The sequence below is a fragment of the Cynocephalus volans genome, chromosome 7 (assembly GCF_027409185.1).
Source record: "Cynocephalus volans isolate mCynVol1 chromosome 7, mCynVol1.pri, whole genome shotgun sequence".
Lineage (NCBI taxonomy): Eukaryota > Metazoa > Chordata > Mammalia > Dermoptera > Cynocephalidae > Cynocephalus > Cynocephalus volans.
The window spans coordinates 146,928,339-146,999,880 of record NC_084466.1 but is presented as its reverse complement, the minus strand read 5'-3'; the positions used below and the strand labels follow the sequence as shown (position 1 = coordinate 146,999,880).

General features: G+C 44.5%; 2 protein-coding genes across 2 annotated transcripts; one reads left to right on the top strand and one right to left on the bottom strand.

Annotated features, from left to right (window-relative positions):
* Positions 1-15,167: 15,167 nt before the first annotated feature.
* Positions 15,168-19,167, top strand: VAX1 (ventral anterior homeobox 1). Its single transcript, XM_063101470.1, has 3 exons — positions 15,168-15,408; positions 16,520-16,707; positions 18,589-19,167. Exons 1-3 carry the CDS (start codon positions 15,168-15,170, stop codon positions 19,165-19,167), a joined length of 1,008 nt encoding a protein of 335 aa, XP_062957540.1.
* An 855-nt stretch (positions 19,168-20,022) lies between these two features.
* On the bottom strand, positions 20,023-63,852 carry LOC134381805 (uncharacterized). Its single transcript, XM_063101610.1, is given in 7 exon segments — positions 20,023-20,213; positions 21,431-21,774; positions 22,722-22,768; positions 27,061-27,207; positions 59,964-62,786; positions 62,788-63,662; positions 63,843-63,852. Coding segments are annotated over 7 exon segments (4,437 nt in total).
* Positions 63,853-71,542: the final 7,690 nt, after the last annotated feature.

Here is a 71,542-nt window from a genome sequence, read left to right as displayed (position 1 = left end):
CTACATGAAAGTCTGACTAAGAGGATGAAATAATTCAGGCCAACGTATTTTTATTTTTCCCTGAGGATACCCAATATGTGCCAAAACTGGTCCAGCCTTCACAAGGGATGCTTGAAAATGGGGAGACCTTCTTTTCAAGTAAACTCCAGCTGTGTGAGCTGGTTGGTGGCTTGTAAGGAGTTCTCATTTTTCTGCTGATGGGTTGAGACTCAGAGAAGTGTATGAACAAAAGAGGTCCACTCCAGTTTTATGTGAGACAATTTTTTTTAAGATTATGGTTGTCTTTAATACCTTTCTCTGAAGTTCCCTAGTTATAAATTTACTAATTCTGAATCTGTATACTTAAAGAATCACGCTTTTGATGACATCTCATTGGTTGGTTTGTGATATGATCGCATTACATGTCACTAGATATGTGTTATATTGGCAGAAAGTCCAGGAGTATTCCAACAAGTGAACTGGGTAACCTCTGTGGTTTCTTACAACTATTCTGAAAACTTCCTTGATTTGCCTTTTCAAACATCAGGGACTTGGCTTGTAAGAGCAAAATTATGCCCAGCATGCTCTGTCATAGGTTCTGATTCAGGAAGCTCTCTCATAGTTACTCCAGTGGTCATCATTTGTCCTATTTCTCTCATTAGATCTATTTCCTACATCCCTTATCTTGCATTGCCTGTGGCTTTACAAGCCTTCCCATCACACAGGCTGCTTTCCCCCATCACCATTTCTTTGACTGAAGCCTGAGCCCTGTAACCTCACCACATTAGCCACAACTACAGGGAAGAGACCCCTATTCTCAAGAACTTGTAGGCTAGTTATAGGTACAAATGTGCATGAAACAATAACTAGAGATCAGAGGTAAGGCATGAACATAGTCAAGATAAGTGCTGGGTCATATCCCACTTTCAACTTCACTTTGCTCTTCTGAAAAGCTGGAGCTAATCTTTGATGGTCAGACCCCTTCATAGGATTTCAGCAAAGATAAGATGAGATGGTATGTATGGAAGTTTTCTGTCAATTACAAATCAACTATACAATTAAAAAAAAAAGTCAGAGGCCCTGTTAAATCAAAAATGCAGGAAAATAACAAAATTATTATTAAACTTTAAAAAGGTGCTAGAGATGATAAGTGCTAGATTCAGTTGCACAGTAGGATGGCCCCATCTGTGGTGGGGCACAGTAGAAATGGGTGCACAGAGGGCTTCCATTATGTTGGTGTTTTCTGTGTCTTATGCTCAGTGGTGGTTATGCGAATGTTCATGGTCTCACTTTATACATTTTGGTATATATTAAATATTACAACATATATATGCATATATGTAGTTATTGAGTTTTAATCGTTTTATCTTACAGATGAGAAAACTAAGGCCTAGAGAGAAAAATGCTTGCCTAGAATCAAACAGCCTTGTAGTAGCTACCACAGTGCTATACCTTGTTTTCCCTCCTTGTTGACTTATATTTTCTCTGTCCTCTGTAAATCGTGCAGTCATCCTTGATTCCTCTCTTTCCCTCTTACTCAGTCCAACAGCAGGTCCTGCCAGTTCTACCTTCTAACTATGTCCTGAGTCTGCCCACTTCCCCTTGCCAACGCCTGTGTGTCAGGCATTTCCCTTGCAGCTCTGGGACTGATGGTGAAGGGACTTGTAGACCTGGGCAGGGCAGGGGGCTCAGGTTTCCTGTTTGGGTCTTAGGAAAGGAGCACTGCATTTTTTCATATGGAAAACATAAGGAACTGTCACATCTGTTATGCATATTTCACAAGCACTTATGTGGTTAAACGTGAAGTTACTCTAAGAGTATGAAGTGTTCTTTATATATGCATAACATATATAAAAAACATAGGGAAGTGCATCTACACATTTCTGTGGTGTTGTTATATATAACAGACATACACACTCCTCTCATGTCCCTCAGTGTTTTCTCTGAATCTCTAAGGAACATCTCACTTTCTGGGGTGTGATAGATCATCACGGACCTGCCTTCCCCTCCTTGCTAGATGGAAATCACTTAACAGTAGGAGCTGAGTCTGCATGATCTTCACATCCACCCAGAGCCTGGGGCTCCGCTGGGGCAGAGCATGTGCTCTGCTGAACAGGTGTTGAGTGCACCTTTATGCAAACTAAGCTGATACTATTGCTGTTGTTTCCTTTCCCCCTTTGTGCCTTTCCTCACATCCCCTGAGATGACACCCACCTGCTTCTCTCCTGCTCTCATCCTAGAATGCACGGGTTAGGTCCCACATCTTCAGAGAAGCCATGCTCCCGACTCCAGGCCTCGCTCCAGCCAGCCCTTCCTTTCTTCTGAGCTCCTTCCTCACTTACCGAGTGGACCACAAAGTGCAGCCCTCAGGGATGTCTTGACTCATTCAAAATTGGGGGAGGGGGGCAGCTGTCCGGTATGGGGATTCAAACCTTTGACCTTGGTGTTGTGTCATTTGACATTGTAATGGAAGATTGGAAATATCCTAAGGTGGGACCACATGTCTCAGATGTCTCCTCCTATAACCAAGAAGTCTGTATGCTTCCTGAGAGTGGGTGCCACCACATTACCTGGGGTAGATACTCAGTAAATATTTGCTGGGTGAATGAATGAAGAGCCTCCTCACTGATGTCCCTGTTTGCACTCTTACATTCCTATGAATCATCCATCTTTTACAGCACTAACAAGGTCTTTTAAAAGCATAAATCAGATCACAAACCTTTCTGTGGCTGCCCACTGCTCTTAGAATAAATACAAAACTCCCTTGCACAGCTATGAAGACATTCTATGTCCTGGTGCTCACCCTCCTTTCCAAACTCCTCTCCTTCCACTCTCTCCTTGACTTAACCATAAGTCTTTCTCTGTTCTCCAAGTACTCTACACATCCCTGCCTCGGGGGCTTTGCACTTGTCTTTCCTCTGCCTGAGAAGCACTTCCTCTGGTTCGGCACACACTTAGCCAATACAGTGTCAGTCACACATTCTGTTAATATTTCCACATAATGCTTACTGCTGTCTGCAATAGTCTAGATGACTGATGTGTTTACATGTCCCTTGTCTGCTGCCACCACCCTCTCCCACTAGACTGTAAGCTCTCTAAGAGCAAAGCCCATATTTGCCTTTATCACTGCTGTGTTTCTAGCCACTTCACAAAGTGTCTGGCAATTAGTAGATGCTCAGAAAACAAGTGATTTAAAAAAAATTATTTTACACTATTACAGACTGAATTGTGCCCCACCCACACAACATTGGGGTTGAAGACCTAACCTCCAGTGTGACTTTATTTGGAGATAGAAGACCTAACCTCATATGTTGAAGACTTCACCTCCAATGTGACTGTCTTTGGAGATAGAGACTGCAGAGAGATAATTAATGTTAAATGAGGCTATAGAGGTAGGGCCCTAATCCAATAAGGTTGGTGTCTTTATAAGAAGAGGAAAAGACACCAGAGCTCATCTCCACATGAGCACAGAGGAAAGGCCATGTGAGGACATAGCCAGAAGGCAGCCGAGAAGAAAGCCCTCACCAGAAATCAACACTGATGGCACCTTGATCTTGGACTTCTAGCCTCCAGAGAGAGAGAAAATAAATTCACTGTTAAGCTCCCAGTCTGTGGTATTTTGTTGTGGCAGCCTTAGCAGACTAATATACACATCATCACTAACTAGGTGGCTGGCCTTGGACAAGTCACGTAACCTCTGTGTGCCTTAGTTTCATCACCTGTAAAATAGACCTAAAAATAGTACCTGCCTCATAGAGTTGTGGTCGAAGATTAAATGAGTTAATATATATAAGGCCCTTAGGATACTTTATCAGTGTTAGCTACTTGTATTAATATTAGCAGAGCAGGTTCAGTCAATTTTAGTAAATGATAGCAATAATGCAAAATTTTAGAACTCCTGAATAGGACATCTGGAAAGAAATTGTCACCTGGGGAAGGAGGTGGTTTAGGGAGGTCCTAAACTAATGGGCAGATGCAAAGAGGCAGAGAAGATGTTCTGGGGGAGACAGGCTTAGAGGAGGAGCTGGCTATGCGATATGCTCATGGGCAGCAAACAGGGTAGTCTGGCTTGGGCAAAGAGTTGATCGAGGAGAGCTTCTCATTTTTATTTGCACAAAAATGCCAGTATTAAAGCAAGGGCTGAGTGTGTTTTATGTCAGTGGTGATCCATTCCCTTTACCAACCTTCTCAGGTTTGTCAACAGGTCCTATTCACCTGCCCATTGTCAGCTGTCACTCCTCCCCCTCCTTGGCTCCAGGCTGGTTCTCTGTCTGTCAGGACACTTTGCTTCTCTCATTCTTCCCCAGTCACACACCTGAGTGATTGTGCTAGTGAGGCAGTGCATGTCTCTTCATTTTTTTAGTCACTGTGTTAGACAGTCCCAGTTTTGCTTTCCTGCCCCCTTCCCCGATTTTGACATGCAAAGATTTTCTCTTTAAAGAGAATTTTAACTAAAAAGTTGGGCTACTGTAAAGTGAACAGATCTGTGTAGACAGATCAATTCACTTTTTAATCCTCTTTTCTGGCCACAGAACTGACATGAGTTTGGGCTCTGACTCTCCAGGTCAGTTATTGCCTTTATCTTTCTTCTTTGCTCTTCTCCTGAAGCTGAAGAACTCATCTTTGTATTGATGAACACATCCCCATGTTCTCTCATTGCTCCCCATCCAGTCAGGGTAAACACCAGTCCACAGTGTCTGCCACAAACTCTCTGGGTGCAGAGAGGGAATGCAAGCCTTAGAGCAAAAGGTGTAGGCTGCTGGTGTTCTGAATCCATTTCTGCTTCCTACAGCCTTGTCACTCTGGAATCCCTGAGTCTCAGTTTCCTCATTTGTAAAACGGCACAGGTATGGGGAGGTCAGCTGTTGCCAACACTGGGTGGATGTGGTTGTTGGTGTTATTTTCCTTATGTGCCTGTCATTTGTCCTCTTACATTCCCTGGCCTCATGGTGCTTGGATTTCTAAATTGGGGGGGGTGTTCAGTCACCTTCCCCCCAAATATGGCTTCCCTATTGTGACTTGGGGTTCTAAGTGCGCCACTGATGGCACAAACACAAATGTGCAGTTTTGTAAGATGTCTTTTCGGGAACTGCAAGCAGTGGGACCCAGGGACTGACACCGAGGCCCTCCCACTTGGTTAGCCCCTCAGAGAAAAGGCAGCTCACACTCCCAGCTTCTTGTGCTGCCCGAATGACAGACATATTCAGAACGAATGTTCTTCATAGCATCATCCTAGACTCAGATGCCTCCAGGCCCAAGCAGGTCCTGGGAGTGATGAGGCCAGCCTTGTGGGGAACAGGGACACATGGGCTCCTCCACTGAGGGCAGTCACTTCTCACCTCCAGCTGATTGTTGACCTGAAAAAAATAAGCAAGCCCAGTGCAACCAGGTCATCTAGTTTTTCAAGAAAAAAGTTTAAGTTTTTAAGATATTGAAAATTAACTCAATTTTAATACAATATTCTATAAAGATGGTGGATAGAGTTTCGTTGGCCCATGAGACAGGTTTTCTTCTTCTTGCTTCCGTCTCCCTGAGGCTCAGACAAGCCCCACCCAGAGAAAAACCTTAAGGAGAGGGGACCACAGCCAGCCACAGACATCCGGGCTGCTTGCAGAAAGAGAAAGAGAGTGAGCCACTGTGGGGTTTGCGACTCAGTCTTCAATGGCCTGTGTTGTGGCGGTGGTATAACCTCACCATAACAGCTTCTGAGTACATCAAATACCACTGCCACACTTCGATATTTAATCTCTCACAAAATCTGTTTATGGTTCTGTGTACTCCTCTTCACGAACATTATAACTTAATTGTATTAGCTTTTGCAGAGAATTCAGACAGAATAAAGAGGCTCAATTTTCCATTGCAGAAGTCATGCTGATTTAGTTAGTTAACATTTGTAGAGCACTTTTGAAGAAGGAAAGTGCTGTGGAAGTGCTAAGCAATAGTATTAGGACTTATTCAAGACACTCTATTATAACATCTCCAGTTCACAAAGGCCATCCCTCCTAACTTATTGCTTGTGTATGTTGGTTATGATCATTGCTTCATTCAATGCAGAGTGTTTCTGCCTCCCTTTGGGGTCACATTGGGCTCCAGGGCCACTTACAGCCATCTGCAGCCCTGTGACCACAGGTCTCTGTTTCTGTGATAGCTGAGTCTTGGCAAACTCTTAGAACAAATGTTTCTCACAAATAGCTAACAGTCTCCCCATTTTCTTTTCCTCCTTTTGCAAATATTAGTGAGGGCCCACCATGTACTAGGTACTCCCCTTCCTCTTGGTCCCTTTTTCTTTCTTGGGCTAATGGTTTTGCTGAGTGACCTTAGGTGAGTCATTTCAACTCTCAGTTTTCCTTTATCCCTTTGCCTGTGTTGTAAGGGAGCTAACACAAAATGTCTGGGGATAAAAATGTGCTCATGCTTAGTTATGTATTCCTGTGTCAAACATCTCACCTTGGCCAGCTTTAAGTAGTGAATGAAAGAAAGTCAACATTGTACTGTTTCCACATGGGTATAGTTTTGTCTTCCAAAATTACAATGACTTTTCTTTTATTGCAAAGGAATAACATGTGATGCATATATAATGTTTGTGAGTTTATTTTATATAGAAATGTTTCTCAAATGTTTTACATTCTTCCCTGCCTTCTTAAACAAAATGCGGTTTAATCTTTTGAGGGTCACTTCCTGAATTTCCATTGTCACATTCATTCTACTGCATTCATGCCCTCAAGAGCACTTGAGGTTGTAGTTTCTTGTTTCCAAGCAAAGTGACCCCAGAATGAGATGCTTTTTGAGTTACTTGGTTTGTTTTCTATCCCTCTCCAACCCTTGCTGTTGGTGGATATTCTCACTGTCTTCAGTGTTCCTGCCTCAAACAGTACTTAACCTTCCCATTTGCTGCCTCTAGTAATCTTCTACAGGCTGGAAATGGGAGAATTAGACTTGCTTAAATTAGGCCAAAAATAAGCATATAAATATAGGCTTTGAATGAGGGACTGAGAAGTCCCCTATGAACAAAAAACCCAAGCTGAAATTTACAGACTCTGTGTTACACCAGTTTTAACTGCTCAGTGGGCTTGTCTTCTTTCCTTTCTAGTGTGTCTGTCTTCTGGATGGGGTGAGGTTTATAGAATAAATGGCTTCTGGGCAAGCGTTCTTGCACATCAAAATAAAAACACCTCACAGTTTTGATACTGGGAGTTCTTAGAAACTTGTATGAAGTAGGTGTCACTACTAGCCTGCTGAATAAATGGCTCCAGCAGCTTTTCAGGCAGTAAGGAATTTCAGAAAATGATGGGCTTAACAATGCTTTGAAAGACAAATTTACTCCTGTTAGAAAGATACAAATTTAGAAGCCAGGTTTCCTGGACAACTTCAAAGTTCTTTATGACCCAGAGAATGTTGTAATAAAATCAACCTTTCTTTTCTTTCTCCCAGAATGTATCACCTGAAGAATTTCAAAGAGCCAACAACTACCTGTTATCATTTCCCATTCACCACCCTGAATGTTAATGTATCCATAGTTTCCTAAAGGTGAGAGCAGAACATGTTCATTTGCATCTCTGTTTTTTAAAAAGAGAAAGAAAATTCAGAACTCTGTACCCACCTCCTAGTGAGATGCCCCCTGTTAATTTTCAATAAGTAAAGATCTTGGCAGAGACCACCTTTGCTCCATTTCCAGCTCTAACATTTTTAATCGCTATGATCTTAAGACTGACATCTTATGTCTTTTGTTAGTCCAGCCTATCCTGGGTAATATCCAAAATAGGGAAAGAACAAAAATAAATTTATGGATGATCCTTCAGAATTTGGTTATTCCGTAGGAGACACTACATAGTTCGTTGGTTATGATTATGGATTTTGATGTCTGATAGTCCTGGGTTTGAATCCAGGCTGTACTGCTTCCTACCTGTGAGATAATGAACAATTTGCTTAGCCTCTCTGAGTCTCAGTTTCTCATTCATAATATTGGTATTTCAGTTACCTAGTATTGCGTAACAAACCTAGCCACAGCTTAGGGACTTATAATAACAACCTTATGTTTTCTTAAGCCCTATTAGGACAGGGCTCAGCATGGATGGCTCGTCTCTGCCTTATGTGGTATTGTCAGGATCCCTCATAAGGCTGCGCTCAGCTGGAAGTTCAGCTGGTGATGGAACATCCAGGAGAGCCTTCCTCACATGACTAGAAGTGGTGCTATCAGCTAGGGCACTTCAATTTTCCATGTAGCCTCTTTCCCTCTGGTAGCCTAGACTGCCTTCCTTACAGCATAGCAACTGGGTTCTAAAGAGAGCAAGAATGGAAGCTACCAGACCTCTTTAAGGCTTAGCCTCAGAACTAGAACATGGTCACTTCCACCTCATTTTATTGATCAAATTGTGTCACAAAGCTAAACAAATTCAGCAAAGGAGAAATAGACTCTATCTCTTGATGCAACGAATGGCAAAGAATTTATGGTCATTTTTAATCCAACACAACGGGTATACATAATTGCTCTTTTCTCAGTGTTGTTATGAGCATTACATGAGATAATGGCAGTAAATCTGTAACAAATACTAGCTGCTTACTATTGTTATACAGTATTGAATTGGTGTGAAGGCAATCAGCTTTGCCATCTACTACCTGGACTAGTCAGTTTCCCTGGCTGGGTCTTGATTCCTTTTTGGTATCTCTGATTCTATCTAACACAGGGCTGGCCCCCTAGGAAATGCTCAAATAAAGACACCAATAGCAAATATGTTCACTACGTGCCAAATACTGTACTAAGCACTTTACTTATGTTAAATAGCAACCATATAGGTAGTGGGGCTGACCTTATTTTGCAGATAGACTGCTGAGGCAGAGAAGGAAAGTCATCTGCCTAAAGCCTCATGTCTAGTAAGTAATGAAGTAGGGATATGAATACTGTATGTGAATCAGGCAGCCTTACTGACTCCAGAACCCATATATATTTGGTTTGTTGAATAAGTGAGCCTATTGAGTTAGTGGATTACATGGCTGACTGTATAGCTCAGTTGGTTAGAGCACAGCCTTGTAGCACCCTGTACCAGCAAGCCACCAAAAAACCCCCACAAAAACCAAAAAAAGAACTAGTGGGTTACATCACCCTAAACTGACTAATTTAGAGCCTCTTCCAACTCTAAAATTGTATGATGCTTCCATGTACAAAATGTATAAACAATTTAGGGAAATTAGTTCTTAGTATAAAACTCAAAGTTGAGAAATGGAACCCAATGGGATTGCATCCTTGAAATGTAGATAGAATAATTTAGAATTTAACTCTCTATGCATTGGCTACACAAATGTATAAATGTATAAACTCTATCTTCAGCTGAAATGGGAAAGAAATATCTGGATTTTCCATTCTGGATATTCAACATTGGTTCTTTTGTGAAACGAGGATAATAACAATTAGATGAGATTGAATTCGTCATCACTGGTAACTTTGATTGGAGATGAAAGTCTGTATGTAAATGCTTAGTATTCTTGCTTTTAATTAACTATTATTATCAGGTACCCTGTTTCATTGTTACAGGAACTTAATTTCTAGTTGTATCATCTCCTCTGATGCAGTTCTTTTTAATTTTTTTTTTTTTTTTTTTTTGTCCTTTTCGTGACCGGCACTCAGCCAGTGAGTGCACCGGCCAGTCCTATATAGGATCCGAACCCGCGGCGGGAGCATCGCAGCGCTCCCAGCGCCGCACTCTACCAAGTGCGCCACGGGCTCGGCCCTGATGCAGTTCTTTTTAAAATGATGGTTCAGGCCAGCCTGTGGCTCACTCAGGAGAGTGTGGTGCTGATAACACCAAGGCCACGGGTTCAGATCTCCTTACCGGTCATCTTTAAAAAAGTAAAATAAAATAAAATGATGGCTCAGACATTAAGTTATGCTGTCCCCAAACCATTTGTAATCTAAGAGGATCTTGGATATTCTGCCAGCCTATCCCCCCCGCAACTTCTTTCTGAAATAAAAAGTGAAGATGGAAAAGAAGAGCACTCTGTGCCATCGTGGATCCTGTTTTCTGTTGCAATGACAGGAAGCAAGTGGATGGATGCAGGAAATATGAAAAGCACCACCAAGGCTCAGAGAGTGATTTAATTCATTTATATGGCATCTTTCACCCAATGCCAGATAGCACATTCATCTTGTTAGGGTTCCAGGAGGCCTGGTGGAGGTGGGAATGTAGCTTTGAGTCAGAAGACCAGAATTGTAGCACAGAGGCCCCCACTAACTAGTTGTCTAATCCTTAGCACGTCGCTTTGTGTTTCCCAGCTCATTTTCCTCATCTGTCAAGTCAAATGAAGGTTATGGAATAGATGATCTCTAAAAATCCTTCCAGCTCTACAATTCTATTCTGGGTATGTCTGCACCTGCAGACAGTGATGTGGGGAAAGGAAAAGCACTGGGGAGGGGAGCAAATTTAGTCAAAATAATAAAACACTTTCACCTGGAGCAGACTTGTGTCTTCATGTCTGTAGTGCAATACAGGCTTGTCTCAGATTATCCAAATAATTGATAGAGTCCTCTCCTTCCTTTGTCAGTGGACACACAGCTTTGGTTTTTCTGGGAGCAGCAGCTGCTTTTCTGAAATTTCCCTCCCAGGGCTTTCGTCCTCCACTGTGTCCTCTCAGAAACCTGTCATGGTTTTTTCTGGATGGATGCCCACAGAATTTTAATCCAGTCACACACACACACACACACACACACACACACACACACACACACACACACACACAGACACACACACACAGAAAAAGAAAAAGAAAAGAAAGAAAGAAAGAAAAAGAAAAGAAAAGGTAAAAAAGAAAGAAAGAAAAAGGTACTACACATACCAAAAATCAAAACCAGGTTATGGGTTGACTTTCTTACTTAATTTGGTTACTTCAGAGGCTTGAAACATAGAAGGGCATTGGTCAACAGCACTGCTTGTGCTGCCAACCTGGAGCCATTACTAGGGCCAGTGGGTTCCCTTAGTAAATGGGTTTGTCCTTGAAGATACAGAGGTGAGGCCTATATACTTTAGGGGCCACTCTGCGTCCTGCCCCAGGTCCTGACACCTCCAGGCTCTTGGTGAATGTCTGCTTAATTAAGTCAGACTTTTTCCCAGAATATCCCATTTTCTACCCTTCCCCAATAAACATTTGCATTTCCAGTAAGGGGGAGTGCCTGCTCTCAGGAAGCTTGTCTGAGTCACCCAACTTTAAAAGGTACAGTTCTCCAACTTTAACTTGTGGAAAGACCCCCTGGGAAGCCAGCTAGAAATACAAATTCCTGGACACTGCTCTCAGACATTCATTCAGTAAGTATGAGACCCATAGAACCAAATATTACTCACCCCACATCAGCTTAATGGCCTAAGAAATGCTCAGGGCTAGAAATAAATATCATTATCAGAAACAAGAATGCTATGTTTCCATTTCTATTTCATGTTGTTTGATAAAATTCATGAAAATTGAGGCCAAATAATCAGGATTCCTGGCATTAACATTTAAGGTCATTGCTGTGTCTCTTTGATAATACACCATGATCATCTGGACATTTGAAAACTCAAAGCAGTGTTGGCTTTGGAACTTAAAAAGGGACAGAGAGAGCCCTGTGGAGTTGTCAGCACCACGCTCAGCCAGTGAGCGAACCGGCCATCCGTATATGGGATCCGAACCCGAGGCCTTGGTGTTCTGAGCACCGCACTCTCCCGAGTGAGCCACGGGCCGGCCCGAGCCCTGTGGAGTTGGTAAAGAATAGCATGACCAGTCAGTAAAGAAGTCGGGTGCAACTGAGTTCAAATTCTGCACTTACTGACTGTGTGACTTGGGCAAGTTACTGAACCTCTCTGAGCCTCCAATTCTTTCATTTATAACATTGGGATATTACTATCTCCTTGACAGAGGGTTAAGAAGGTTAAACTAGTGTACACACCGGATAAGTGACAGCTCAATAACAAAATATGCCACTGTTGTCCCTACAAGAGGGAAAGCGGGAGGGATCTCCGAACCCCAACTTCAAATTTGCATTTGGGATTTGGCCACAGTTCAGCGTACGCTGTGGTGCCCGGGGAAATGTGGCCGCGGACTTCTCGAGTGCCAACAGGGCACGCTGTAAGAGCAGCATTTTGCTCTCTGGCTGCCCCCCACCTCGTCGTCCTAAAAGAAGAAGTGGTGGCTTGGGCCATTTTTACTTTTGGAAAGACTTTCCTCCCGGCCTTTGACCGGACGCCACAGGTGTTCACGTGGGTTTCACAGGTGTCAGCGGCCTTCGCAGAAAGGAGGAGGCCTCAGAGCCCAGTGTGGCTGGGGACCCAGAGCCACCCCCGAGATGGCCCTGTTTGGGCCGCAGCTGTCGTCTGGGACTCTCAGTGGCCCGCAGGGCTCCTGAGGGAGGGAGGGAGGGAGGCCGCAATCCTCCTGCACCCCGGACCCGGTGTGGTCCGATGACCCCACCCGGTTGGGTGGCAAGAGCCGGTGAGTCCGGATTCGGGACCCCTACGCCCCACACCCAACACACCCCATCCCTCCTGCGGAGGCTCCAGGCGCTGCCTCCGGCCCAGCTCTGCAGGGAACCAAAGGCCCCACCCACTGCCCGGACCCGCATCGAGAAGACCCGAATCCCAGGTGACCCGCACCGGCGACGCGGTAGTGGGAGCCAAGGCCCGGCGGCGGCACCTCCCGACGGCTTGGCGCGTGGGACAGAAGCCCTCGGTGCCTCGAGGCGCCAATCCGTGGTCGCGGGAAGTAAGCGGGGAGGTGGCTGGATTTTTGTCTAAACCCCGCTCTCCATCTGCAGAACGGAGCCGTCCCGAGGCCCCTGCCCGTCTCTGCTCCCACTCTGCCCCCGCGGCGCCCACGATTCCAAGGCACCTTCCACCCGGCCTCGCAGCAGGCGTCCGGCTTCCCGGCGGGCTCGCGGCGAAGAGGACCGCTGGGCCATCCGTCTGCTGGGGACTCGGGAAACCCGGCGCCCTGCGGAGAGCAGCTCGGGACAATTCCCCCTGTCACCCCCCGCCCCCCACCCCACCCCGAAAACATAAAGTAAAAGCCCAAGGTTTGCCTGCAGGGCCAGAGACGCCCTCCGGAACCGGACCGAGTGTGGGTTCTCCTGCGGGGCCCAGAGGGGTGGCCGGGTACAGAGTGTGAAAGACTCCACTTGGGCGGCTTCAAGGGGTTTGACGTGGGCCCTCGGGGCGGCGGCCTAGGCCGGGGAAGCCACTGCGGGACCGTGGGGCGGGCGCTGTGCGCCTCGCTGCAAGCGGGGACCCCTGGGCGCCCGCCACACACACTCGCACCCCTCCCCCCTCGCCTCCCCCTCTCCTGCCCGTCCGCCCTCCCAACCTCCCACCCTCCCACCGGTTAGCAGAGACCCCCGCCTCCACCCCACCCCCTACCCCCCACCCCCGCCTCCACCCCACCCCCTACCCCCCACCCCCGCCTCCACCCCACCCCCTACCCCCACCCCCGCCTCCACCCCACCCCCTACCCCCACCCCCGCCTCCACCCCCTACCCCCCACCCCCGCCTCCACCCCACCCCCTACCCCCACCCCCGCCTCCACCCCCACCCCCTACCCCCCACCCCCGCCTCCACCCCACCCCCTACCCCCGTCCCCGTCCCCGTCCCTCGCCCTATTCTTGGAATTGTGTGGAAAAATTCTCAGCCAAACCTCCCACCTCTCCTCTTCCCCCCTTTAAGAAACCCCCTCTCCTCCCCGGCCCCTGCACTCTTTGTGAATGAGGGCAGGGAACACGGCCCTTCCCCCGCCCAGGAGCCACGCCAGACCGCCGCACTCAGAGGACTGTTTGTTAATAGTCCAATTAGATAATTGCCATCTTTCACTCCTTTTGCTCCGCATTTCCCATAAAGGAATGAATGCGGAGAGCGGCGTGGAGAGGGCTTCTGCCCCGGCAAGGTGACGAGAAGGGCTGGAGCATGCTCCTTGCACAAGGCCATGCGCTTGAATTGAATCATTGTAGCCTAATCAATGCTCTTATTGGATTACTGGCTGTTGCTTTTCTCAAAGATATTGTAGCAGAGACAATGAAATAGCTAGGGGAAAACTTTTTTTTTTTTTTTTTTTTTTTTGGAAGCAGATCTCACAGTTGAGATTTTCTCGGCTCTCTCTCCCTTTCCCCCCTCTCTCTCCTGCTGGACTCTGAGCACAAAGCTGCCCTTTGAATGGGCTGCCTCAGGGCTGCTGGAGGTGCAGGCATGAAAAAATCCAACTGGAACTAGATGAAGAGAGGTGGCAGCTTAAGATGGCTGTCTGCGCCGAGGTGTGCTAAGAAGGAGCTGTTTGGGGAGCAAGCTTGGCTTTCTTTTTTTTAGCGCGGGGGAGATACTTTTTGGGAAAACTTTTTCTGCTCCGCCTCTCCACCCCCACCCCCGGCTTTCCTCTGCCGCAGGGTGTGTAAGCGTTTTTTTTTGTTTTTTTTTCCCCTCCCTCCCCCCCAGCCCCATTCATCTCTATCTGGCGACAGTGGAGAAAACCCCGCTCGCCAGTATGGGAGCAGGAGGGTCAAAGGCAAACGGAAAGTTAATAACGCCTGCTAATGGTACTAACAATTCAGGATGAATCTTGTCAAAAGTTTTTCTGGAAGTGCGGGTCTTTGATTGTGTGTTTCCTGAAAGCAAGACCAATCATTTCCGTTTATTCACTGGCTAAACCCCTACTTGATTGGGGACAAGGACAGAAACCATCCATTACGATCTGATATATTATCCAAACAATCTAGTGTATTCATGAGGTAACCGAAACGTGGGGGCTGCGAAATTACCCGTAATCAATTGCAGCAGCGAGTGCGCGTCCCCCCGGGTGTCGGACAAACCACGACTCGCCGTCTCAGAAACAGACGGGAGCCGCAGCACTCCGGAGTGGGGCTGTTCGCTACCTGATCGCCAGGCTGGGGACACTGGACGTGTCCAGAGGACGTGGGCGCTGACGACGCGGCCTCGCCGCTGCTCCGCCGGGATCCTGGACCAGACCGGCCGCGTCTCGGCTGGCGCGCCACTCTCCCGTCGTCGCCGGCCCGCCCGCGGCCACCGAAGCCGCCCCGCGGGACAATCACTCTTGCCCCTTCCTTCTCACCGGGCAGGCGTAGGGGCTGCGTTGTAGGGGTTTTGTCCCCCCCGCCACCCTTTGCCTCTTTTTTTTCTTTCTCCTTTTTTTTTTTTTTTTTTTCTTTTTTGCTCTTTTTGTGCTTGCCTATGTTCGGGAAACCAGACAAAATGGACGTTCGGTGCCACTCGGACGCCGAGGCTGCCCGGGTCTCGAAGAACGCGCACAAGGAGAGCCGGGAGAGCAAGGGCGCGGAGGGGACCCTCCCTGCTGCCTTCCTCAAGGAGCCGCAGGGCGCCTTCTCGGCAACAGGCGCCGCAGAAGATTGTAACAAAAGTAAACCCAATTCCGCCGCCGATCCAGATTACTGCCGCCGGATCTTGGTCAGAGGTAGGGATGGGCAGGGCTGCCGGGCGCGTTCTTTGGGGGCGACTGCAGGTCCCGAGTTGCGTGCCGCCACCGACCTAGGCCGGCGGGAAGCGGGTGCTGGCTGGGACTTCGGGGAAAGTTGCTGGGCCTCCCCGCCCCGGGTCCGGCTGGCCGCTGGGGACTCCCGCCTGGGGCTCGCCGGCGCGCGCGCTCTCCAGGGACCTCGGCCCTCCAAGCCCGAGGGGCCCCGCCGCTTGGGTGGCCGAGGGCGCCGAGGGGCTACGCGGACGGGGCTGGGCACTAGGCTGTGGCTTCCGACCCAGGAAAGGAGCAGGAAACTCCAGGAGGACGTGTGCGCGCCCTACGGACCGAAGGACCTGCCGGGAGCTGTGGCGGGCTGAGCGCACCCAAGGGGAGCGCCGGTGCCGGAGAACAGCCGCCAACTGCGGGCTACGGCCCTGCCAGTTGGCGCGCTGGGCCTGGCCGCCGCCTCCGCCGGGAGAAAAGGCAGGGCTGGGTTGCGGGGCCGTGGATGCCGCCTTGGTGCTCGGCTCGGCCCTGCTTGGCTGCGTGGCGTGCGCTCAGCGCCGGAGGCGGCAGCGGCGAGGCCTGGCCCCGGCCCGGCACCGCCCCTGCCCCCAGATCGCCAGGCCCCGCCGGCCTCGCTTCGTCCCTCCTCCTTCCGCCGCCCGGGCTCGGTAGGGAATGAGACCCTGGGCGGGGGTGGGGACCGCTGGAAAACGGTCTTGTCAACACGCCCCAGAGCAGCGGCCCGCGGGACCCGGGCTGGTCAGTGAGGGCACCCTGATGCTACAGGGGACCCGGACTGCGCAGCCGAGGCTCCTCCGGCCTAAAGGAACATCCGCTTATTTGGAACTGATTTGTTTTTTCCTCCCTTGACCGGAGGACTCCACAAAGACAAAGTCTGATTCCTCCTCCCTTTAGTGGCCTGGAGTTCGCCCCTTTGCTCCCCTACACACACGGCGCAGCGTCTTTGCTCCCGGCTGTGGCTCACACCGCCCCCCAACCCCGGACTGCAGGTTTCTGGGCACAGTGTCCCCGAAGCCAGCTTGGGCCAAGGAGGCTGAGGGAGATGGGAGGGTTCTGGCGTCTGACATCTCCCCTTCCCCAGATGCCAAAGGGTCCATCCGAGAGATCATCCTGCCCAAGGGCCTGGACCTGGACCGGCCCAAGAGGACGCGCACGTCCTTCACGGCGGAGCAGCTCTACCGGCTGGAGATGGAGTTCCAGCGCTGCCAGTACGTGGTGGGCCGCGAGAGGACCGAGCTCGCCCGGCAGCTCAACCTCTCCGAGACCCAGGTACCAGGCGGCCAGGTCGCGCACAGTTCTGCACCAGCCTCCCTCCCCAGCACCCCCAGCCTGCTCTTTCTCAGCACCTAACCTGGCTCTGTACAGAGCCTCCCCAGGGAAGTGGAGGAGATGGGGAGGATGGAGAAGGAAGGCCTAAGGCTTCCTCCCCTTCCATAAGCCTTTCTTTCCCTCCTTCATCCGCAAATCTTCCAGGTCTCTTGCTCTGCCCACCTTGGCCTGGCCCAGGAGGCCCTAAATCCTGTCCTTTTGAAATTCTTGTTGGTCCCCAGTCTTGAGAATTTCCTGTTTGCTTTAACTCTACAAGGCATTTTGGGCACCCCGTTTTGGCCGGATTTCCAGGCACCATCTGCTTTGGGGCTCCCAAGCTTTACACACCATCCAAGCCCTTTCTACAGGAAATGGAGCTGGGGCCAAAGCCCCCTGCTCCAACACCGTGGGTGACTTCTGTGGGTCAGAAAGGTGTACACCTCCTGGAGCCTGAAGCCTGCCCTGTCCCTTAAAGGAAGGCCTCCTCTGGCCCTGAGCTGGACTCAGCCCTGAACACCCCCCTGGGCTCTTAGGAGGTGCTGTCTTCTGTGCCAATGATGTGTGAGGTATGGGATGTGGGAAGCACATCTGGGGTCCTGGGAACCAGCACTGTGGACTGTACTTTAGGTCTTTTCCTTTACATTAAATTCATATGATGCCCTTGGAGCTGGCATGTGAACACTGGATCTAGAGCCACTTTAGGGCCTGAGAGCTTTGCCCTGTGGAGGCCCTCTGTGGCCTGGCCAGGGCATGCCGCGAGCTTGGCCCAGCTAGGTGAGGCAGCCTTCTTTCTGAGGTCCAGTCCCTTTCCCTATGTCAACCCTGAAGCAGGTGGGAGCATTTTAGATTTGGCATCTGGGCTGAAAGTCGACTGAGGACAGAACAGATAGGATGTTCTTTTTGAGTTTGAGTTGGTCTGGTAGATTTTCCTATTCTCTCTGTGATGACCCCTCAGTTTACAAAATCCAGACAGGACAGCCTTTCTCTATAGCTGTCAAACTTCATTCTGGGTCGACACTAGGCCTGAAGAGGGGCAGAGGGAGAAGAGTAAGTGAGAGGGAGGTTGGTGGAGAGTATTTAGTCCACCTCAGTCTCCTGACTTCCTCCCATGATTCCACAGTTCATGATGGAGAGCAGTGGAGTGATAAAGAGTATCACTCAGACCCTCCAATCCAGCTGGCAGGGAGAGGAGGTGGAGAAAGCTGGGCCTATAAAGTCCATTCTGCACAAATTATTCTTTCTACAGCCACTTTCCCTGATTGCTGCTAGTTGATGGTCAAGACAACCTAACAAGCAGGAAACAGTCCCTTGTGGCCTTTGACAGGAGTAGCGATTCTGGGGCTAAATTCTAGCCCATTGGACCAGGGGTCTGGGTCCAGGAAGGCCGAGCAAATCTCCTCCGCACCTCACGCCCTTCCCGCTTCCTCCACCGCATCCTTCAGGCCTGACACCCTCTACTGGAAATTAGGGTTTTCAGACCGCGCTGATTCCCAGACCTGTGAGCGCCAAATCTGGCCGCCGGAAGCTTGAAAGCACAGTGACATCCCTTCTGGTCTTCGCATTAGGGTCGTGGGCATTTTTATCACTTCATTTGTAACTGGCGTGGGCCTGGGCCTGATTCATAACTCGGAAGGGCAGCCCACTCCATCTGTGTCCCCCTCGTGGCAGCGCCAGCTCCCCGAGCAGCTCCCAGCACGGGCCTTTCCGGCTGCGGGGTGGGGCTGCGGCTAGCGATGGGGCTCGGGGTGGACTCCCAGAGCCCTCGCGCCCCGGCAGCCCGCTCCCTTTGACGCTGGTTTTTCCTGCCCCTCTCTCCTATCCTCCCCGCGACCCGGCGCACAGGTGAAGGTCTGGTTCCAGAACCGGCGCACCAAGCAGAAGAAGGACCAGGGCAAGGACTCGGAGCTGCGCTCGGTGGTGTCAGAGACCGCGGCCACGTGCAGCGTGCTGCGGCTGTTGGAGCAGGGTCGCCTGCTGTCGCCACCGGGCCTGCCCGCGCTGCTGCCGCCCTGTGCCACGGGCGCTCTTGGCTCTGCGCTGCGCGGGCCCAGCCTGCCGGCCCTGGGAGCTGGCGCCGCCGCGGGCTCGGCCGCCGCCGCCGCCGCTGCCGCCGCCCCGGGCCCTGCGGGCGCAGCGTCCCCTCACCCACCGGCCGTGGGCGGCGCTCCGGGCCCCGGGCCCGCTGGACCCGGCGGACTGCACGCGGGCGCGCCGGCCGCCAGCCACGGCCTCTTCAGCCTGCCCGTGCCCTCGCTGCTTGGCTCTGTCGCCAGCCGCCTTTCCTCCGCCCCGTTGACAATGGCTGGTTCGCTAGCCGGGAATTTGCAAGAACTCTCCGCCCGATACCTGAGCTCCTCGGCCTTCGAGCCTTACTCCCGGACCAACAATAAAGAAGGGGCCGAGAAAAAAGCGCTGGACTGATTTTAAGTGTTTCCCTGTATTTATATTTATAGTATCTATTGTGGTGATATTTATGGACTCACGCGCGTTAGGCCCCCAGGGCTCCTGCGCTGGGCTCCCGTCTCCCACCGTGCATCTGACCGCTGTCCTTTCCCACCAGGCTCTGATACCCATTTCATCTCATTTGGGCTATTTTTTTTTTTTTTTCTACCTTTCCTCCGTCTCCCCCCCCCCCTTCTGAATCCAGGAGAGATCCAAAGAATTGGGGAAAATGCCCGAGTTAGTCAATCTGATGCCCCAACCAGTGCCCAGCCCTGGAGGGAAAAGACTGATGATTCTGAGTCCAAAGCACAGAACACCTGCTCTAGATCGGGGCCGCTACTGCCACTGCTGATTGTTCCTATGAATATTTGAAAGAAGAAAGCTGCACACAGCCCCCAGGGGCTGAAAAGGCCTGCAGGTTTCTTTAGACCAAAAAGGAGGAGGTTCTTTTCTCTTGCCAGAGAAACCAGGGCTTTGGGGAGCCCCCGGGCCCCCACTTTGCGGACCTCTCGGGATAGTAGGTGTACACACAGCTTCCTGGAGGGACAAATCCTGCCGAGTTTCCTTGCTCCTCTTTAGGGAAACTCCAATTACAACCATCCCCGACCCCAGGAAACAATAAAGTAAACATCATGGTCGGCAATGATGGTAATACATTTATCTAATCAGCAATAAATAAGAGAGTGATAACTACTACGTAAAACCAGATGAAGTGGAACCAGTTTTTAAATGCTAATAATGGAATTTGGAAGGTGCCAGAAAATTCAGGATAGAGAGGGAGTCACAGGGCAATACCAAATTAAAGTTCTAGATGTTGTGATTTTATCCAGGAACTTACAAGGGAAAAGCAGAGGAAGAGCCAACGCCGCTGACAGAAGATTGACCCTCTTTTCTCCGAGGCTGTTGGGGCGGGGGTCTGTCCAGGGCCTGCCGCTCGTCCAGGAGACAGCAGTGCGGCTCCCAGCAGTCGCCCGGACGCTGGCGCTTCGTTCTACCGTCTCCCACACGCGTGGCTCCGGGCAGAACTGCGGGGTTTGGAAAGGAATCAGCACTCACTGCCTTCTCTCCCGAACTCCCGGATTCACAAAACCCTTTCAGCACGCAGGAAACGCCGGGATTTCAGAGCAGTTCTTTGCAGAAGGGCAGGTAGGAACGCAGCTGGGGACAGCCGGGCAGTCCGGCCTCCTCTGCCCGTGGTCTCCGTGTGCAGACAGCTCCCTGCGTCAGGGATAGGACAGACGTGCTCCCCGCTCCCCAGTCCCAGGATTTCAGTGGTCCCAAGTCACAACCCGGACCGCGACGCGGGCGCGGCCTCAACACTTACCTCGCGCAGCCACGGCCACCCGCATTTGAACCAAAATCACAGCCCCAGACCGCGAGGTGCCGCAGTGTGTAGAATGTATTCGTCCATATTCGAAGCGAGCGCAAAACATTTTTTTAAAATAGTAATTTTATTGTAAATTATTTACGTCGGAAGCTTTTTTCCCTTTTTCCTTTTTTTTTTTTTTTTTTTTTTAGGCAAATAGTGAAGAAAATAATGAACAATTCAAACTCGGGTAGGTGTCACTGAATCCTGGCTACTAACTTGTTCTGAATGTTTTGGATTTTTGGATGTTTTGTATTTATGTGGTGAGAGTGAAAAATATATATCTATGATGATAAATGAGGTGTATTTTTGTCTTGTATTTGAAGGATTAAAAAACCAAAACAAAACAAAAAAGAAGAACAAGAAGACCCAGCAAGTGATGAGTCTCGGCGTGGGGACTCCTGGGGCAGAGGGTGGCAGCCCCCGCTGTGCGGGGCCCTGCGACTGGTACCGTGAGCGCCTGGGATGAGGTTTGGGGCGGATTTCGGATCCCAGAGAGGCAGAGATGCCTGGCGACGATGATTTATTTGTTCCACTTCCTCGAGTGTCTCGCTCTCGGTCTGTTTGTCCCTAGGGTGTCAGCCCTCAGACCCTCCCCCTCAACCTCCCACTACAAGTGTCTTGTTTATATAGGAACCTGTCTCCAGACACCCCAAAGTCCTTGCCTCCTGACGCTCGCAGTTTCTAGAGTTTTCTAGCCGCATCTGCATGCCGGCAGCATTTTGGATTTTGTGCTGTCACGGGGCCTGGAACAGGCAAGGTTTTCTTTCCATCTGATTTATAAGCCACTCTGTCATCAAAGAAAGTTTGAGGGAGCAAGAGAATGAAATAGATAGGAATTTCTACAGAGACCTTTCCCTCACCGCACTGCAGTACATAGGCGGTGGTGACGGGTGTAGACGTGGCAAGCAGAAACCTGGGGCAACTGCGAGGGCGGAGCAGGCTGCTCCAGGACATGCTCTCCTAAGGCGTGTGCAGCCCTGGGCGCTGCAGAGCGCCGCGGGCACAGGCGCCCTGGCCTCCTCTCATGACGGTCGCACACCTGGGTGTTGCGGGGACCTGAAGTTCCCTTGCAGCTCCCGCACGTGCCAGGGCCCTCGACCGCCACTTGTGTACTGTGCGTGAACCTCCTGTTGGAGGCGTCCCAAACGAGGCGGCGGCGGAGTGTGGGCAGCGGAGTCCCTGAGCTGAGTTGGGGCGCTACAGTTTGGGGCCCTCGCCTTGAGACAGGCGTTTTGCTGAGGTCAGAGCAGCCGCCCACACACAGTTCACTTTTGTTTCTCCAAGTCGCTACACACCCCTCAGCTTAGCTACTCCCGGTTCTTCCCCTCCCTGACGGCCGCCTCCCCTTCCTACTTTGTCTCTCTTGAGCTGCTTTCCCTTTCCTTTTTCTTTCCCTTTTCTTCTTTGCTCCTGTCCTGTAGACTCCTGCATTTCCTGTAAGGATCTTTCTCCCCCGGTGGGCTCTCTGTCTCCCTCCCCATTTCTTTCTGGTCCACTGCTTCTCTCTGTTTCTCTCTCCTTCTCTGTCTCTGTCTCTGTCTCTGTCTCTCTGTCTCTCTGTCTCTCTCTCTCTCTCTCTCACACACACACACACACACACACACACACTTTTAGATTCCTTCTATTCGGGTGGCCCCAATGCTGAGGCAGTGGGTGGCTCTGGCTGAAGTTTCACGGCTGGTGGCTGGGGCCATGAGGGGTGAGAAGGGCGGGAGAAGGTGGCATAATTTTATGGCACAAAAGAAAACACAAAACACTAACTCCGGGGTCCCCTACAAGCTCAGCCTCTTCTCCCAGGAGCCTTGGCCTGGGAAGTCACTAAGCAGATACCTCCTTCCAGATGCCCCTCACACACACACACACACACACACTTTTCTCCTTTTTGCTTTCTTATCCCTAAAGGGGGGAAAGTACCAGTCACCCTCTCACCTCTCTGCTCTCACCTTTCCCTCTCTGGCTTTGGGAAGAGCTGCCAGCCACTCAGGGAGTGCAATTGTTCTTAAAGAGCCTCTTCTGCACAGAAAAAGAATTGCAATTTTAATTAAAAACATTTATAGTCAATTTATTTAATTTTAGCCTGTCTTATTTTCCCACCTCCCCCAAGGGCATCCAGCAAAAGCTGCCTTGGTCCCTGGAGGCCTCTAGCCTTCAACTAAAGACTCACAGGCCAGAGAGGAGGCAAGTGGCCTCTGTGACAACAGCTGGTTCTGCCTAGGAGAAGGTGGAAGAGCCTCCTGGGAGTCAGGGGGAACAGCTTGGGTGTGTGTGTGCAGGGGGCTGCTGAAAGGTATCTCATGCTCAGGTCTGCACAAAGCAATACCCAAGTGATTTCAGAGCAGTAAAGAAAAAGAAAGAAAACCTCTCACCAAACCCCCGTGAGTTTAGTGATTGGGTTGGAGAAAGATGTGGGAAATCATCTGGGGAGCTGAACTGGGACATATGATCACATCCACACTTGCACTTGGTCTAACCCTGAGCCAGAACTTACTCATAATAAGCAGCATTTAGAAGCCCTTTATAGTTTACAAACAGCACTTCACATACACCATTCTTTTATTCCTCATGGGGGCTTTGGGAAGCCAGCCTCATCTTAGAGATCCACATACAGGATTGGAGCAAATGGCTTTCTCCAAGCTGTAAGGCTAGTCAGAGCCACAAGATTGCATGCTCCCCCTAGGGCCAGGACTCTCTTCTTTCTCCCTCTCCTCCTCCATCTCTCCCCTCCCTTTTCCCTTCCATCCCTCCTCCCTCCCCTCTTCCCCCCCTTCCCCTTCCACCTTCCTCCCTCCCTCTCTTATTTCTTCCCTCCCGCCCTTTATCCCTCCCTCCCTTCTTCCCTCCTTTCTGTGCCCAGTGTCTAGCTCATGGTACCTGAACTCTTTAGCCTACTTGCATCCACATCTGTGGATTCCCATTTCTAGCCCTTGTTCTACTACACCAGCTGCTGAGGAATTACTTGGTGCCTTCATCAAGAGGTCTGAATTTCTTCCTTCTTCCTGTCTTCTATCCTGCCAGTATCCCAACTCTTTCACACTACTTTCTTCTAAAATGACATTTTTGAACCCCTTGCCCTCTTTGCTCTTACATTTCTTAAAAAAAATTTTTTTTAATTGAGGTATAACGTCCACATGGTAAACTCCAATATTGTAAAGTACATGAAGCTTTAGTATACAAGTTGATGAATTTTATACACACATGTACACGCACACATGAATAGTTTCCAAAAAAATCCTTTTAACTTCTCCTTTTAGGCCATATAATGACACAGTGTCTTTCTCCTGTCTGAAAGAAATGGGGCTGGTCAGTTAGCTCAGTTGGTTAGAGCACAGTGTTGTAACACCAGGGTCAAGGGTTCAGATCCCCCTACTGGCCACAAGCAACCCAGGAAAAAAACAAAGCAAAACACAGAAGAAATGGTGTCATACTGTTGTGCTGTCATTGCATAGAAAGCCTTTCCAGGAAGTCTTTCCGAGGTTTCTTGAAGGATTTAGAAATCATGTATCTCTTCCAACCCCCTGAAGTCCTGAGTTTAAGTGATTTAATTAAACAGCTGATCAGAACTTAAAAATTTACTAAATCAAGTTTTCTTATGGTACAACTGAAGACCAGCTGCTTCAGAATTACCTGGGGACCGGTTAAAATGGAGATTTCTAAGCCTCAGCCCCACTGGATAAATGGATGAATTAGAAACTCCAGAATGTGCATTTTTAACAAGTTTCCAAAGTGATTCTTATCCACACTAACATTTCAGAAGTACTGTACTAAATGGCAAACTCCCAAAATACTGCAGCCTCCAGCATCTGGCCCAGGGCCTGGCATTTGGTAGGAATACAATGAATGTTTGTTAAACAAATTAATCCACATTTTCTGACACAGTTTAGAGTTTCTTGGACCACATCATACTATTGTAATTTAACTCTATTTCTACAATGGGAAATTTCTACATTTCAGAGTCTCTCTACTTGAATAGGTTTCATTTCGCTGGAGTAAGAGAGGAAAGAAGAATTAACTTTGGTGGTTTCCCAGGTTTGGGAGAAGGTCTTTTATAAACCCACTTGGGACTGCCTTGTGGATAGTCTGCTCCCTTTTTGGCCTTGTAGTTTGGGGAGAGCCAGAGGAGAGCCTTTCAGGTTTGTTGAAAGGCATTCAGATGCACACCCTTCTTGGTTGGAACTGAAGGCTTGTATTGGAGAGACATCAGAGCTGTGGAAGGAGCAGACCACCAGGTCTAGAGAACCTGGCATGGAATGGACATGGAAGCTAAAAATTACCTGGCTTTTCTCTGATGTGTGGTTGATATGAAACTTATTTTCTATCTAGAAGCACATTTGCTTATTCTCTTACTCTGAAAACAGAAAATAAATATTGTGCTTTATGTGGTAGTATTGTATGTATTCTTAAAAATAAATTACATCATATGTGTATAATATAATTTTTCATATACAAAGTTTCCCTTCATATAAAACTTCAAATGAAAACCTTTTTCTATATAAAAAGTTTCTTATGTATGTAACAATATATATATAGCAACAATACACACACATACACAGGCACACTTACATACCCATTGCCTGGTATTTCACAAGGCCTAGGGTGTTGGCTTGGTACACAGAGTCAAAGTAATTAATCTGAATAGTTACTAGTTTTGGGCTCTGAAGTCAGAGCAACTTGGGTTCAAATCCCAGATTCACCACTTAATGGCTATGTAATCTCAGGCAAATTACTCAGCTGGCTGCTTTAATCCTATTTCCGTGTATGTCATAAAGATAATAATGGTACCTACTTCATAGAATTGTCATGAGTATTTAATTGGCTAAGGATAAATCATCGGATTTAATTGGATTAGATAAATCATCTAGTACAAACCTAGTATAAAGTATACACTAAAATATTTGATATATATTAAAAGACTACGGCAACTGTGGTACCTGACGATCTGAAAATCTCTCTGGGCCTCAGTTTACTCATCTGTAGAATGAGAGGGTTGGCCTAAAGTCCTTTCCTGAGGATGTATTTGGAATGTAGTTAAGCCAGTCATAAAGGAATTTATTCCCCACAACCATTAGTAAGCACAGCATTTTTACCAAAAATGATAAATTACTATTTTAATGACTTGGCGGACAGACCTCAGCTATCTGTCCTTTGGTGATTGCCTCATCTGAGGAGAGCCACCTACCCTAAGGCCATGCCCCACTTCCAAGGGTAGCTTCCAGTGACTCATAGACGTGGGGATAAGCCTGATCCTTGCACCCCAACTTTGAATAGCTTTGAAGGATCATCCTGTTTTCTGGCAGGGTTGGCTGAGGTTTTTGTTGAGGTTCCAGTGCAGTTTGACTTCTATCCAATTCCTTCCTTTCCCTTCCACAGTTGTTGAGCTTGAAGCACTCCCTAATAAATCTCCTACGTGCTAATATCCTTGCTTTTGTGGGAAGCCAACTTGAATGAAAGATATAGGAAAGAGCGTGTGGATGGAGAGGAAATACTAAGCACCTAGAGTGTAGGATGGCTGAGGGAAAACAGTAGAAGAAGAGGCAGGAGTGCAGGCAGGACCTAGAATACCATGTTAATGACATTTGGATGTTACCATCAACGTGATGGGGAGTTACTGAAAAGTTCTCTCAAGGAGATCATGGAATCATCGTTCTGCATTTTGATAGAGCTCTCTGGCAGTTTGGGGAGAATCCCAGGGGAGGTGGTATGGGAACAGGAACACAAGGATTCTGAGGCAGAGACCAGTGAGTTCACTCCCACAGGGACAAGAGAGGATGATGATAGTGGTGGTGGTGGTGGTGGTGTGAGTTTGTGCAGTGGCAGTAAAAATGGAGAAGACTCTGAGTTCAAGGCATTTTGCTAAGATAAAATCAACAGATCTTACTATCAGAATGGATGTGACTGGTGGTGTCACTGCTTTCAAGATAGGGTCCAAGTGGAACTTCGAAACCATTTTCCTGGCGCCAGGGAGGGAATTAGATGCGGAGCCTGAAGCCAAGAAGGGTTTGGTGGTGAACTAGAAGCTGAGCAGGCTCCAAGGCTGGGAAGTTTAAGTGTAAATTGGGGCTGAGGCCTTGGAGAGCAGAAGGGCCAAGGGAAGGAAAATCGAGGAGCGTGCACTTTGCACAGAAGTCAAGCATGCGCAGAAGTCAGGCATGCGGAGGAGCCGGGCATGCGCAGGAGCCGGGCATGCGCACTGGGCGCCCCTTCTCAGCGGGCTGAGGTGGGCCTGGAAGATGGCAGAGGTTGCATTTGTGAGGTGAGTGGGCCTCTCATCCCTAACGCGCGGACCCCGCGCCTCACGCCGCCCACCGCGCGCAGGCAGGACCAGGACGCTGTAGGAAAGTGGGATGTTGGGACTGCTTTGACACTTTCGCAGCCAGGCCTCGACCTAAGCTGAGTGCGGCTGCAGCGCTCTCTTGGCCAGCACGAGCAGAAATGGGGACTGGAAATGCCTTCCTCGAAGGTCGGGCTCAGCAGTGATCCAGGTCCATGGAGCAGAGGGAACTGACCTCAGCAGGTGCAGCCGCGACCCCTGGAAGTCCCCTTTCCGCCATCTGGCCTGCTCCGCCGTGGTCCTCATCTGCACTGCTCAGCTCGTGAAACAGAGGCTGCAGCAGGCCTCTCCAGCCTCCAGACCTACGCTCTGGACCCACAGCCTACTTGGAAGGAAAGAAGCAGGGGAGTAAGAGATTAGGAGCTTGCTAAGTATGCTCAATACTGAATTTTCCTTTTGTTTTGCTTTCCTTCCTTTTCTTCTCATTTGTTAATAAGACTGCCATCTGGTAGATCGGTGGTCAATAAGTAAGTTCACCCAGCCCCATTTTACTTTCGGGAAGAGCTAAATGGAGATTTAAGTTTCTGTCCCAGGGGTCCAGTGATGCTATGGAGAGCACGCACGGAGGAGAGGCTGGGATGGCAGAGAGCCTGTAGGACTCTGAGATGATCAAGAAGGTATTTCAGTCTTTAGAGAAGGCATCCCAGGGAGAAATGGAGGGGAGAGGGACAACAAATGAAATGGTGTGAAAGGAGGTGGGGTGCATATGTTGAGCAGAGATGTAGGATGAGGCTGGAAACGCTATTTACAATAGTTAAGAGTTGGAACCAGCCTAAACGCCCATTATTGCATGAGTGGATAAGGAAAATGTGGTATATCTGCACAATGGAATACTACTCTGCTGTAAGAAAGAATGAAATACTACCATTCACAGCAACATGGATGGCCTTAAAGAAAATTATATTAAGTGAAACAAGTCAGGCACAGCAAGAGAAATACCGCATGGTCTCACTATATGTGGGAGCTAATAAAAATAAATAAATAAATAAATATACAAACGGGGGCGGGAAGGGGGAAGACACAACAATCTCAATAATTCCTTGAACTTGTTAAGATAAGTGAACAGATATGATGCTTTTTTTTTTTTTTTTTTTTTTTTTTTTGTCTTTTTCGTGACCGGCACTCAGCCAGTGAGTGCACCAGCCATTCCTATATAGGATCCGAACCTGCGGCAGGAGCGTCGCTGCGCTCCTAGCGCCGCACTCTCCGGAGTGCGCCACGGGCTCGGCCCAACAGATATGATGTTGATGGGGGAGGAGGGGGACAGGGAGGGAGGAATTGGTAGAAAGACATGATAATCAACTACGTTATATTTATAAATTAAAACAAAAATAAATAAATTTAAAAATTTTTTTAAAAAAAAGAGGCTGGAAAGGTAGCCTTATCAAGGAAGGTCTTGAATACCAAGCTAAAGATCTTTATTCTGTAGGCATAGGGAGGTTTTTGGCAGGGCAACGATGGAAGGAAAGCCGAGTTGTGGGATCAGACAGGTACAGACCGGAGAGAGGTTAGTGAACGGATAGATATTGAGGTCTGGGATTAGGCTGGGAGAATGGAAGATGATGGAGGCTAGGGATAAGTAAATTAACAGATTTATACCAACATTTGTTTCTAAACATCAGCATTATTTCATTTTAAAATCCTCTTCCTGAGCTTTCTATGAACATCTCTGTTCAGTGATAAGTGGGAGGGTGGCAAATATGTTTCAACTTTGGTGCTAAATTGGATTGTTTGGTAGTAGCTGCTTGGGGTACTAAGTTGCAGAGAATTCCTGAGGCCTCCTCTAAGCTCTGTGGAAAAGTTAGCTCATCATTAGTGATGGCTGCCGTAGCCATAGGAGGTGCTTTTGCAATTCTGAGACGAATATAAGTGACTTTGTGGCCAGGCTGCTTCCCTAGGTTCAAGTGAGGAGCTGGGTCCAGTCTTGGCTCAGCAATTTTTCTTAGCCTAGATAGATCATGGCAGAGTATGGAACTGTTTCCAACCTTTTTTCAGGACAAGGTTCCTGCAGAAAGTATCTTAGTCATCACCTAGACCCCCACAATATGGCCATAGTAAGACTACTTGGGCTTTGAATTTTATCTCTGCCTTTTATTAGCCATGTGAACTTCAACAAATAACTTGACCCCTTTCAATTAGAATCCTCGTTTGTAAATAGAAATACTACTTTTTAAACCAAGATGTAAAGTGCTTAATATAGCGTCCTAGTATAAGCTCAACAATTATTGATGTCTCTTACTTTGCATTTTTAGCTAAACCTGTCTTTAGGCACTAAGTATCAACTTCTGACTGGGTTTTCATCTGGGAAAAATTACATAACTGCAGTTTTTGTGAAGATTCACTGAGATATTGGATATGGAGTACATGACTTAGAGCAGGAAAGAAAAGTTCTCTGCAAATTGGTAAAATAAATGAGACAAACTTTCAACAGTTTGGTATTTCCAGAGCATTCTTATGCATTTATACACTCACATACACACTTGCACACACACAGATTTTAAAGTTCTTATTTTTCCTTCACATAAATAGATTCATACTATACATATTGTTTTGTGACCTCTTTTTCATTTAATAATGTGTCCTGGAAATCCTGTTATGTCACTGCTGATAAATCTGCTATTTTGTTAAACTCTGTATAGCATTTCATAATATGGCTGTATCATAACTTATTTAGCCATTTACTTATTGATGTATATTTGATGTATATGTTTTCTCTCTTTTTTTTTCTCCTTTACAAATTCTGAGAACATTCTTGTACCTTTCTGTAGATATACCTGTTTTCCTAAAAGTAGATTTACTGGGTCAAAGTACATGTGCATTTTAAATTTTAATAGGTACTGCCAAAGGTCTAATGAATTTCTATTCCCTCTCACAGTTGGTGAAAATTAGACTAGGAAATTTGATATGATCCATATGAATCTCTTTTATATGCTAACTTCTCAAGTAATTGGTGTTGAAAATGCATACAGCATAAATTCCCTGAAGTTATTGCAGAAACACAGGCTGTTCATTTTCTTTCCTGGATTGATCATTCATTTTGTAGCTAATTTAGGACTACTTTAAAATTAAACAGATTTATTTTCAAAGTGATAAAAAGTCAAATTTTAAGATTTCTTACTGAAAAAAGCAGTCTCCCGCTCTCATTCTCAAGAGGCAACCAACCCAAATTCTTTGTACTGTTTTCCTTTACTTCTTAATTCCTCCTATTCATCTCCTTTACACACCCATAGTTCCTTTTCTCCAACCTCTTGGTTTAGTTTTAGCATTTTGGGGTGGGCAAGATTAACATTTAGTATTTACATTATGACAATATAAGCCCTTTTCACAGTTGAGCTTTGTACTGTATGTGAGGATTCTTTAAAAAGTTTGTGAAAAGATTCATATTATCTTTTAATTCTGTTTTACAACAAACTTTTTGAAGTACTCTTGTATATTATGAATCCATTTATTTTCTTGTAGTAAATAAAAACAACTTTTCCCTGGAGTTAATAGTTTCCATTTTTTTTGTTTGTTTGTTTAATTAGTTCTCGGTGTACTAATCACTAATTCATTACAAACTCTGCCATGAGTGTGAGTCTCCTCTCAGTAAGCTCATAAGCATCAAACATTCTCCCAGTTCCATATTTTTGGAGACATCTATCTTGGTGTTCCTGCTGTAATTGAGACTTTTGGCTCTCTAGACCCACGACACAGCTATTTTCCTAGAATCTTCATCATTATTCTGGGCGTCATTATCCTTTCCTGGTTGGAAGCTCTGTATGCTAGTTTCTGTGTCTTTGATTTTTTTACTGTAGCATTTCCTTCAGTAGTTCCTTGAGAAATGGTGCAGGGAGGGTTTTTGTTGTTGTTGTTGTTGTTTTGAGTGTTTGCATATCTGAAAGTACCTCTGTGTTCTGCCTTCATACTTACGTAATTATTTGCCTGAATATAAAATTCTGGGTTGGAAATACCCTTTCCTTAGAATTTTGAAGGTGTTGCTTTATTGTCTTTTAGCCTCCAGTGTTGTTAAGCCCAATGCTATTCTGATTTGTGATCCTTTGTATGTGACTGTTATTTCTCTCTGGAAGTTTTTAGGATCTTTTCCTTGCTCTTAGCATTCTGAAATTTCTCAAAAATGTGCTCGGAGTAGGTCTTTTTTACATCCATTGTGCTGGTACTCAGTGGGTCTTTTCAGTTGGAAACTCATGATTCATCAGAAATTTGTCTTGAATTATTTCTTTGATAGTTTCTTACCCTCCAGTCTTTTTTCTGGAACTCCTATTATTTCGGTGTTGGACTTCATGGACTGATCCTTTAATTTTCTTATATTTCCTTTCCTATTTCTATCACTTGGTGTTTTGAGTGAATTACTATGTATAAAGCACTTCGTACAGTGCCTGGCCAACTTTGTCTTCTAAGATACCTACTAAGGTTTTTATTTTTGCAGTTGCATCTTTAATATCCAACAGCTGATTTTTTAAATCTGTACTGTCCAATGTGGTATCCACTAGTCATTGTGGCTATTTGATTTTAAGCAAGATAAATTCAAAGTGAGTCCCTTAGTTGTATTAGCCACATTTCAAGTGCTCTTATGACCAGATGTGGCTAGTGGCTACTATATTGACAGCACAGATATAGAACATTTCCATCATCACAGAAAGTTCTATCAAACAGTGTTGCTCTAAATGTTCTCCTTTTTTAAACACACACACACACACAGTATCCTGTTCCTGTTTCAAGAACTGTCATATGTCTCTAAAGATATTAGTTCATATTTATTGCACTTTCATATCTCTGTGAAGATATTAATGATACCTTTGAGCTTTGAAGTTTCTTCTAAACTCTTTTATTCTGTTAGATTGTTCACACTTAACATAAAACCTGGGCTGGCCTGTGGCTCGCACTCAGGAGAGTGCGGTGCTGATAACACCAAAGCCATGGGTTCGGATCCCATATAGGGATGGCTGGTTTGCTCACTGGGTGAGCGCGGTGCTGACAACACCAAGTCAAGGGTTAAGATCCCCTTACTGGTCATCTTTTGGGAAAAAAACCCATAAAACCCGATTGGAAACTTTCTGTGTATGGATGGCGCTTGTTGACTATTGAGCTTTAACTCCATGGTGATCTGGTAGGAATTTTTAGGGATGAATGTCAGTATCTTTAGGTCCTTTCTTTTATGTCAGATTCTTCAGAGAATTTTCCAATCTCCTAACTGGAGGGTATAGCCTAGTTGCCAATATACTGACAGCTAAGCATGGTAAGAGGGGGATAGGAGTCTCACTGACCAGTACGTAGACTTTCAGTTATTCTTTTTTGCCTTTAGTTGCACTATTTGTCATTCTATTCAGAGTCTTTCTGGTTCACTATATCCAGAAAATAAACCTCCGGTCTTCTACTGAGGTAATGGAAGGGTGGTCTTCTGGCTACTCAGTGTAGGAAGGCTGGGATCAAACTGAGAGTCCAGCTACATCTTTTGTATATTGATTTTCTGTTCTGCCACCTTGTTGAACTCATATATTAGTTCTGATAGTTTTTTTCATGGATCGGAAAGTCATTTCTTTGTTTTTCAAGATGAGTCAAGGCACCTCATGGAAAGCAATGAACATAGTTGGGATTTATTGAAGAAGGAAATAAATGAGCTTCTTTCCCTCTCTATAGTGTAGAAACACTACTTTCAAATGTTCCAGTAACTACTGAATTTTAATATGAAATGTACCATTCTTCTAGTTATTTAGTTACAGATGCTGGCCTAGCTTCTCCAAGTCCTTGGAAACCTGGGCTAAGGATAGGTAGTTCATAACTTTGTGGTTACAATATTGTGATTATGATTCAAGAGCCAGTTTCCTTCTGGATCAGAAAGGTCTCAGAAGGGAGAAATGTTGGGTGACTAAGGGAAATTCTCCCCTCAGGATGAGAAAAAGCAGCGCAGAACTCATTGAAAGTGGGACAATATTAGGTTTTATAACATACCTCTAAATCTCTTAGTTGCGAGAGGATATTCACTTCTTGTTTCCATTATTCCCACCGTAGTCTAGGCCACCATCACTCCAGTGCTACAATTGTCTAGATTACTGTAAAAGCCTCCTGATTTATCTCTAGTTTTTCTTCTCTCCATCCTGTCCTCTGTGTTGCAACTACAGTAATGTTTCTCAAATACAGATGTACTCAAGTTACTCGTCTGGTTCAAACTCTTCAGTGGTTTCTCATTGACTCTAGGACAAATTCAGTTTCCTTAGTATGACTTACAAGGCCATTCATGACCAAGCCTTGCCTATTTCTCACTGTTTCTACACCTTTATACATCTTGGCTCAGTATAACTGGACTTTAAAAAAGTTTTCAGATTATGCACAAACTGCTCCCTGTGTTTGGAGTATGTTTCACTATTAACTGAATCCTCTTGAACCCTCACCCACATCCTGTTCATCTAATGATTTCTAATCCTCTTTCAGGTCTCAATTAGATGTCAGTTCTTTTGGGAAACCTCTGATCATCAAGTCTGGAATAGATGCCTCTTCTTTGTGTTGTCATAGAATTCTACACGTTTTCTATCATATCACTTGTCATGCTTTAATGTAACTGTTAGTTTACTTGTCTTTCTTCCCTAATATTCTATTAAGTTCTGTGAGGACAGGGACCATGTCTGCCTTATTAGTTCACCATTAACAGAGTACCTGGGTCATGGTAGTGTTAATGATTATTTATTGAAAAATTGTTTATCGCGTGTATGTGTGTTTCTTTGTGTGTGTATCCTAGGTTTGACGCATAGTAGGCAGTTTAACATTTGTTGACTAATAAACTGGAATCATACCTCCCCAGCCCCCGCCGTGTTCAGAGACAGAGAGAGAAAAAGAAAGAGAGAGAGCGAGAGAAAAATTCAATGAGAAAAGCAAAGTGCAGCCTGCTTAAAGATGCAGAACATGAAGCATGGAGAATCAGTGTGTCAGTGAGGGGATTGTAACTTAAACTTTATTTTTCTGAGTCCTGGAGTACCACTCTGAATATCATGTTAACTCTTGAGTTTGCTTCGTTGTCAAATGTGCTGTAGCCGTGAACTTCTTCCCTGAATTGGGATCCTTTTCTTTCATTGTTTGAGGTCCATTAACCCCCTAGGTTGTAGGCAGGACAGTCAGTGCTGCATGTGAAGCTTAACAGTTCTTTTAAGTTAGTACTCTGGAGTTTCATTTGGAACAGCAATCAGGCATGTAGAATTAGACAGGGATAATTTGGAATGTAGGAAGATACAGGGTGGCCCAAGATCAGGGGTCATTTATGTCATTATTGGAGGTTAAGGGATGCTAATGATTCACTACCTTTGTCTTCTGGTTCTAATCAACTGAAAACTAGGTGTCAAATAGGGTTCCAAATTTAAGTGGCAGCAAATGACTCCCAAGGTTGTCTCTTACTTCCCACATGGAATTGAATTTACTTGCCTAATCATGGATAGAGAAGGGGAGAAAGATAGGTGGAGAGGGATAGTACCTCCACTTTTTAAAGTGCCACATAGTGGTCCAATGAATGTTAGTGCTCAACAATCAGATTATCTTCTCATTTTCCTCTTGAATTGCAAGTAAGAGGTATAGTCACATTTCCCAGAACTTCCTTAAGTGGGTAGAAGCATCGGCTGAACTGCCTTTTTAAAAAATATAACAAATGCTTTAATTATTACTGTTCTTAAACTTAACAATCTATAAAAATGTTTAGAGTTCTCACTATTCTCAAATTTGTTTTTACTATTTGGATTGCTATTCCTAGGTGTTTTAGTCCATTTTATGTTGCTATAACAGAATTACCTGAGACTGGGTAATATATAAAGAACAGAGGTTTATTTGACTTACGATTCTGGGACAGTTACATCTGGCACGGGCCTCTGGCTGCTTCTACTCATGGCGGAAAGTGGCAGGCAGCCTGCAGATATAAGCAGATCACATGGTGGGAGGAAGCAAGAGAGAGGGAGGAGATACCAGGGTCTTTTTAAACAACCAGCTCTTGCAGGAACTAATAGAGCAAGAATTCACTCATTAATCCCCCTCCCCCAGGGAGGGCATTAATCCATTCATGAAAGATCCACCCCCATGACTCAAATCAGTTTCCAGCACTGCCACATTGGGGATCAAATTTCCATATGAGTTTTGGAGGGGACAACACATCCAAACTCCATCACTAGGTTTGATACTTACTAGGCACTTTAACATTTGCTGACTGACTGGAATCACAAAGTTATTTCATTAGGACAGCTTATTTGGGTCTCTATGATTTCATAAGTCATGTCATGAAAATATATTTTTAAACATTTTCTTAACAGGTATGAGGTGATATCTCATTGTGGTTTTGATTTGCATTTCCCTGATGATTAGTGATGTTGAGCACTTTTTCACATACCTATTGGCCATTTGTATGTCTTTTTTTGGAAAAATATCTGCTCAGGTCCTTTGCTCAGTTTTGCAATTACATTTTTTTTTCTGTTAAGTTGTATAAGTTCCTCATATATTTTGGATATTAGTCCCCTTTTGGATGTATGGTTTGTGAATATTTTCTCCCATTCTGTAGGTTGCATTTTCATTTTGTTGATGTTTCCTTTGCTACACAGAAACTTTTTAATTTGTTATAATCCCACTTGTTTATTTTTGCTTTTGTTGCCCGTACTTTTTGGGGCTGTATTCATAAAATCATTGCCAAGGCCAATGTCAAAGAGCTTTCCTCCTATATTTTCTTCTGGAATGTTTATGGTTTTAGGTCTTAACGTTTAAGGCTTTAATCCATTTTGAGTTGATTTTTGTGTGCACTGTAAGATGAGGGTCCAATTTCATTCTTTTCCATGGGGATATCCAGTTTTCCCGATACCATTTATTGAGGAGAATATCCTTTCCCCATTGTGTATTATTCACACCATTGTTGAAGATTAGCTAACCTTACATTTGTTAGGGTGGCTATTATAAAAAAAATCAAGTGACAGCAAGTGTTGGCAAGAGTGTGGAGAAAAGGGAACTTCTAGATGGTGTTGGTGGGATCGTAAATTGGTATAGCCATATGGAAAACAATATGGAGGTTCCTCAAAAAACTAAAAATAGAACTACCATATGATCCAGTAATCCCACTTCTAGGTATACAGTATATCCAAAGGAATTGAAATCAGTAGCTTAAAGAGATATCTGCAGTTCCATACTCATTGCAGCATTATTCATGATCACCAAGATATGATAACAACCTTAGCGTCTGTGGACAGATGAATGGATAAAGAAAATGTGATACACACATATACACACACAAACACAAAATGGAGTATTATTCAGCCTTAAAAAAAAGAAGGAAATCCTGCCATTTGTGACATGGATTAACCTAGAGGAGATTATGCTAAGTGAAATAAGATGGACACAGAAAGACATATAGTGCATGATCTCACTTATATGAAGGTACTTCAAAAAGTTCATGGAAATATTCATATTATCTTTCGATTCTATTTTTCCATGAACTTTTTGAAATACCCTAGTATGTAGAATCTAAAGAAGTTGAATTCATAGAAACAAAGTAGAAAGATGGTAACCAAGGGCTAAGGGTGGAAGAAACGGGATTTTGGTCAAAGGGTGCAATCTTTCAGTTATAAGATGAGTAAATTCTGGAGATCGAATGTAGAGCATGGTAACAATAATTAACAATAACACATAGTTGAAATTTGCTATGAGAATAGATCTTAAGTGTTCTCACCACACCAAAAAAACCGGTAACCTGTATGAGGCAATGGATATGATAATTAGCTTGATTGTGGCAGTCACCTCACAATGTCTACATATGTCAAAACAATACACTGTAAACTTTAAATATATACAATTTATTTTTTTTGTCAATTATATCTCAATAAAACTTGGGGGGAAAAGACCCAAAACATTTTCTTACATGCTTTATCTCTCACTTTCTCTGTATACTTCATTATTCATTACGTCCTGGTTATTATATCACTTTTGCTTGTTTTAATCTAGAACAGTTGTCTGATTTCTTTTTCCCCCCATGATATTGACTTTTGGGAAGTCCAAGCCAGCTGCTTTATAGGATGAAATGCATCACGGATTTGTCTGTTTCCTGATAATGTCATTTAACTTGTTTCTCTATCCTCCATATTTCTTGTGAACTGATAGTTAGACATATCTGACTAGAATACTTCATAAGGGATGTGTTGTAACTGCCTTCTTATGTGGTCTGAGGAGGAGAATAGTTCTATCTTACAGTCATCACACATCTACTGAGCTCTTGGTAGGTAGCATGTACTATGTTAGATAAAGTGAGGGAATATAAAGAAACAATGTTTAACATAGTGTCTGGCACATGATAATAGATGCTCTGTAACTATTTACTGGCTTCTAAAATACATAAAAAAAAATAAGTGACATTGTAAGGCAACGAATCATAAAAGCAAAATGAGTAGCTGTACTGGAACTGTAATTTGGTTTAATTTAACAGCTTTGAATTTTGTTGAACAGAGCTACTCTTGCATCTCTGGGCTAGGTACTGGAAATACTTGTACATTGACCTAGACAATCACAGTCTCTGCCTTTGAGGAGGAAATACGTCAGTGTTCAGAAGTTGGAAAATAAATTTAGGTGGGAAGGAAGAACATGCATGACTATCCAACAGTGTGAGTTGGAGTCAGGTTTGGAAGACTTTAAATGAAGACTAAATAATTCAAATCATCAGAAAAAACATTGGTTTTCTAATACACAGAGATTTGGATGGATAGCTATTGGATTTTGGGCGTGGTGCTTTATAACTTATGTGGGCCTTACTTTCCTCATTTGTAAAATGAGCAGAATAATAATAGCTCATATAGCTTGTATCTGTAGAGCACTTGCCACATAGCAGACACTATTCTAGATTTTGCATATTATATGTATAACTTAGAATTATATATATAATCCATGTATAAAAATAAAAATTGATGTGTTATATATAAATCTATATATAAAATCTCTCTGTACAATATAATGGTTTTATGTATAATATATATACACTCATATATAATGTCCTTTGATTGTAATATCTCTATAAGCCAGTATCTATAATTTATTCTACAGATGAGGACACTGAGGGACACAGAAGTTAAGTGATTTGTCCAAGATTATATAGCTGGTAAAGGTGGAAGCAGAGTCAAACTCAAACAAACTTTAGAGACTATACTCTTAACCATTTATACACTAAATTGCCTGTAGGGCTGTTGAGAAGATTAAATTAAATAATGTATTCACTTAATCAGTGCTTGGCATGTAGTAAGAACTCAATAGAGTGAGCTGCCATTTTCATTCCACTTGAAGAAATCCTTAGCAAAATGCTTAAAAACATGGTAGATCATTAGAAGTTGTGAGCTGTGGAACATGTCACAATTTAAGTGTTGGTTTCTGAAAGATTAATGTGACAGTGCTGAGTAGGATGGGATATGGAAGGAGACCTTGACACAAAGGTGTTTGGGGGCTTGCAGTATAGTCCAGTTGAGTGTAAGGAGAGGTCCTCCATCACAAGAACAGCCTGACAGAGAAGGGAATTTTAAGATAGTTTTGATAGTCAAGCAGTAACATTTATGGAACACCTGAAGTGCACAAATAACTACTGCTTACTGTGGGAAAGAAAGAAAACTAACATTGCCTGAGCACTGATGACAGGTGCCATTACCTTTTTTTCCCCCTTCAGCTGCCATTTATTGAGCACCTTCTATGGACTAGACACTTCTACATAATTATTTTTCATTCTCAATATTGCAAGGTAGGTATTATTGGTGCCATTTTTCTGAATGAGGCTCAAAGGTAAGAGACTTGCCCATAGTGGGGAGAGAGAAAAAGAGGGAGAGGAAGAGAGATATAGAGATAGAGATAGATCAGTCGCCATGGTTCAATCTCAGACCTGTCTGACCTTAGAGCCCATATAGTAACAAACAAGTAATCTTAGTTTGAATTTCAGGAGTTCTATGACTTTTCTGAAATTGTAGGCACAATTTTGTGGGGAGATGATCATTTAGCATAGATTCTCAAAGGAATCTATGATGCTGAAAGAAATAAGTACTGTTGTCCTGGGCTGTCAGAAGTGCCCTTAGAAATCAAAGTCCCACTGCCCATATTTCAACTCTGAGCAAACAGAGGAACAGAGAGGGGAAATGATTTGTTACAGAGTGACTCAAGTGGCAGAGCCAGCACTGGAACTCAGTCCTCCTGACCCCTGGGTTACTGCACCTTCTTTTCATGTAAGGGCAGCAGAAGCTTTGAGCAGCTTGGAGGAATTGTAGCGCACAGGACCAGATCTCCTTTTAGAGTGTCTTGGCAAGGAGTCAATTAGGCACTGCTGGAGGGAGGTGTGTTAACTCTTCAAAGACCAGGTACTAAATTAGTACTATTTGGTAAATTACCACTTTATAGGGTACCATTAGTAAGTGACTGCTCTAATGTGAGCTGGAGTGTAGAAGAGCAACCCAACTATCCAAGCGCCTGCCTCCTGCCTAGTGTATAGTTTTCTCCCCAGGTACAGGAAAACCTGCCTGGGCTTTGGCAAGTCAGGCTTCCTCTGAGGAGGCTATAGTAGAAGGGGAAAGGGCAGAACAAGCTGCTTTTTTTGCACCAGCAGAGGCTCTGTCTGGAGGCAGGAGTGACTTTAATATAAGAGAGTGCAATTGTTATTCACATTCCCTGCACATTTATCTTCTGTAAGGCCTTGCAGGCTGCCTCACCTTCTTCTGTGCCTGAAACCACAGCCCCTTCTCCATTTCCTCACTATACTCTTGAGGCTCATTTTAGTATACCCATCACTTAGCTTGGTCCCTGGCTTTTAATCGGTGTTTATTGGCTTAATAAATGAATGAGATTATACTTGGGTTTGAATCTTGATTCTACCACTTACAAGCTATGTCATTTAAAAAAGTAAATTAAACTCTCTAAGCATTAATGCATGTGGTTATCTGGTAAAGGAGAAAACAGAAGAAGGTCTCGGTGGTGGTCAAGACAAGCACTCTTGGGACCTGAGAGAAAGGAGTAGCAGGAATTGACCCTCTTGGGAAACTTAGAGGCAGACTGACAGTATTGCTCCAGCCTGCTTAGCTTCAGTGTTTCTGGGACTCAATCCTGATATTCTAAGCCCAGACCTTGCCTTTATGAACATCATCCTCATTCTTCATTCTTGGCCTGCCTCACTAACGCTGGGGAAATTTGACATTTTCTGCTCCATTGACATAATGGCCCTTCAGCTTTTCCCTCTCTAGGGCAAAACTAAATTTGTGTTAGCATCATTCAAGATGAGTGGTATTTGGAGGAAGTTCCTGCCCAAAGAGAGGAATGATAGGTTTAGGGTTTCTCAGAGAATGGCCCCTCCCACTCTAGGCAAGTTTCTGTTACTTAGCTTTGTCCAGAAAATGATTATTGTTTCTAGATAAAGCCTCTGCAGTTTCAGACCTAATCCTGATAAATCTACCAGGAGGTAATACCTGACATTAATCCAGTTGCCTAAAAATGATGACACTTATCAGAAACTTATCTCTTTACTTGAATGAAAACAAAGCATTCGAGGGCAGATTAAAAAATATTTTAATTTTTAGAGGAAAAGAATTCTTTAAAGAAAATTGTCAGCAATCAAAATTGGTTGATAAATCACATATGTAACTATGTAATTAAACATCTCCATTTTCAGAGACCTGCAATTAGAGTTCTTCCTCTAGTTACCCATGATGATTTATTCTTGCAAATATGCTAAGTAAGAAGGGAGTCAGGAAGAGCAATTTAAATTTGAACTTTTCCCCTAATTTGGATCAAGAGGCTGTGGAAAAATGTCTAGGCTGGGAGGCAGGAGAACTGGGTTCTAGTTGTCCCAGTTCTATTTCTCATTAACTGTGGGGCTTTAGCCAAATCACTTAGCCTATCTGAGCCTCTGTTTCCTCAGCCATAAAACAGAATAATAATACCTACTTCAGAGTATTGTTATGAAGCCTTAATGAAAGGAGGGGTGTGGTAATGCTTTGTAAATTTTAAAGCATTGTGAGGTCCTAATACATTATAGTATTGTGCTTTCTCCTCATAGCAGGCCAGGCCCTCTGTCGGTGGTGGGAGGAAACAGCTTTAATGTACAATATTGGCCTTTGTGTAGTGGGAAAACATACATAAATGAAAAGCTAGGGTGTTTCGTTGGCTGTGTCTGTGATTGACTGGAGACCCTGCTTCTGATGACCAGGAATGTATTATTAAGAGAATTGCAATGTGCTTAAAGGGCTGAGACTTGGTTTGTGCCTTCCCAACTGTAGAGAGTCACTGCAGGTGCCTCAAGTGCTGGTGCATTGACTTTGCTGGATTCACATTTAAAGAGAAACCTTACATTTGGACCAAGTGGAGCCATGTGGGATTGTTACAAGGACATTGAGGATTTGGGGTGTTCAGTTATAAGTCTCAGTGTGGGACCATAGGATAAGGATTGGGTTTTGAGTTGAAACAGAATATCAGAGCTGGAAAATACCCTATAGATGATCTAATCCAGTGTTCCTCAAAGTATGGTTGAGCTGCAGCATCAGTATCACCAGGGAACTTGTTAAAAATGCAGATTATTGGGCCCCATCCCAAACCTGCTGAATCAGAAACTCTGAGGCTGAGGTTTAGCAATGTGTATAACAAGCTCTCCGGGTGACTATGATGCACTCTAAAGTTTGAGAACCACTACTGTAATATAGCTTCATTTTGTAAATACAGTCTAGTGCCTGCTACGTAGTGAACAGTGTATATATGGTAGCTGTTGCTCTAGGACAAAAATCAGACTTCGTGGCTGCTGCTTTTTCCATGACACCACAGTTTACAATGGTCCTTAAAAATACAAGTTGCATAGTAGTGATCACTTCTTCAGTTGTGAGTGCAGTTGCTGGGATTGTTTTAGAAGACAAAACAATTTTGGGCCAGTTGGAGGTGATGATAGAGACTGAATGTAATTCTTAGGGATCGAATGGACTCGAACAGCTTCATAACTGAAGCCTTCAGTTTCTCATTTTGTGTCAAATTAGGAGAGAATACTGTTCTTTTCAGGGATGTGAGAGATGTTCCACAGAAGAGTAATTAGTTGCGATTATCATATTAGCTATTTTGACCTTAACTATCAGTAGATTCCAGTATAAACTCAGGTTTTATGATTAAGTTTCTCTATCTGAAAAGTGAAAACAATGTAAATTTCCCCATTGATTAATTGACAGAGACAGGATAATTATAGGATCAGGTTTATAAGGTAAGAGTCTCAGAAGAAAGACTCTTTTCTCTATTAAAATTTAGTTTAATTTATTTTCGTGATTATAAATGTGGTACATGTAATGCCTTTGGAAAATTTTAGAAAGTATAAAAAAGAAAACTGAAAGATTCACTCATAATCCCACCATTCAGGGAAAACCACTGTTAATGTTTGGTGTATTTCCTTTTGATCTGAACTTTTAATGAAAATAATATGAAATCAAAAGATATAGTCCATTGAGGAAAGCTTACATGTATTGTGTCTCCTGTGTGAAGGACAGTGTGCTAATTGCTAAAGATTTATGAGGGTACTTCAGAAAGTTCACGGAAAGATTTGTATTATTTTTCAATTCCCTTTTTCCATGAACTTTCTGAAGTACCCTCCTATTAAATCAGTTAATCCTTACAACAACCCTGTAAGGCAGGGGTCTCAACCTTGACTATATGCTAGATCACCTGGAGCAGTGGTGGTGGGGTGGTCTTTAGAAATCTGATTTAGAAATCTGAGGCCCATGCCTCAGACTAGTTATATCAGAATCTCTGGGGTGGGACCAAGGCATCAGTATTTTTCTTAAAGGTTGTCCGGATGATTACAATGGTCAGTCAAGGCTAAAAAAGTTGCTATAATGTAGACCAGTGGTTCTCAAACTTTAGTGTGTGTCAGTATCATCAGGAGATCTTGTGAAAACACAAATTGCTGGACCCCACCAACAGTTTCTCATGCAGCAGTTCTGAAGTATGGTCTGAGAATCTTGCATTTCTATCATGTTCCAAGGTGATGCTGATGCCGCTGTTCCGGGGACCACTTTGAGAATCTCTGAGGGAAATTGTATAAACCTCATTTTGCAGATGAGAAAAATGAGGCTCAGATTAAATAATTTGCCCAAGGTATACAGACAGAAATTTGTAGAGCCAGAATATGAACCCAGGTCAATACAAGGCCTAAACTTTTCTCACCTCTCTATTTTCCTCACCACATCAGTGTCACTTAGCTAATGTCCACTAATTTAATGAGTGGTATCCATGGTAATACATATTTTTTCAACCTCCTGATCTTTCAGCACTTTCAAATGGTGGTTAAGAAAATAGCCCCCTAATTAGCTTGGAAATAAAATATTAATCAGAAGTACGGGTTAATATTTTGCTAGATTCAACCCACTCCATAAATGATAAGCACGAGGCAGTTCAAGGTAAAAATTGTCTATGAAAGCCCTTCACGGAATTTCTGAGAGAAAATCCCCCTTGGCTTTTCCTCATAACTTTGAAAAGACTTCCAACAAGCTATTCACTGAGAAGTTTTAGAGTTAGAGTTTGAGGCCCCAGATTTCCATCCTCTTTCTTACTTTTTCTATTTATTGTTTGGTTAGTCCAGTCCATGGGTTTTCCTGAGACTTAGCTAGGTTCTACTTCTGTCACAGCTTCTATCAAATGCCTTCTTACTACTTTTTAGTCTTTGGCTTTTGTCATAATATTACACTGTTTAAACTTAGATTGGCCATACATGTCTGGAACAAGATAATTGTACACATTTTACGAACACTGATTTGCTAATCATGTGGGAACTGTGGAGCTGGAATGATGACTCTTGTTGACAGTAGGAGGGTAGATGCATGTTGTAATTTACTGCTTCTCTGTTCAGGATCTGCATCCTGTCATGGAACAGAGTGAGTGTAACTTTGTGGCTTCAGGGGAAGATTTACAGAAACTGCTTTGCTGGCTGTGATCTTAGGGAAAGGCTGCTGAAGAAATAATGTGGTTGTTAATATAGTGGTCTTTAGAGTCACACTGAACAGTGTGATTTTGGGCAAGTTACTTCACCTTTCTGAGATTGTTCCTCATCTGTAAAATGAATATAATAACATACTACTTTTTGAGGTTATTATGAGGACCACTTAATTGCTATCATCTATTTAAAGGAGCTTGGCACTCTACCTGGCATATGGTAAATGCCCACTAGATTAGTAATTTTTATTATTGTCCTTATTATTGGAGGTAAGTCAAAACTGGGGAAATAAGCAGAGGTTTTCAGCTCTTCTCTTTAAAGACATCATCATTGCAAATATTTATTGAAAACTTACCATGTGTCAGGCAATGTTTTAAGCACTTTACATGTATTAACTTATTTATTTTTTGAAAAAACCTGCAAGATAAGTACCCTTATTTTTTCCTATTTTATGGTTGAGGAAACTAAGATACAAAGTCTAAGTAATTTTCCAGGTGTTAAAAGATAAGCAGCCATATCTTGTGAGATCATAGGTAAGGAAAGCATACTAGGAAGAAGGATGCAACATAGTTAAAGGGATGGAGGCAGGAATGCATAAGGAACATAATCAGCAGTCTGACTCACCCCCAAAAATTGTGAGTAAGGGAGTAATAGAAAGATATGAAAGCTAGCTGATTTCTATTTGGCTTTGAATGTCAGGCTAGGGAGCCTAAGCTATCCTATACGAGCATCTTCTGTTTCTACTTCCAGCTGTTTCCCTGGTCGTTGATCCTAAAGATTTGTGCCTGAGTAGGATGCGTAAAAGGTGGAGTCCTAGATATGGATATGTTTCTGCTGTCTCTCTGTGACTCTGGTCTCAACATAGGACATTATTAGAACTGTTTTGTTATTTAATTCAGTTAGTTGATCTACTGTTTTAAAATCATGATCATTTTGGGGGGATAAGGCCAAGCCAGAGAGACTGAAAAACAATCCCATGCATAATTGTTCTAACGTTGTTTAGGAAATATACTATCATCATGGTTGGTTTACCATTGGACCAAGTTGGCAAAACCTGTAGCAAGCAAGTCCTTTACTTATGAGAAATGGGCTAGGAGTCAAATGACCAGGATTTTAGTGTTAGCTCTGCCAAACACCAGCAATGTGCCTGTGGGCAAGTCACTTGACCTTTCTGGACCTCAGTGCCTTCATCTATAAATAAGAATAAGAATACCTAATCTGCTTACCTAGTAAGATTTTCAGGAATATCCAATAAGATAATCTAAGTGAAAGCCCTTTGTGTACTATAATGCATACGTTAATGGACATAGTTATTTTATAGTATTTGCGTATTGTGATCTATCAGTGAGCAGCTATTTATTGTGTACCTTTTAGATATCATTGTGCTAAGTGCTGTAGACGCTTCCCAGGTAAAGGATTCAGGCTCTCTGCCTTCAGAAAGCTGGTTGTCTAGTTGAGGACATTATATGTTCACATGATATAATGTCATGATATAAATGAGATATGCATAGTAACAATTTTATAGTTTTGGAGATCACCATGGGATCAGGTGGTCTAGGACAGTTTTCTGGGCAGGGGATATGGATGTGGGCTAGGAAGGTTGAGGAGAGTTGGTTGTGTGGAGGGATGCACATCTGAGGTAAGAAGAGTGGTGTGTAGTGTAGTGGTGATCAAAGGTACTGGCAGTGGGGCTAGAAGAGAAGAGCGTGTTAAAGGGATGTGAGATTAGCCTGGCTGGAATCTAATCCAACTCATGTAATTCCTGTGGAGAGTCAGATATATCAGCCTTTTACTCTGGAAACTATTAATGACAAATAATTTTAATAGTAATTATAAATTAATGCACAATTAATATTAGCAGACTTATGGTTGAGGCTTTCAGTCAATTCCACAATTATCTCATCTATTTTTCTCAATAACCTTATGAAATAGGTATTCTTATCTCCATGTTATAGATGGGAAAATTGAGTCTCAGTATGGTCACATAGCTAGTCAGAACCAGGAGTCAAATCCAGGTCTATCTGGCACCAAATCCACCATCTTTACCATTATTTTGTGTCTCCTTGTTTGTTTCTTAAATGTTTCCTATATTAATTTCTGTCTAGGGGGTTGTGTTAGAGATTGTTTCACTTGGTCTCTAAGGCCCAGTTCAAATACTGCCCCTTTTATAAAATCTTTTTTTCATTCCCAGTAAGAATTTTTTCGTGAGAACTAAGTACTTGGTTTTTTACTTGTACAGCAATAATCCACACTTGCTGTTTTGTGTCTTAGTTATTTGGGTACAAGAGAGTCTTCCCCCATTAGTCTGTTCCTCAGCAATGTATCTAGCCAAGAATTGTTTCTCAGCATAGGTTCGCTAATAATTGCCTTCCAGGGCAGAAACCGTAGCTCTCAAAACCCACAACTAAGGGAAAACCCATGTAAAAAACCTGTGTGGTATATTAGGTATTGTTTCCACCAGGTAAAAAATGAACAAGGAAAGAAAAAAAAAAGAAAAAAACCACCTCAATTTTTATAATCATTCTGCCAAAACAGCCCTAAAGAAGCAGGCAACAATAAATTCAGGGGCATGATGCTCTACCTGATTCTGGTTTTGTAGAGCACCTGTCTCTTTGCCTTTTAATCAGATAATAGAAAAGACTGAAAGAGTAAATGTGCGAGGCCAGTAGTTATGCAGAGTCCATTCTTCTCACTGATGCTTAATAGATTTATGTAGGTAAGTCCCATTAATGTTAATGGAAGTTACATGTGTAATTCCCTTTTTCATCACTGAGAGAATAGAGCTTTATATTCCTTGGGTAATTATAGTACTGGCACTGTTAGTTTTTTCAGTTAACTTTTTCACCTGCCTTTCCTGCTTGGACTCTTAAGAAAGGAACTGAATTCTTCTGTTCAAAAAGGAAAATTGCCAAAATATCTGAGAGGTGAAACAAATGTAACCAGATCTACTTGTTGGAGGGGAAAAAAGCAAGAAAACACTAGGACAGGAAGCTGGAGGGTGAGTGCCTGCTAATTTTCAGATCCCAGGAAGCATGTGGTGGTTTGGATTTTCTAACAATGCAGGGCTTTTCACTGGCAGCCCATTTCCTCAGGTATTTGAAGTGAGAGGAAAATAAGTCTCTGAACATTTGGGTGAATTAATTTTAGCATGTAAGATTTGAGAGCAATGCCTCAGTCTTTGCAGAGCCCAGTAAAGAATTAATCTAGGTCTCTGTCTGAGACTTAATCAAGGATACCTTGGTATCTAAGATTTGGTTTATGGGAATCTAAAAGATAGCTTTGTTACTATCCTATTAGAAATGTAAATCTTTTGAGTATTCCTCTGTCACATCAGGTGCTCTGATTAGAGCATACAGCAGGTCACTGTATTTCTTAGGACACAGCACTGCCTATTCCTTAGCTGGACGTGGGAAAATCAGCATCTTGGTCTTGCTCTGTAGACAAGTTTAAAATTTTTTTAGAAGAGGGACAGGGTTCAACTTTCCTGATGGCTTTACTTCTGTTACTTAAAAATAATTGTTTTCTAATTGAAAGTAGAAGAAAGGTATACTTTGATTCATGGGCATGTTCAGGTTTTGCGGCAACCATCAAATCTCATGCTGGGAGGAACTTTATAGTTACCCAATTAATTAATTAATTAATTAATTAATATTAAATATTGTATACAATGTAGTTGATTTTCATGTCCCTTTACCAATTCTTCCTTTTTGCCATTCAATAGTCACCTAATTTAACCAGGTGGTCCAAAAGCATTCAATAGTAGGGAGTTTACTCTAGCGTTTAGTATGATGTCTGGAATACATGTAAGTGATTTGAACCAATCTGTCAGGAACAGGCTGTTCTAACTTTGAGCTCTGTGTTAGAAATTTCTGCCTTGTCATGGGATAAAAATAGGTCTTTCTCTAATTTTATTTTACTCCTTGGACCCTGTTCTACACTTTCATCCACTGGCCCCTTTTTTTTATCCATTTGGGACCATAGAAAATAAGTCAGCTCCCTCTTACCTGAGAATTCTTCACTCATTTCTCAGAATTAAGAATTGAGACATTTTATTGGCCTGCCTTTTCCATCCTAGATATAATATTTTGGTTGCTTAGGTCAGGGCTCTGCCTATTCATTCTCCAGCTGTTCTCTAATTCCAACGTGGCTTGTTTCCTGAGGCTTGAGATTTAAGACCTTTTGTCTATCACCTTGTCCTTTAAGTCTTCAAACCCAGATTACTTGTTCATGTAGCTGTCTATCCCTGAAGCCCTTTTCAGATTAACTAATCAGAGCTTGGAGAAGACTCAGATTCGATGTTACGTATGCTGCTTTCTCCAAAAGTGCCCAGTGTAGTGAAAAGAAAATCAATTGAGATTTAGGAGATCTGGATTTTAGCCTTTTCTCAGCCATAGAGTCTCCCTATTTCAACTCCTTCTCTTCTATCCATTTAATTATTATGCAACAGCCAAAGTGATCTTAAAGTATAAATTGGATTATGTCACTTAAAACCCTTCAGTGGTTTCTCAACCTATTTAAATCTTAGCCTAAAATCCAAAATCTTTACTGAGGCATAAAAGGTCCTCTGTGATGTGACTCCATCCTGACTACCTCCCCCAATTCATTTTTACCTTTTCACTGGCCATTTCCCAAAATGTGTCTCACCTCAGAATTTTTCCAGAAGCTATTCCATTTCCTAAAATGTTTATTCCCTCAGTTTTTGTCTCTTTTTTTAAAAATTAATTTATTATTTTTTTACATTCTAAGATGTTGTGGAGCAGTGGAAGGGGCAAGGTAAAGGGGTCCTGGTTTTGGAAGGAAGGGGGGCATAGCAGAGGCCCTCTGCCCTCCCCAATCCCGGGCTTGGGAGCCCAGGGGGCTTCTGGTACCTAGTTAACTCTTAATCCATAGGTTTCAGCTCAGATATCATTTCTTCAAAAAGTTCTTCCATAACCTGGAAGAAATGCCCTAGCTAAATGAATGGCAACCAAGTTGAGGCCTGTGCCTTGGGGTTAAGCATAAAATGCAGTCCTCTGGCCTGTGCTTTTAGGGTGTGTCCAGTTCTTTTTGTTGCTCTTTCTACCAATATGAATTATATATAGGTTCAATGATAGGCAGGTCAGATGTATAGGGAAATGCTAATAGTATGGTACCTGGAACTTAAACACATTTTTAAAAAGTTTAGTTCACTCAACTTGAAGACCACCACCAGTAAAGGAAGGAATGGCAAAGAAGCATACATTTGTTGATTCTCTGCTTCAGGATTTGGCAAATTTTTCTGTAAAGGGCCACATAGTAAAGATTTTAGGCTTTGTTGGCCATGCAGTCTCTGTTGCAACAATGTGACTCTGCCACTGTAGTGTGAAAGCAGCCATAGACAGCACATAAACAGATGAGTGTGGCAGTGTTTCAATAAAACTTATTTATAAAAACGGGTGGTGTTGGTCTGCTGGTCATTGTTTGCCAGGCCCTAACCTAGTGTATGCCAGATGCTTTACATGTATGAGGATATTTCAAAAAGTTCATGGAAAGATTCATATTATTTTTCATTTCTGTTTTTCCATGAGCATTTTGAAGTACCCTCACTTTACTCTATTACAATCTGGTAGTTATTTATCCATTTTATAGTCTCATAGAGGTGAAATAACTTGTCTAGAGCCACTCAGCTTGGTGAGGGAAAGAATTAAGATTCTAACTTAGGCTTCAAAGATTAGAGATAGGAAATGGTCAATAAAGTTTAATTCAACAAATACTCATTGAGCACCTACTATATGATTATAGTAGTGCTAGACATTTGAAAAGACTAGCATCTTCATACTACATTTCTCTCTAATTACCTAGTAAGGTATTAAAGTAATTTGGGGAGTCATCATGGTGAGGTGAAAAGAATGTGAGTTTTGGAATCAGACATGACTCAAATTTTAACCCTGCTATTTAACAACTCTGAACCTGGGAAAGTAATTTAAGTTCTGATCTTAATATCCTGAGATCAAAAGCAAATTAAATGACACTGGTAGATGTTAGGCCTCCGTTAAAGAATTTTTAAATGAGATTTTATATTCAAAAGGACATTGTACTACTTATTTATATTATTTGGATTTTTCCGTACTAGGTACTGTTAAGTTTTTTATACATTTTAAGACTTAAAAATAGAAATAAGAAGGAGACAACCATTCTTTATTTCCTTCAGGGCTGGTCTGTCTCTCAAAATTTGCCTTGTGTGATGGAGCAGTAATAATTGTGCGTCCACCAGCAGGAAGAAAACATTTGGGAAGATTCAGGGAATGTAGACACTGAGATCAGAAGTATACAGGCTGTTGAGTCCTGCATTCTTTCTCTTTTGTTTACTAAGTGACAAAGGAATTATTTGGGAGAGTGACCTGTAAGGTTCACCTTATGGTCATGTTTGATACTCTTAGAGTGGACTTTGGCATGGTTAGTGGTTATTATAGGTGGTGGATATTTTGAAAAGATGCAGTGGGAAGAGTTAAGTGGTTTGTGGGAAAGATGTTTATGATCAAAATAGAGCTGCTGTTACTCTGAGGATTGTCTTTAGTATCTGATTACAATATAGAAACTCCATCGTGATGGTTGGAATCTCTTATTCCATAGGCTAGATCATTTTAAATTTCAGGCATCTCTTAAAAGCACACCAGAAGCGCCTTCTTCTGCTCCTAGAACAAACAGAAAAGCTTCACTGCCAGAAAAACTTGCCATTCCCTTCCTGTGCCTCTTCAGTTGTTTTTTTTTTTTTTTTTTTTTTTTTTTTTTTTTTATTTATTTTTAAATTTTATTTTGTCGATATACATTGTAGCTGATTAATGCTCCCCATCACCAAAACCTCCCTCCCTTTTCCCTCCCCCCCTCCCCCCCAACCATGTCCTTTCTGTTTGTTTGTTGTATCAACTTCAAATAATTGTGGTTGTTATATCTTCTCCCCCCCCCCGTTTGTGTGTGTATGTGTGTGTGTGTGTGTGTGAATTTATATATTAATTTTTAGCTCCCACCAATAAGTGAGAACATGTGGTATTTCTCTTTCTGTGCCTGACTTGTTTCACTTAATATAATTCTCTCGAGGTCCATCCATGTTGTTGCAAATGGCAGTATTTCATTCGTTTTTATAGCTGAGTAGTATTCCATTGTGTAGATGTACCACATTTTCCGTATCCACTCATCTGATGATGGGCATTTGGGCTGGTGCCAACTCTTGGCTATTGTAAAGAGTGCTGCGATGAACATTGGGGAACAGGTATACCTTCGACTTGATGATTTCCATTCCTCTGGGTATATTCCCAACAGTGGGATGGCTGGGTCGTATGGTAGATCTATTTGCAATTGTTTAAGGAACCTCCATACCATTTTCCATAGAGGCTGCACCATTTTGCAGTCCCACCAACAATGTATGAGAGTTCCTTTTTCTCCGCAGCCTCGCCAGCATTTATCGTTCATAGTCTTTTGGATTTTAGCCATCCTAACTGGGGTTAGATGGTATCTCAATGTGGTTTTGATTTGCATTTCCCGGATGCTGAGTGATGTTGAGCATTTTTTCATATGTCTGTTGGCCATTTGGATATCTTCCTTAGAGAAATGCCTACTTAGCTCTTTTGCCCATTTTTTAATTGGGTTGCTTGTTTTCTTCTTGTAAAGTTGTTTGAGTTCCTTATATATTCTGGATATTAATCCTTTGTCAGATGGATATTTTGCAAATATTTTCTCCCACTCTGTTGGTTGTCTTTTAACTCTTTTAATTGTTTCTTTTGCTGTGCAGAAGCTTTTTAGTTTGATATAATCCCATTTGTTTATTTTTCCTTTGGTTGCCCGTGCTTTTGGGGTCGTATTCATGAAGTCTGTGCCCAGTCCTATTTCCTGAAGTGTTTCCCCTATGTTTTCTTTAAGAAGTTTTATTGTCTCAGGGTGTATATTTAAATCCTTAATCCATTTTGAGTTGATTTTAGTATATGGTGAGAGGTATGGATCTAGTTTCATTCTCCTGCATAACGATATCCAGTTATCCCAGCACCACTTGCTGAAGAGGCAGTCCCTTTCCCAGTGAATAGGCTTGGTGCCTTTGTCAAAGATCAGATGGCAGTAAGTGTGAGGGTTGATTTCTGGATTCTCTATTCTATTCCATTGGTCAGTGTGTCTGTTTTTATGCCAGTACCATACTGTTTTGGTTATTATAGCTTTGTAGTATAGCTTAAAGTCAGGTAGTGTTATGCCTCCAGCTTTATTTTTTTTGCTGAGCATTGCTTTGGCTATTCGTGGTCTTTTATTGTTCCATATAAATGTCTGAATAGTTTTTTCCATTTCTGAGAAAAATGTCTTTGGAATTTTGATGGGGATTGCATTGAATTTGTATATCACTTTGGGTAGTATGGACATTTTCACTATGTTGATTCTTCCAATCCAAGAGCATGGGATATCTTTCCATCTTCTTGTATCCTCTCTCATTTCTCTCAGCAGTGGTTTGTAGTTCTCATTATAGAGATTTTTCACCTCCTTGGTTAACTCAATTCCTAAGTATTTTATTTTTTTGGTGGCTATTGTAAATGGGCAGGCTTTCTTGATTTCTCCTTCTGCATGTTCACTATTGGAGAAAAGAAATGCTACTGATTTTTGTGTGTTGATTTTGTATCCTGCTACTGTGCTGAAATCATTTATCAATTCCAACAGTTTTTTTGTAGAGGTTTTAGGCTGTTCGATATATAGGATCATGTCATCTGCAAACAGGGACAGTTTGACTTCATCTTTTCCAATCTGGATGCCCTTTATTTCCTTCTCTTCTCTGATTGCTCTGGCTAGTACTTCCAACACTATGTTGAATAGGAGTGGTGAGAGTGGGCATCCTTGTCTAGTGCCTGTTCTTAAAGGAAAAGCTTTCAGCTTTTCCCCATTCAGGATGATATTGGCAGTGGGTTTGGCATATATGGCTTTAATTATGTTGAGATACTTTCCCTCTATACCTAACTTATAGAGGGTCTTTGTCATGAATGAGTGCTGAACTTTATCAAATGCTTTTTCAGCATCTATAGAGATGATCATATGGTCCTTGTGTTTGAGTTTATTAATATGGTGTATCACATTTATTGATTTGCGTATGTTGAACCAACCTTGCATCCCTGGGATGAATCCCACTTGATCGTGATGAATAATTTTTCGTATGTGTTGCTGTATTCTGTTTGCTAGTATTTTAGTGAGGATTTTTGCATCTATATTCATCAAGGATATCGGCCTGTAGTTTTCTTTTTTGGTTATATCTTTACCTGGTTTTGGTATCAGGATGATGTTTGCTTCATAGAATGAGTTTGGGAGATTTGCGTCCGTTTCAATCTTTTGGAATAGTTTGTAAAGAATCGGTGTCAATTCCTCTTTGAATGTTTGGTAAAATTCTGCTGTGAATCCATCTGGTCCTGGGCTTTTCTTTGTTGGGAGCCTTCTGATAACAGCTTCAATCTCCTTTATTGTTATTGGTCTGTTCAAATTTTCTACGTCTTCACGGTTCAGTTTTGGGAGCTTGTGTGTGTCCAGAAATTTATCCATTTCCTCCAGATTTTCAAATTTGTTGGCGTATAGTTGTTTATAGTAGTCTCGAATGATTCCTTGTATTTCAGATGAATCAGTTGTAATATCGCCTTTTTCATTTCTAATTTTTGTTATTTGAGTCTTCTCTCTTCTTTTTTTTGTTAGCCATGCTAATGGTTTGTCAATTTTATTTATCTTTTCAAAAAACCAACTTTTTGATTCGTTGATCTTTTGAATTGTTTTTTGGTTTTCAATTTCATTCAGTTCTGCTCTGATCTTAATGATTTCTTTCCGTCTGCTAACTTTAGGATTGGATTGTTCTTGTTTTTCTAGTTCTTTAAGGTGAAGTGTTAGGTTGTTCACTTGCCATCTTTCCATTCTTCTGAAGTGAGCATTTAATGCAATAAATTTTCCCCTCAATACTGCTTTTGCAGTATCCCACAAGTTTTGGTATGATGTATCATTGTTTTCATTAGTTTCAATAAACTTTTTGATTTCCTGCTTGATTTCTTCTTGGACCCATATGTCATTAAGTAGAATGCTGTTTAATTTCCATGTGTTTGTATAGTTTCCAGAGTTTTGTTTGTTATTCATTTCTAGTTTTAATCCATTGTGGTCTGAGAAGATACATGGGATAATTCCAATTTTTTTGAATTTATTGAGACTTGATTTGTGACCTAATATGTGATCTATCTTGGAGAATGATCCATGTGCTGATGAGAAGAATGAATATTCTGAGGTTGTTGGGTGGAATGTTCTGTAGATATCTGCCAATTCCAATTGGTCTAGAGTCTTGTTTAGATCTTGTGTTTCTCTACTGATTCTTTGCCTAGATGATCTGTCTAATATTGACAGTGGAGTGTTCAGGTCCCCTGCTATTATGGTATTAGTGTCTATTTCCTTCTTTAGGTCTAATAGAGTTTGTTTTATAAATCTGGCTGCTCCAACATTGGGTGCGTACATATTTATGATTGTTATGTCTTCTTGATGGATCAGTCCTTTTATCATTAAGTAGTGTCCCTCATTGTCTCTTTTTATGGTTTTTAGTTTAAAGTCTATTTTGTCAGATATAAGAATAGCCACTCCAGCTCGTTTTTCTTTTCTGTTTGCATGGTAAATCTTTTTCCATCCTTTTACTCTTAGTCTGTGTGAATCTTTATGGGTGAGGTGGGTCTCTTGTAGGCAGCATATAGTTGGGTCCTGCTTTTTGATCCAATCAGCCAGTCTGTGTCTTTTAATTGGGGAATTTAAGCCTTTAACATTAAGAGTTGTTATTGAAAGGTGTTGATTTATTCTTAGCATTTTATTGGTTGTTTGGTTGTCTTAGGTGTCTTTTGTTCCTTGCTTTCTGATTTACTGTTTGGTTTCTGTGTTTGTTGGTTCCTTAGGTTGTAGATAGTGTTTTTGTTAGCTTGTTTTCTCTTCATGAATGCCATTTTTATTGTACTAGCGGGTTTAGATTTTTCTTAGGTTTTTATGGCAGTGGTAGTTATTTTTTCAGGAACCAAACCCAGTACTCCCTTGAGGATTTCTTGTAAGGGTGGTCTTGTGGTAGTGAACTCCCGCAGTTTTTGTTTGTCTGAGAAATATACTATTTGCCCCTCATTTCGGAAGGATAGCCTTGCAGGGTAGAGTATTCTTGGCTGGCAATCTTTGTCTTTTAGTATTTTGAAAATATCATCCCATTCCTTTCTAGCTTTTAGGGTTTGTGATGAAAAGTCTGATGTTAACCTGATTGGGGCTCCCTTATAGGTGATTTGACGCTTCTCTCTTGCAGCTTTTAAGATTCTCTCTTTGTCTCTGAGTTTTGCCAATTTGACTATGACATGTCTTGGAGAAGGCCTTTTTGGGTTGAATACGTTTGGAGATCGTTGAGCTTCCTGGATCTGAAGATCTGTGATTTTTCCTATACCTGGGAAGTTTTCTGCCACTATTTTGTTGAATATGTTTTCAATGGAATCTCCATTTTCCTCCCCTTCTGGAATACCCATGACTCGGATATTTGAGCGCTTGAGGTTGTCTGATATCTCTCTCAGATTTTCTTCCATGTCCTTGATTCTTTTTTCTTTCTTTTTGTCTGCTTGTGTTATTTCAAACAGCCCATCTTCAAGTTCAGAGGTTCTCTCTTCAACTTCGACAAGCCTGCTGGTTAAACTCTCCGTTGTGTTTTTTATTTCGCTGAATAACTTCTTCAGTTCAGCGAGTTCTGCTACATTTTTTTTCAGGACATTGATTTCCTTGTATATTTCCTCTTTCAGATCCTGTATACTTTTCCTCATTTCATCATGATGTCTAGCTGAGTTTTCTTGTATCTCATTCAGTTTCCTTAGAATTATCACTCGAAATTCCTTATCAGTTATTTCAAGGGCTTCTTGTTCTATAGGATCTAGAGTATGAGATTTATTAACTTTTGGTGGTGTACTTTCTTGATTTTTTGTATTTCTGGTGTCTTTTTTTTGGTGTTTATTCATTGTGGCAGGGGGTTTCACAGTCCACCGGTTTAAGACTAATGACTAACTAGGATGTTGCTGTGGTTGCCAATTTGGTATGGCTCCCGCCGTGACTGCTCAGTTGGCCTCTAGTGTCTTGTGTGTGTGGTTGCCTCGGGTCTTGGGCTTCTCCGGGGATCCACCTTTCTGGTCAGCTTGTACTCTGCTGGGCTGGTGGATCACGTACCACAGGGTGTGTGATCTCTGTTGAGCTTTCACTTTCTGTACAGGACTTCTCCCCGTTCAGTGTGCTCTGGCCCAGGCTGTTAGATCGTGCAGTGGCGACCCCACCGGATGTGTGGTTTCTGTCGAGTCTCCGCCTCCCTGGCCGCACGTCTCCCCCCTCTGTGCACACTGTGCTGGGTTGGGGCGTGTCTTCTGCACCTCTCGTCTATCAGCTGGGCCTTCAAGACCCTGCTCAGCACCGCCTCGCCCAGGAAGTCTACCAGGTTTCTGCTAGGCACAGACGACCAGTCTCTCTGGGTGCCTTTGTAGTACTGTGTAGATCTTTCTCGGGTCTTGTTCACCTTTGTATCCCCCTGGTATAAACCGAGTCTAGTGCCCGCCTGCAGCCTGCTCTCCGGCAGGTTCAAGCAGACCTGGGAACTCTCCTACTGAGAGACCCCTGGAGTAGGCGGTCAATCGGTCTGGAGACCCTCCCAAGGAACAGCGAGACCACGGGTTCGGATGCAATCAGCAAGAGGTTTATTGAACATACGGGTACCCGGGCGACACAATCTTTCGGAAGACTGGCGCGCCGGGCGGAGTTCCTGGGCTCGTTTTATAGCAAAAAGCGCGGGTACAGAAGCAAGAAGCAAGGTAATTGGTTAGTTCAAATCAAGCCAGGGGCGGACTCCGGTCAAGTGGGGGTCCTTGAAACAGTTGAGGGGCACTCTTGAAACTGCAACTGACCTATCTACTTCTGGGAACTACCCGCCCTTTGCCTCGGGCCGGGGCCCAGGTGCATAATCACAGATATCCTGTTTGGCTCTGTTCCCCTTGTTTCTTAACTTGACTTTTTGGCTGTACTTTCCCTATACTCTTGTAAAATGGCGTTACTGCGGCTAGCTTGAAAAGAAAAAAACACTTCCTTCATTCCCCCATTTTTTCTTGTGGATCGCTCTAATCTTAGAGCGGAATTAAAAGTTATCTTCATTATCTAAGGTTTGGTATTTTTGTCTAAGGACCAGAATTTTAACTGCACTTACCCTATCATTGATGAATTGGACTAGTCTATTGATGACGCAGGGCCCAAGGGTGAACAACAGAAGGAGGAGTAATAGGGGCCCGGCGATGGTTGACAGTAGGGTGGTTAACCAAGGGGAGTTATTGAACCACCCTTCATACCAATTTTGGTTTTGTTTGTGCTCTAACTGTCTTTTATCTAGCCTTTCTTTGAGCTTGTTCATGGAGTCCCGCACTACACCTGAGTGATCCGCATAAAAACAGCACTGTTCTTTTAGGGCTGCGCAGAGGCCTCCTTCTTTTAGGAACAATAGGTCAAGGCCTCTCCTATTTTGGAGCACTACCTCAGACAAGGAGGTTAGTGAGGCTTCTAGCTTGCTAACTGAGTCTTGGAGGGCCCGGAGGTCGGTATCTATAGCGGTCTGGAGGCTGGTCAGTCCTTGCTGGAGGTCTAGGGGCCCTTTGACTAAGGCGGCTGTCCCAGTACCCATCCCTGCTGCAATCCCTAATCCCAGTAAAACAGCCAGGGTAAGTGAGACGGGCTCTCTTTTTACCCTGGGGTGAGGATTGTCATAGGCCTGCAACAAGGTTTCTCCAGGATGGTAGTAGATGCGAGGGATCAGCTGAACCTGGGTACAGAAATCTTTAGACTGATTAAAGACTGAGGTAGAGAGGCAGGGGGTTAGGCCGGTGTTGCATGCCCACCAGCTATGATTGGAGGGGAGCAGGTATTGATTGTTCCCGGTGGAACTGATGGAATGGGTCTGGTTGCAAAGACGCCGATGGGTCGGGGGTACTTTTCCTACGCACAACCCGCTTCCGGAGACTTCAGTGAGGGTGAGCTTTCCTTGGGCCCCCCATCGACACTGGGAGTAGTTGGAGGTATAGGTGGGTTCCCCCGGAAAGGCTGCCCCCTCATAATAAGGGGGGCCCATTGCCAGACAGAGCCAGCAAGACTCTGTGGCGTTAGGGTTGGTATTGTTTAGGGCTAGGAAAGCCCCTTGTATAAGGCCAAAGAGTCTGTCACCCGTGGTAGGGAGCGGGGTAGATAGGGTGTCATTTTGCTTTCGTCCCGCGGCGGCAGAGTTATTGGCCGCTGGGGCTAGGGTGTCAGACGGCGCTTTTACAGGAGGTCCTTGCTCCGTAAGGACGGAGTCGGGGCCTATGGCTACAGTTGGCAAGCTGGCGGCCACCAGACGAATAGTCAATTGTACGCCTGGATGCCCGGTCTTATAGAGCCTTAGACCCCAGGTCCTTCCCTGCATCCAATCCCTGGAGCTCTGCCCTCTTTCTGTGAAGCTTATCTGGAGGGGGTTACACCAGCCGGAGTTGTTACAGTCCCCGTTCCCCGAAGTCTGGTTCCGCACTACAGTTATGAGATCTGAAGACCCAGATAGCCAATAACCAGTCCCCGTGGTCTCACATCCCCATTCTTTACAGTACAGGGACTCTAGCCCCCCGCATGTTCTAGCTTTTGAGAGGTCCCGGCCATCCCGGGGACACACGTAGAAGGAGGAACCTGCCATCCTGTTCCTAGCTCGCGGGTAGCTGCACCCTGGAGCTCCCCAAGTGACCTGGTAGTAAGAATTTTCATAGTTTGAGTCAGGAGGCCTGACTCTTTTAGAGGCCGGTGCATCAATTTCTGGAATATCCCAAGTCTCGAGACCCGCCGCCAGGGCACATATATCAGGGGTGAGGGGGGGCCACCAAGTCCAAAGGGGGTGGACTTCTGTCTTGGACCAGACAACCTTTCCAGTTTGGGACAGTACCTGCCAGGTGAGGGACGTGGGTTGGTTGGGGTTATTACTTGGTAGGCTTGTTCTGCCGCCGCCGAATGCGCAGCTTAAGAGGATTATCAGTCCTTTCCAGCTCCCAGGATTCATCTGGTATGGAGGGTGGCGCAGGCTTGAGGTGAGAAGCATGGACCCAGGCCGCAATACCGTCCACTTTTACCGCTGTTGGTGTGGTCAGCAGCACCAGGTACGGGCCTTTCCACCGAGGCTCAAGGCTGCCGGTCCGATGGCGCCTAACAAGCACTTGGTCTCCGACCTGGAACGGATGAGGGATGGCCACGGCGCCTGGCTCGTATACCTCCTTGATCTGGTCCCAGATCTGGGTTTTTACAACTTCTAAAGCCTTTAAATGAGTGAATAAGACAGGAAAGAAATTATCATCAGGACCCAACGTCTCTCCAAACCCAAGTATAGGGGGCGGTCCCCCATAGAGAATTTCATAGGGAGTCAGACCAAACCGGCCAGGGGTGTTCCTGGCTCTGAGCAGCGCTAAAGGAAGGAGAGCCACCCAATCTTTTCCACCGGTCTCTAAGGCTAATTTAGTCAAGGTCTCTTTGATTGTCCTGTTCATTCTCTCTACCTGTCCTGAGCTCTGGGGTCTATACGCACAATGTAATTTCCATTGTATCCCCAGTTGTGTGGCCAGTCCCTGACTTACCTGAGCAACAAAGGCTGGGCCATTATCTGACCCGAGTACCTTAGGGATCCCGAAGCGGGGTAGGATTTCTTCTAATATCTTTTTGCAGACGGTCAGGGCCGTTTCAGTCTTAGTAGGAAAAGCTTCTACCCATCCAGAGAAAGTATCTATAAATACCAGCAGATACCTGTTTCCATACCGACCAGGCTTTATTTCTGTGAAGTCTACTTCCCAGTATACGCCGGGTCGATCTCCTCGTTGTCTTCTTCCGGTCTCTCGGTAGGTTGCGACCGCATTAGTCATGGCACAAGCCTGACACTGACTGGCGACTTCGCGAACTGCCAACGAGAGGTTTGGGATGAGGAGGCTGGTGCGGTTTATTAACTGGAGAAGTTTTGCTGGCCCCAAGTGCGTCAGCCGGTGTAGCCGCTGAATGAATTCTTTTCCCTGGTCAGGGGTGAGTTCTCCTAGCTTGGCCTTCGTCTGGGCAGGTTCGATTAGCTCCTGAGGTTTGGTAGTTTCTGCCAGCACTCTGGTCGACAGGGCGGCTTGTTTTGCAGCCTCATCGGCCCTCCGGTTTCCGGTGGCTACAGGGTTGCTTCCCTTCTGATGGCCGGGGCAGTGGATAATGGCAACCTGTTTGGGGAGGTGGATGGCCTCTAGCAGGGCCAAAATCTCTTCTTTGTTTTTAATGTCTTTTCCAGCCGAAGTGAGCAACCCCCTTTGTTTATATATTGCCCCATGAACATGAGCGGTGGCGAAAGCGTACCTGCTGTCTGTATAGATATTGATGTTTTTTCCTTTAGCTAGGCGCAACGCCTGGGTCAAAGCCACCAGTTCGGCCCTCTGAGCTGACGTACCTTCTGGCAAGCTGCTCGCCCACACCGTCCGCTGGCCATCTACGATGGCGGCCCCTGCCCGCCGTCTACCTTCCGCAATAAAACTACTACCGTCCGTATACCAGGTTGGCACCCCAGGCAATGGCTGATCCTTGAGGTCCTGGCGAGTCCCAGTTTCTTCGGCGAGGATCTCGGAACACCTGTGCACTGGGGTTGCTTCCGGTTCGGCTGGTAGTAGAGTAGCTGGGTTTAGGATGGCAGGGGGAGCGAATGTTACCTTTTCATTCAGTAGTAAGCTCTGGTAATGAGTCATCCTAGCGTTGGTCATCCATCGGTCGGGGGGCTGCCGCACGATGCTTTCGAGGCTATGGGAAGCAATCACAGTCACGTTTTGCCCCAGAGTTAGTTTATCAGCGTCTTTGAGAAGGAGCGCAACGGCTGCAACCGCTTTCAGGCAGGTTGGCCACCCGCTGGCCACCGGATCTAGTTTTTTTGATAGATAAGCTACCGGCCGCCGCCAGGGTCCTAGAGCCTGAGTGAGCACTCCCCGGGCTACGCCGGCTCTTTCATCTACATATAGAGTGAATGGTTTGGTGAGATCCGGGAGGGCCAGAGCAGGGGCTGACAGCAAGGCTTTTTTTATGTGATCAAAAGCCCTCTGATGTTCCTCAGTCCAAATAAAAGAGTTGCCCTCTTTTGTCAGGGGGTACAAGGGTGCAGCTAGGGTGGCGAACCCAGGGACCCAAAGCCTGCAGAATCCAGCAGTGCCCAGGAACTCACGAACCTGTCTAGGGGTCGTGGGGGTAGGAATTTTCATAACAGTAGCCTTTCGAGCCGGGGTCAGCCACCTTTTTCCTTCTTTGAGCAGATACCCCAGATAGGTGACCTCTCTCTGGCAGAGCTGGGCCTTTTTGGCTGATACCCGATATCCCAACCTACTTAACTCCTGTAGGAGTTTTTGTGTCCCTTCTTTGCAGTCCTTGTATGTGGGGGCCGCCACCAGGAGGTCGTCCACATATTGGAGTAATATTACCTGGGAGTTGAGGGCCCTAAAAGGAGCCAAATCCCGGTGGAGGGCTTCGTCGAAGATGGTGGGAGAGTTCTTAAACCCCTGTGGCAGCCGGGTCCAGGTCAACTGACCTGTGGTGCCTTTTTCTGGGTCCCTCCACTCAAACGCGAACAACGGCTGGCTGTTGGGATGTAGCCTGAGGCAGAAGAAGGCGTCCTTAAGATCCAGGACTGAATACCAGGTGTGGCTAGGCGGGAGGGAGCTCAGGAGGCTGTAAGGATTTGGGACGGTAGGATGTATATCCTGCACCCTCTTATTAATTTCCCTCAGGTCTTGAACTGGCCGATAGTCATTGGTCCCTGACTTCTTTACAGGCAACAGAGGGGTATTCCAGGGCGACTGACAGGGCACCAGGACTCCTAGGTTTAAGAATCTTTGGATGTGAGGCCTGATGCCTTCTTGGGCCTCCTTGCTCATTGGGTATTGACGAACAGTCACCGGTGAGGCACCTGATTTTAGTTCTACTATTACTGGTGGGACTTGTTTGGCCAGTCCCATGCCTGCTTTTTCGGCCCATACAGAGGGAAAAAGCTGGAGCCAGGACGGATCAATAGAGGAGGGAACTGGTCTTTCATGTAGCCGGTATTCTTCTTCTAAGCTTAGGACCAGGCACATAGTAGGGCGATCATCCCACGTTACTTGTGGACCCTCAGCCGAGAACTGGATCTGGGCTTTTAGTTTGGTTAGGAGGTCCCTGCCTAACAGAGGAGCAGGGCACTCGGGTATGACCAGGAAGGAGTGGGTCACTTGTTTATGTCCAATCTTTAAAAGTCTCTTTGTGGTCCAGGGGTAGATTTTACTGCCTGTTGCCCCTTCCACGACTGTTTGTCTGGACCCTATTTTACCCAGAGGCTGGGTCAATACCGAGTGCTCAGCCCCAGTGTCGACTAGGAACTCGATGGGGGTCCCCTCCACAGTCAGCGTTACCCTAGGTTCGGGGAGGGGATCCGAACCCCGACTCCCCTAGTCATCTAGGGACAGAACTTTGGCTTTTCGGATGTTTTTCTTTTGGGGACATTCTCTTGCCCAATGCCCCTTCTCTTTACAGTATGCGCACTGGTCTCTGTCCAGGGGGGGTCTTCTTTCCCTAGGTGTCTGCCTCGCCCGGTTGCTCAGGTTTTCTGCCTTCCTGTCTCTAAACTCTCTTTCACCTACTACTGCGGCCAGAATCCTAGTTAAATTTTTCTCTTGGCGCTTATCGCGTCGTCTTTCCCTTTCTTCTGCCTCCTTTTTTTCTCTGTCTTGTCTCTCCTCTTCTGTCTCTCTCTTATGATACACTTTTTCTGCCTCCCTCACTAAATCTTGTAAGGAATAGTCTTGGAGCCCTTCTAGCCTCTGTAACTTCCTTTTAATATCTGGGGCTGACTGCCCGATGAAGGCCATGGCAACCGCAGCCTGCTGCCCCTCAGAAGAGGGGTCAAACGGAGTATATCTCCTATAGGCCTCGGTTAGACGTTCTAAAAAAAACCGAAGGGGGTTCAGCCGGTCCCTGCAAGACCTCTCTTACCTTGGCCAAATTAGTGGGGCGCCGGGCTGCCCCTTTGAGACCTGCCACTAGAGTCCGGCGGTAGACCAGGAGACGCTCCCTACCTGCGGCCGTGTTGTAATCCCACTGGGGCCGATTAAGGGGAAAAGCCTCATTAATGAGGTTCTCGAGCTGAGTAGGGGCCCCGTTGTCCCCGAGAACGTTCTTGCGAGCCTCCAGGAGGATCCTTTCTCGCTCCTCAGTGGTGAATAGAATCTGTAAAAGTTGTTGACAGTCGTCCCAAGTTGGCTGATGGGAAAACATAAGAGATTCAAGGAGCCCTGTGAGTCCTGCTGGGTTCTCAGAGAAAGAAGGATGGTTAGATTTCCAATTATAGAGGTCTGCTGAGGAGAAAGGCCAATATTGTAGAGGGATCAGGCCGTTGGGCTCGGCCGGGGGTCCCACGGCTCGGAGGGGCAAAACCACAGTGGAGTCAGGACCCGAGTCGTCCGCCGGGCTACGGACGCGACGACTCCTGGTCCTGGTGGCTAGTCCCCCAAGGTCAGAAGTATCGGGCGCCTGGTCCGGCGCTGGTCCGACCGCTTGGGGGGCCAAGGGAGGTGGCAGTGCCGCCGGGTAGGGCGGAGGTTCAGACATAAGGAGTAAATCGTCTGTTGCGGGATAAATGGGGATTGGGGGAGGAGCGGAGGGCCTCCTTGCAGGTGGTCCTCGAGAATTTTCTGGGCCAGAGGCAACAGCGACCTTGACGGAGGGTGGCACCCACGGAGGAGGGCTCTGGGCGAGGTCCAGCCACACCACAATGTATGGGACTTGGTCTGGATGTCCTCCGGTTTCCTGAAAGACAATCTTTTTAACTGCAAAAAGGACAGAGAGATTAAAGGTTCCTTCTGGCGGCCACCCTATGCCGAACGTAGGCCATTCGGAAGAGCAGAGAGTCTGCCATTTTCCTTTTTTGATTTCCACGGATTGGTTATGGGCCCTGGTCTTTACATCTTTCCAGTGATCTAGAGTGAGAGAGAGAGGGGTAGAAGTACCTTGTCCCATTTCGTAGACCTCGAAGAGAGGGACAATAAGAGAGAGACTTACTACAAATAAGACAAAAAGAAACCAAAAGCGTCGGCGAGACCGAGTTGCGTAAAGGCAGGAAAAGGACTCAGATGGCAGAGCGCGCCTCCCTAGGCGCGACGACGGGATCAAAACGCAATGATCCTCTGCCGGGGGGTCCACCAGGCGTCCCTGGTCCTCCCCTGATCCTGGGACGTCTCCCAGGATTACCGGGTGGTGAGCCCCCGAACACGTCTGTTCGCTACTCACACGTCAACCCGGAACAAACCGAAACCAAAAATGTGCGCACCCTGTGGGACAGTTGGAATCACTGAGTTAGACACAGAGACAAGACACAGAGACAAGACACAGAGCGACTGCTGGCCAGCTTACCTCCCGTTGGTGGGTCGGTGGTCCCTGGGTGGGGGTCTCCTATCCCGGACGAGCCCCCAAATGAGAGACCCCTGGAGTAGGCGGTCAATCGGTCTGGAGACCCTCCCAAGGAACAGCGAGACCACGGGTTCGGATGCAATCAGCAAGAGGTTTATTGAACATACGGGTACCCGGGCGACACAATCTTTCGGAAGACTGGCGCGCCGGGCGGAGTTCCTGGGCTCGTTTTATAGCAAAAAGCGCGGGTACAGAAGCAAGAAGCAAGGTAATTGGTTAGTTCAAATCAAGCCAGGGGCGGACTCCGGTCAAGTGGGGGTCCTTGAAACAGTTGAGGGGCACTCTTGAAACTGCAACTGACCTATCTACTTCTGGGAACTACCCGCCCTTTGCCTCGGGCCGGGGCCCAGGTGCATAATCACAGATATCCTGTTTGGCTCTGTTCCCCTTGTTTCTTAACTTGACTTTTTGGCTGTACTTTCCCTATACTCTTGTAAAATGGCGTTACTGCGGCTAGCTTGAAAAGAAAAAAACACTTCCTTCACTACCACACTATTCCCAACCAGAAATTCGTTAGGCTTTTTTCCAAACTGGTGGTCGCAGAGATGGTATCTGCCTCCCAGTAACAGGAAGTTTACCGGGGCCGGAGTCCAGGGTGTGGTGGAGTGACAGTCGGCCCGCCCGTACTTCCTAGCCCTCCCAAAACTGGTCGGGACGCCCCACACCCCCAGCCCTGCCAGAGAACCGTGGAGGGAGTGGGAGAGGAGGTCGGCCCGCAGGGTCCGGAAAGCCCCGCGCCAGGCCAAGCAAATGGGCTCAGTGATGGCCGAGCAGGGCGGAGCTGCCCGCACCTGGGAAAATGGAGGCAGCACCGGGGCAGTGAGTGGCCTGGTGGTGCAGGCGGGGAGCCTCGTGGGCATCCACCCCCCGAACAGAGCTTTGCCAGGGATCACTCACAGTGCTGTGCCAGGTCGGGCGCTCGCTGTCTCTGGTTTGTTGCCTTCCGTGTTCTCGGCGCTGCCGCCTCGGGCTGTTCAGTCGCGGCGCCGCTCGGGCACTCCCAGGAGTCTTCTTTAATGCCGGCCTGAAACCTCGAATCCTGGATAGGGCAGCTGGCCGCCTTCAGTGCGGCCCCAGCCTCCGGGATCCTGGCTGCATCCACAGCAGCCCTGGCGCCGTGTTCCCTGTTTCAAGACTCACTTTTGCAGCTAAGAATCAGTTCTTTTCCTGCTCCACACTTCAAAGCTGTTGCCTGTAAATGAGGCAGCCTCTCCTGCCGGGGGCAAAGTGGCGTTGAGCCCCCACGACCGGCCAGCAGCAGCAGTCCTCCCTTAAGAGATGGCCAGAGAAAGGTCCACAAGTTTCCCGGCTGCCTGAGGCCCAGTGGCCACCTTTTCCACCTCAGCTACTCCGCGCCAGCCTCCGCAGCCGCCGCCATCTTAGGAATATACCTTCAGTTGTTTTGAGGACGATTTACTCCACTTTGCGTGAAGCACTTTGTAAGTGTTCTTGCTAGAGGCACCCCTCTGACTCTCTTGCTCTTATCTGGATCTGTTATGCTAATGGAAAAAAAAAACCTTCAAAAATCAGTGTGGAGATTAAAGTATAAATTGGGTCATGGTTGAAAATTTGGCATTTGGTTCAATTTTAGTAATCCATAACCTTCATATGTTTCTGCTTTTATCAGATGAAAGGCAAACTCCTTTGACCCATGAAGTTGATCTGTGAACTCTGTCAAAAAATTTAAAACCCCACAGTAGTAGATCATGCATTCCATTAGCATAATTTGCCACCCAAGGTGTAAATGTATATACTCTAAATTGGCACATAGTATAGATAGTATTTTACAGTATAAGAAAAGATTATTTGACATGTAGTAGAGTGAATTAAAAGTTTGCCGTAAGAATTACCACTCTTTTCTCTTTACCATTTCTTCCTAAAGCTGTGAGTTGTGATACAAGTTTAAATGCAGTCATTGAGATACATAGTATACTTCAACCAAATGAGACCATGTATTCTAGCAGAGTCTTTGGAGGTTGAACAGAGTAGGGAACTGGTTTTTATAAGCATGTCAGTTTGGTAAATTAGGATGAAAAAACAAGTGTCTCAACTAGTCAAGTACAGTTGGATTTCAGAGAACCAGTTTATAAGCTGAAATAATGAAATGGAGAATTTGACAATCTGAATTTCCCTCTTTCCTCACTTCGGGGCTTGCTTCTCTCTCTTTGTGTGTGTATGTGTGTGTGTATGTATAGATTGGGTGTTTGTAGGACTTACTTCTCTGTTATTAAAGCTTTGTAAGATTTCTCTAGGATCTCCATGATGATGTTCCTCTTTTTTAATTCCCGAAATTAAAATGTGTTGGAATGCTTGGCTGCCTTTCACTCCCTTCTCAATGGACCCTTTAGTTTTTCACACCAAGGTGTCCTTCTTCAGGGTGCCAGGTCAGGCTACCAAAACAGCTTCTAGGAGGGGATTAGGACCAATTAACATCTTTGTACACAAAAGCCACTGGCAGCTGAACAGGCAGCCTGGTGGCGGCTCCAGAGCTGCATTTTAAATAGGGGCCTTCTGTACTTGAGTTCAAGTAGGAAGAGGTGGAGAAAGTTTTTATTTATAATTGAAAATGCTGTTTTTGGATAAAGTCTAATGAAAAGAAAAGTAGTGTTCAGAAGTATCTAACAAATACCATTCGAATGTTGGTCTATATTGTATGCAATTCCATCAAGGATGCTCTCACAATATAGCCTGTTCTGTGGCACATATTGAGATGAAGTGATGTTTCTTCACATAACAATTTTGTCCTTACATTTCTCTTGTTCTCTGTTTTTAAAAAAGTTCAGCTGGCTCCCCAGGCACAAAAAGGAGCTGCTGCCAAAGTATATGTGGTCTTAAAAGCCAGTAGTCTTTTCATAAGAAATCTATCATATGGTTACCTGTACCACAAAATCTTTGTTTGGGGCAAAATAAAGTGGAGAGAGGCATTGTGCAAAGTTAGTTTCTTAACCTTTCATTTTAAGCACAATAACCAAACTGCTACACTTTTATTTTTTACCCCCCCCCTTTTTTTTTTGGAGGTAGTATATCCCTTCATGTTCAGGAATACTGGACTCAATAAAGATATTAGAGTTAAAACAAAGAGATTTTGTGACCAAAGTAATTAGAAAGAGTCTTAAATAGAAATCTAGTTGGAATTTCTTAAGAATAATGCTGTTAAAGATGTAGTGGAACCTGTTCCTGCATTTGAGCAATGAGTTTTCAAATGTTTTAAAGCTCAAGGGCAAAATAGGAGTGTTTTCAATCCATTTAGTATCGAACCTTCTCAGCTTCCTCAATCTCAGCTTCCTCAACTGCAAGGCATGTAGCTTTCTCTGGGAACAAAAATACTAGAAAATAAAATGCTGCTTTCGGAATCTCATCCAAAAGACTACAGTGGGAATCCAAGGGAAAAAAGAGGACCTATAAAAGAAATTAATATATAGTTGGTCAAAAGAATGATGGTGATTACAAATCTACGATATCAGCGTAGAAAGCATAAGGAAAAAAGAGACAACCTGATACTGTTTTCTGTCCTGTTATGTATTTTTGGTTCATGGAAGGAAACGATGAAGAAAATAGTATGCATTTCTCTTTCAGTGGCTTGAATGGAAAATGTTTTTAAAAAGTCAGCCTCCTGGTCCCTAATCTAAATTATGGTCATTTTCAGTTCCCTGGGTTTTATACATAACTCTAGATTCTTCTTAGTGTGATATTTTCGAAGCAAACCTTAATATAGTCTCAATGTGTGGGTTCCCTCCTGGGTTTTAGTTTCAGATACTGTATTGTGAGTCTTCAGACATGTTGAGTCCCCCTAATGTTAAATGGTAATTGCCAAAAGTATAGGTGGGGATGGAAACATTGTTATATTTTGTTCATTTTTCACACTTCAGCAGTTATCCCTTTTTTTCTCTTGCTGTATGCTTATTAGGGTATGAAATGCAGGTGTGTGGGAAATGGCTAGCGGACATTGACAGGTTATTTTGTTGGTCACTGCCTAATTAGTAGCATAGTGGATGCACCCTGCTAAGCTTTAGTGTGGGGCAGCAGAGCTGGTCTGTTCTAATTTCCTCATGGCTTTGATATTCGCCAAGAGATTGACGGTTTACACAAAAAGCCAAGGCCCGAAGGAGGCCTGTGGAAACAATGAGCCTTCTTGCTTGTAGACACCACAGATGTGAGAGAAAGCTGGCTAAAAACAATTGGCTGACACTGTCTAATTGTCTCCGATGTCAGCGTCATTAATGTTTTCCCATGTAAAACGGAGAAGGCCAAGGTTGTATCCTCCCTTTATTTTGAGGTACATGATTATGTAACTTATCGAGATTCAGATTAAGTGTTAATTGTATTTGTGCAATAAAGAAACTGAAGCTACCTTGGATTTAATGAATATGTGCTTAATTAATTTTGACAGCGTTTATCTTTATTATCTTTTGAATAATCTTTATCAGAATTAACATTTTTCAGTAATTAAAATCACAACGCATTTAATGATAATATATGCTATTTACATTTCTTTCTGAGTTCAAACCAGGGAAATGTTTATGAAACTTTGCTTACCTTCTGGGAAGCTTCTTATGAATGTGTTAAGCAATACGTAGAACAAATACTTTGGTGTATCAGCAGAGCTTTTCAAATTAGATGACTGAACCCCAAGTGTTGTAAAGAAACACATGGTAATAGCCAAGAAGCACAAAATTACAAGGCTACCCCTGTGAAACTCCCAACCTATTTTTATCTATGAAATGGTTTTAAAAATTTTTTCCTGAGGATGGGAAAACTGGGGAAGGTGAAACCCTAGGAAGAACTGACAGATTGCTCTGAAATTAAACATTTTTTGCAAGGTTAAGACCTATAGTTTCCTACAGTGCTGATGATACATCAGTTCAAACTGAAGTATATTACTTATCATTGTAATCAGCAAATATTATACAGTTTGAACTGTGCAGCAAAATCTGTGACACCAAAATAAGTCAAGGCAGAAACTGTAGTTTCTATTCCTTCTGATATTTCTTAAGTCTTTTCTGGGCAGTACATTTTTTTCATCTGAGCAGTATAGCACTCCAGAGTATTGGCAGAGGAACAGAGTTGTGCCAGAAGAAGAGATACTCTGTGGTTTGTTTATTGTCTGTGAAGCGTTTGAGTCAGGGAAGCCCACATAACCCGAGTTCCACATTAAGTTAAAATATATTGAATTTGATTCTCAAAAATAATCTCTTTGAAGAATTATCCTCCCTCAAAATCATTTTTCTAGGGAAGCCCCTGTTTTCTTCTGAACTTTTTATTTATCCAGGTTTGTTACTTGAGCACACAACTACTTTTGACAGGAAGCATTGTTTTTTGAACTTGAGGTCATGCATAGAAAATTATATTGTTGAGTGTTTGGCTTCCTATATTCCTGTTTCCACTAGGCATTGTTCTAGCGAAGGCTCTATGTGGTGAATCCGCCCCTGCAACGGATCTCTTCCTGGCCCCCCCGACTTTTCCATACATCCTTTGAAACCGCACTGGAGGCTCCCAAGCCTTCCCAGCTCTGGCACCCTGCAAGCCTGCAGATCTAACACCCTGTGGATGCTGCCAAGGCTTCCAGTTTGTATTTTCCAAAGCTGCATGTCCAGGCACACCTGGGGCCAATTTACCCTCAGTTGGAGCAGCCAAAGCAGCTGGGGTGCTGGTGCTGGAAGCAGCTTCTCGAGGTGGCACTGAGCAGTGAGCCTGTGGAGGGCTCCTCAAGCCTGTTCCCCAAGATCATTTTGTCACCTTAGGTCTTTGGGCCGGAAATGGAAGGGTTGGCCCCAGAAGCTTCTGCAATGCCTTCAGGGACTTTTTCTCCTTCTCTTGATATTTCCTTTCTTTTGCACTAATCTTCTTAGCTAAGAGTTGCTGGGCTGCACCATTGCCTGCTCTCTGCTTCTTTACCATATGGCCAGGCTGCAAATTTTCCAAATCTTGATTCTCTGCTTCCCTTTTAAATTCTGGCTTTATGTCATGCCTTTGCCACCATAACTCAGTGTAGGCTCTTGCAAGTAGTCATGCAGCTTCCTTAATGTTCTGCTGCTTGGAAATTTTTTCCACCAAATACTCTGGATCACAACTCTTAAGTTCCAACTTCCACAAAGTCCTAGGGCATGGACACAATGGAGCCAAGTTCTTTGCCAGTTCATAGCAAGAGTGATCTTTGCCCCAGTTTCCAGTAAGTCCCTTCTCATTTACATCTGAGACTTCCATAGAAAGGTCTTTACAGTCCATATTTCTATCAGCATTCTGGTCACCACCACATAGCCAGTCTCTAAGGCATTCCAAACTTCCCCTGGTTTTCTTGTCTTCTAAACTCCCACCAATAGCTAGGCTTTTTCTAGCCTGTTCCTCCAAATCCTGTAGTCTCTCCTCAACACCCAGTTCCAAAGCTGCTTCCACATTTCCAAGTTATCTGTTATAAGCAACACCCCACTTCTGGTACCGATTTTCTGTATTAGTCCATTTTTGTTGCTTATAACACAATACCTGGAACTGGATGATTTATAAAGAAAAATGAAATTTTGGGGAACCGTTACACCTTTCTTTTGGCCTATTTCTCCCTTTTGGAATGGGAATATATACCCTATGTTTATCCCACCATTGTATCTGGGAAGTAGATAACTTGTACTAATTTCTCAGATGGGACTTTGAACTTTGGACTTTTGAGCTGAAACCGGTTAAGACTTTGCGGATAAAATGAACATATTTGCATGTGAAAAGACATGAGTTTTGGGGGACCAGGGGCAGAATGTAGTGGATTGAATTATGTCATGCCAAAACTCATTGAAGCTTGAATTGTGTTCCCCAAGTTTTATGTATTAGAAATTTAGCCCCCACTGTGACTGTGAAGAGAGTAGGAAACCCTATTATGGTAACTGAAAGGTGGAGCCCTGAAGGGATGATTGGATTGCAATAGTGAATGGATTACAAATGGTGGTCAGGGGCATGGCTTTGAGGGCTTTAAAAGAAGAAGAGAATCTGTCTGTCTCTCTCTCTCTCTCTCGATCTCTCTGCTTCCACCATCTTGCAGTGTGAGACCCCTGGTTCACTGTCGCCACCACCACCACATGGACTTTGGACTTTCCAGCCTCAGAAACTGTAAGCAATAAATTTCATTTTTCTTTATAAATCACCCAGTTCCAGTTATTGTGTTATAAGCAACAAAAACGGACTAATACAATTCATTTCAAAAGCACAATAGCACCTGCAAAGCACAGTTCACAAAGTGATAGCCCAATATGTGTTG

What these genes read in the sequence shown, in the direction of transcription:
- VAX1 (XM_063101470.1), top strand. Translation starts at nt 15,168, where the DNA reads ATGTTCGGGAAACCAGACAAAATGGACGTTCGGTGCCACTCGGACGCC. An exon ending in CCGCCGGATCTTGGTCAGAG is followed by an intron (nt 15,409 to 16,519) that starts GTAGGGATGGGC and finishes CCCCTTCCCCAG; the next exon opens with ATGCCAAAGGGTCCATCCGA. An exon ending in TCAACCTCTCCGAGACCCAG is followed by an intron (nt 16,708 to 18,588) that starts GTACCAGGCGGC and finishes CCCGGCGCACAG; the next exon opens with GTGAAGGTCTGGTTCCAGAA.